General features: G+C 38.6%; 2 protein-coding genes across 3 annotated transcripts; one reads left to right on the plus strand and one right to left on the minus strand.

The window, feature by feature from the left end:
• Positions 1–813: 813 nt before the first annotated feature.
• On the minus strand, positions 814–29,193 carry BAK1 (BCL2 antagonist/killer 1). Of its 2 annotated transcripts, none has more exons than XM_014056565.2 (6): positions 29,049–29,193; positions 16,756–16,869; positions 5,383–5,518; positions 5,159–5,302; positions 2,393–2,573; positions 814–1,154 (listed from the first exon to the last, which is right to left on the minus strand). In XM_014056565.2, the coding sequence occupies exons 2-6, from the start codon at positions 16,835–16,837 to the stop codon at positions 1,050–1,052; spliced, it is 648 nt and encodes a 215-aa protein (XP_013912040.1). In that variant the 5' UTR covers positions 16,838–16,869; positions 29,049–29,193; the 3' UTR covers positions 814–1,049. The 2 variants fall into 2 exon arrangements, with proteins under 2 accessions (XP_013912040.1, XP_013912039.1); XM_014056564.2 differs by lacking the exon at positions 29,049–29,193 and adding an exon at positions 28,613–28,983.
• Positions 29,194–37,285: 8,092 nt separating this feature from the next.
• LOC148044638 (uncharacterized) lies at positions 37,286–53,643 on the plus strand. Its single transcript, XM_087720807.1, has 6 exons — positions 37,286–37,816; positions 39,652–39,764; positions 40,577–40,674; positions 45,167–45,294; positions 50,836–50,932; positions 52,965–53,643. The coding sequence occupies exons 1-6, from the start codon at positions 37,356–37,358 to the stop codon at positions 52,974–52,976; spliced, it is 909 nt and encodes a 302-aa protein (XP_087576933.1). The 5' UTR covers positions 37,286–37,355; the 3' UTR covers positions 52,977–53,643.
• The last annotated feature ends 2,171 nt before the right edge of the window (positions 53,644–55,814 follow it).

Consider the following 55,814-nt stretch of genomic DNA (forward strand, 5'->3'; position numbering starts at 1 on the left):
CTCTCACTGAAATAAATACAAAATTGCAGCCTGATTGTAGGCATATTTACTTAGAAGCAAGCCTCACTAATTTAAAAGGAAATGGCCTTAAATTTGCTCAACTTGGTGGATTTTGCCAATTTTTCATTAGGGAAAGCATATTCCAACTCCTGTGACAGCAGGAAGCCACATTTTGTACATCCTTTGGGTAAGACAGATTTAACGATTGTCAAAAAATAAAAAAGAAAAAGAAAAATGGAACCTGAAGAAATGTTCCCATTTCTTTGTCACCCAATCCCAAACACACATCCACCTTTGAGGTGAACCACAATCAAAAGAGAAATAGAGCACCATCCTTTGAAAAGAAGCAAGCCTCATTTCTTAATCTTTACAAGCAGCTGACTCTCTTCACCTCAGAAGAGTCATTACAATATTGTTTCAAAGCAAGAGGAGCTACTCTGCCCATAGTACAACCAACTTAAGACAGCAATTATCAAGTGCATGGAAAAAGTGCCTATAAAATAATGTAGCTACTATCACTTTTCTCTCTCTTCTCCTCTGGAAAATCTAGATATATTCATATCTAGCCTATCTAACCTTGCATATGATTCTCAGTTAAATTCAGAGAGCTCTATAATTACTCAATTATTTCAGCCCTTGTCCAGCTCGTAGAAGCAGAACTGCTCAAAATTGGTTTGCAGAGATCAAGGATCATTCCTCTTGTGGTTTTACTCTTTCTATGGTGATGAGGTTTAGCTGATTGAGAATTCAATTAATCCTGAGAATGTTCTTCTTAAAAAGATCTTGCAGAGGAAAGTGCATCTAATTTGGAGTTTCCCATGAAGAACTGCTGGTCAATTGCTGCTTGATGGAATGAATCCTGCCTCAGGCTTGGTTCCACTCTTCTTTTAACTAAACTACAGGTTCTTTTGCTTTGGAATCACCACGCAGAGGATAAATAAACAGATGTCCTGGTGGAATAGAAGCTGGTAACATGCATCATGTCCTCTCTTGTTGTTTCATGGATCTTTCTTTCTTATGCAATAGACCAGCAGCATTTTCCTTTCCTGTCAGCCATTGAAGAAGCGCCGTAGAACAAATTGGCCCAGCAAAATCACGGTTGCTACCATCAACATGTATTTCCAATAAACATTACTCAAGTCCAGTGCTGCCACCTAGAGAGAGAACAGTACTGTTATAGATCCAATTCTGTATTAGCCTAGCCTAGCTTCTAGCGTTGGTTTTAAACTCCCTGCGCTGCTATCAGCCTGCTCACTGGGAATTACAGCCCCCAAAAGAGGAAGCATTAAGTTGGGGCAGGCTGTTTTAAGAGCTTTTCTCGGCCTATTCCAGGGTAGCTCCAGAAAGGGACACTAATAACTAAAGAAGTGAAAAGTATACACTTGATTTTTAGAAGGAAGACGACCCTCCCCTGTGCCTTTCTTCACAATTATTCATCAATGTCCATGTATTATTTTACTGTTTGCTTAGCTGTTTTGCAGCATGGTTCAGAGGCAGAATGGGTGCTTTAGAATCGGAAAATATTAGCTTCAGTATCCCCAGATAGATTTAGGAAACCATTTGGAGCATTTGTAAACTGAGTGGCATATAAATTATAGCAAAGCAATTGACCCATCAATTGCCAATCAATCACTCTTGGATAGCCTCCATTAAACAATGCAAAGCTAGAAAGGCCAATTATTTGACCCAGCTGAAAAGATAGCTTCATAGATTCCAAAGGCCTCTGACTCAAATCCCTGCCAAGAGCAGCTATGCAATTGAAGGAACCAAATAGGATGCTAGGCTTCCACAATGCGTCTAGAAGCCCTAAATACCGTAATTTTCAGAATATAAGACCCTCCCAAAAAAGAGACTGAAAATTTGGATGCGTCTTATACTCTGAATGTAACTTTTTCGAAGCTTTTTTTCAGCCCTAACGAGTGAAGCGATCTTCCATGTTTTGCCTGCTTTTCTCATTGCTGCTCCCTCCTACAATCAGCTGTGCTTTAGAAGCTGTTTTTCAGCCCTAATGAATGAAGTGATCTTTCGGGCTTCCCCTGCTTTTCTCATTGCTTCTCTCTCTGATGATCAGCTGTGCTTTAGAAACTGTTTAAATCCCCAACCAGGGGATAAAAAGAGCATGCACGTTCAAAATCAGCAAACCTATGTGCTGAAGCTGACCAGACTAAGGATGCTAGCCAGATGTATATCAGGTAGGCAGAATTCCCCCCCCCCTATATTCCTCCCCCAAAACTAAGCTGCATCTTATATTCCGGTGTGTCTTATACTCTGAGAAATACGGTAGTTCTTGCCGATCAGAATAGATTTTAGTTGCCTAAATGGAAAAGTAGACTTTATACAAACTAGAAGCTTATGTAATTTATATTATTTCCTGTTTCTTTGGTTCACTTACCCATCCTCCTTGCTGAGCAATCCATTGTGCAATGCGATTGTGTAGCACAAATTCAGCCATGTAATGTGCAATTCTTCTCAGGAAGCCAGTGATGCCATGTTGGTATACATGGATTGCCATCCTGTAGCCGAAGCCCAGCAAGGCTATCACACGCCCCCAATTGATGCCACTTTCAAACAAACTGGGGAAGAGAAGGGTCAGTTGCAGTTAGAGATTTTCTAGAGCAGGTTCTTTGCTGCTTAAGGAAAGGCATTACACAGATGTCTTGATCACAGCAACTAACATCTCGTTCATGCTAATGGGTCTAAAGGGAAGAAGAACTGCAGCTGGATCCTGGGAAAATACTTCTGCAGTTTCAGGAACTACTGACAGGTGTTATATGTGAACCAGTGCGCTTTCTAAAGCACTGTTTCTTAACCTTAGCAACTTTATGATGAGTGTACTTCAACTCCCAGGATTCCCCAGCCAGCCAAGTCCACTCATCGTAAAGTTGAGAAACACTCTGTAAAGTACCTTCCTTCCTCTGAATCTGATGGGCTTCCCAGTCCAATAATAATCATTATCATGATGATTAGATTTTGATTCCAGCTTTTTTACATATAAAACTCAAGGCAATGAACATTCATACTCCTATCCCCGTTTCCTATGACTTGCTCTTACAGTAAATCTAGGAGAAAGGCTGAGATGCCACATGTTTCAATCTCTAGGCTTTTTGAAATGGTTTTGAAAACTGGAAGTTAAACACAAAGATGGGTTCTATTTCAGACTGGACAACTTGCCACCCACAATCCCCTCGTTTGTCAATCCTGAAAAACTAGAAAATCCCAACACCAAAATTTGGCAACAAATCACTGAATGTAAGCAGTGCAAGTTCATACCAGTTTCTAAGGGGGAAAAGAAATGACAAATTAATTTTTTGGAAAAGCTCATCCCAGTGGTGGGATTCAATTTATTTTACTACTGGTTCTGTGGGTGTGGCTTGGTGGGCGTGGCAGGGGAAGATTACTACAAAATCCCCCTCCCCCCTCGGATCAGCTGGGACTTGGGAGGCAGAGAATAAATGGGGGCAGGGCCAGTCAGAGGTTGTATTTACTGGTTCTCCGAACTACTCAAAATTTCTGCTAATGGTTCTCCAGAACTGGTCAGAACCTGTTGAATACCACCTCTGCTCAGCACCCCGCAAAAAATGTTGGAAAAATATGAAATATGTGTGATTACATCTTTCCTTTGCCTTTCTGTTCATGGGCTGCTTTGCCTTTCTGTTCATGGGCTGCTTCTCCCCCACCCCTTTTGATGTTTTGCCTGTTCACAGAAAAAAACAAAGTCCAGTTGCCTTTTGAAAAAGCATCTTTGGGACAACCATGACCCAGATGACTGAGAATCTCCATAAATACTTAAATCAGTAGGATCAGCTCTGACCTGGCTACCCCTCTCTGGAGGGAAAGCAGCTGCCCTTTCTTTCTGCTACAACATCCATAAAGGCTTATTCTGCCACCATGAGGTTGGGAAGTATCCTTTTTTAAAAATCTGTGCTTGCATGTAGCTATAGATCTTTCATTTTTAACTGGGTGTATGGTTGCTTAGAAATAATATTTAGCTATCTGATGGGATGATTCTGATATCCAATTTTAAAAATACGCTTTATTAACATTAGAATTTCAATGCGGCTGAAAACACAGCAGGAATCGCATGGAGTATGTCCCCATACATAGCAACTGAAAAAGAGGAAAGAGTAGGTGCTGTTTTACCTCAAGGCAGCAAAATCGTGCAACTTGGCATCCCAAGGAGGGGACAGCAAGAAAAGAGGACAGGAGAGAGAGAGAGAGAGTTAAATATTCTTTACATGGAACAGGAAAACAATGTTTGTGAATGTAAAGATGCAAGTATAAACATTGTCACTGTTTTCTCTCTGTTGGTGACTTTACACTTTGTCATTTCCTTTCTTTAATAAAAATCAAAGGGAAAGGAAAGAAAGAAGCAGAAGGGGAAACTGTGGCTAAATTTTTCCTAAGCGGAGCACCATACACCACCTTGGAGTTCCATATGGTCTCTTGTTTAGGTATCACTGCCATTGTAATCTCCAGGTCCATAGCAGTTTTCACTGCCTTCATGTTATTTCTGATGGCTTAAGACAGGGGTTGGGAACTTTAAACACCCAAAGAGCCATTTGGACCATTTTCCCATAGAAAGGAAACACTGGGAACCATAAAGCCCTTCCCATGCATGACTATTTCCTGAGCGCCCACAAAACTAGCATATGTTTTTGAATTAAAGGTTCTATTTTCTTCTGAAACGTTTCTTTTCTTGGATTTATCCATGATTGGCCTACTGGAGGGTCAATAAATTGCGTGCTGGCGGGTGTCGCACATATTGATACATATTTTGAGCGACAGGGAACTGCAGCAGAGGGATGAAAGAGCCACATGCGGCTACAGAGCCACGGATTGTTGAACACTGGCCTAAGAACCTGAAGAGGAATTCTTCTGAATCAGATCAAAGCCCATTTTTTTAGTCTAGCATCCTCTTTCCCATACTAAGATAACACATCTGGCAAGCTTATAGGCAGGTCAATAGTCTACTCTTGCTGCTGTACCCCAGCAACCAGCCCTGACTGGTGCCCACTGCTGTGTGTGATTGAAGACCCTCTTTTTCCAATCTGGCAGGGATCCTTGTCACGTACGAGCAGTATAGAGGTTAACATCAACCACAACTTAAAAAAACAACTATAAGCATCAAACTCTAGTAGATGGCCCTGGTCTCACTTACCTGGAGGCTATTCTGGTGAAGTACTCATATGCATTGTCCTTGGAAAGCTGTAAAGGCTTCAACATCTCAGAAAACTCCTTGTCATACCGTGCATTGATGTCATCAGCAATGATAGCTAAGCGTCGACCCACCTGACTGTTGATGCTGCACAGTGAACAAATGAACTGGTTAAATTGGAACATGGAGGGAGACTAAGTAAGCATTTAAGAGCCTGTGGTACTTACCTGTTTGGCTCCTGCTGAATTGCGGCAATTTCTGGATCAACTGGCACATCCCCCTCAGTTTGCTCCTGCTCCTGTTGGTATCGATGGAAAGCATAACTCTGGAACACCTCCTCAGTCTGCTGAGCTACCAAGTCCTCTGCAGAAGAGATAATAGGATCCTTCAGCTATCTGCAGCTTCATTTTGAGCAGAGGTAGGTCACAATTATTGAAGCCCAAGGCCCTCTCCTCACGAGCGAATGTCACGAGCAAAAACATCAACTTTCAGCATGAAATGTTTTGCCCCCTTTCCTAAAACCCTGAGTATGTGTATAGTAAGCCTTTAAAGCAGGGGTGTCAAACCTGATTTCATTGAGGGCCGCATCAGGGTTGTTTGACCTGGGGGGGGGGAGAGGAGGGCATGGCTGGGAAGCGTGACCAGTTTGACATGTGGCCCTTTGCTGTTTCCAGGATGGGCCTGCGGGCCAGATCTAAACACCCCTGCTTTAAAGGAATTAACACATCTATTATTCTTCCAACCTCTCTACATCAACTTTTTCCCAAGTAGTCCATGCCACAGAGATATGGTTTTCCCTTCTTTACTTGCTTATATTATTATCACAAAACCCTCTAAAGCAGGAGACACATTTTTTTCTGCTTTATAAAGCCAGAAAACTTTCCTCATTGGATTTAATATGTTTTTCCAGTTAAAAGTTGCTCAAACTTGCTTATGGACAGAACATCACCTAATAATAATGTGCCAACATCATCACTGACCTTGATAGTCAAGTCAGAATTTGAATCTCATTTTCCTGGTTCAAGTATTTTCCAATTAATTCTCTCTAAATGTGTTCAGCAACATTGTCTATTATACCACAGATGCTGATGGAAAAAGGCAGCTTCTGCTTAAGGATATTGACAGAGTTTGACCTACAATTCATCTTCAAGAAATTCAAATTCTAGGTCTTAACTAATCTGCAGCTTGTTTCTTTATCCCAAAAGGCACCTGAATTTTCTTTCTTTTTTTTTGGCTTGAAAATGTTTTGCTTCTCATCCAAGAAGCTTCTTCAGTTCATGAAAGTCCAGCTGCTTTTTGAAAAGCACCTTTGGGATAACCACGACATGGATGATTGACATTCTCCACAGACTTGTTTCATTATGTTGCTAATCTACCAAAAGGGTGTCAAACTCAATGGAGGCGTGGGGGAGTGGAGCTTTTCCATTGCCTTTCTTATCCAGTTTTGTTTTTTAATCTCAGCAAAAAGTTACAACAGGTGAGGCATGGCATTCTGAATGGCTGCCTTTACATACAAAGGAAGAACTACTTTTCCTAAACAGCAATATAATCTATATTATAAAGAGCAAAGAAACTTCTTAAAAAGAACTATGACTTATGAATTTACAGAACTTAATATCTGACACCTAGGAAGAGCAGGAAAGAGCAATGGTGAAGCAGTAAACTGAATGGCTTACAATCTTCCTCATGGTAATTTGGTCACCGATATATTAAACAACAGAAGAAAACCCCAAATCATATTAAGCATGATAGTATCTTAATTTTCCACATTATACTAAGGGCTACTTCACCACATCATCCCAAAGGCCATTTAAAAAGCCAGGTCTTCAGAGCTTTCCTGAATGAAACAGTGGTAGGAATATGGCTGTTCTCATCTCTGGAAGCACCTTTTTTCAGACAAAGGGGGAGAACTGCAGAGAACTCACACCTAAGAGTCCATGATGGTTAAATGCCCAGTCTCAATTCTGCAGCAAGCCTTCTTCTTTTTTAGTTCATCAGATGGTCAAATTTCACTCAAGGAAGGCAGCCTTGAAGGAGCTGGAAGTAGGGATTAGACTCAAATTTTCACCACCCCCCTTCTTCTCCATCAATATACACTTATGGGCTGAGTTGTATATATAGGTGAAGTACAGATCAGAGGTGGTATTCTGCCAGTTCGCGTGAACTAGTAGTGGCGGCAGTGGGAGGCTCCGCCCACCTGTCCAGACATCATCACGGACACTATGCATGCATACAAGGTTCTGCGCATGTGCAGAAGCGCTGTACACGAGCGCTCCCGGTTCTGAACTGGGAGCGAAGGTAAGATTTCATGCCTGATACAGATGTCTGTAGTCTAGAATACTCATCACACATTGTCATAGTCCATGCAGGCTGGAATATAACTATCCACAACTAAGAAGTCACTAAACAGAGCAGCAACATGGAAGAAGACAATGCAATCTGCAGAAAAACAACTGGAAATAGGATTATCCTCCCCCCTTTGCTTATCCCTCTACACTTCTCTCTCCCATAAATCTTTTTTTTTTTACCCATTAAAATACCCAAACAGATTTTGCTGAGAAATTTTACTCTGGCCTTGAGAAGGAATGGGGAAGAGGTGAAATGACTCAGCCCTGACAAACTGTAAGAGAAAACATGAGAAAGAGAATCAGGATAGCTTTGTGTTGTCCTTTAAAAAGATAATACAGATTCTGTTAATATATTCTGAAATAATAAAATAGCGTTCCTAGAATCCCTTTGGTGCCTATTTCTTGATCTGATTTACCTTGGACGGTTGACAGATATTAATGTTTCATATGCTGGATGAGAAGAAATGCAGAAGGGAAGGCAGCAAAGAAAGAGATCAACCCTTTGTCATTGGTTACTTCTTCTAAACGGTGCCTGCCCCTCACCCTCCCTATTTTTAGCTGCTTTGATAAAAGACCTAGGCCTATTGCCAGTTTGTGGCCTCTCTACTCAAAAGACAAAGCCACAGCAGAGAGGGGTCCATGTACTTTCCCCTCTGTTCTCCTATATTTCAACAGAGAATATGATTGTGTGTTCTTAATGGACATTATTTTAAATATTTTTGCTCCATTATCTTTCTTTTCAGCTAGCAAGGGAAGCCAAGAAATGCAAACATTTGTTCATCTCATTTCCCAACAAAAAAGCAAGACATTTCTATTGCACTAAACTATTTTAAGGTAATTTCCAAAGCAACAAAGATTCTTTCCAACTGCAGGATCATTATCATAGGCTAAAGTGGGAGCCAGCACAATGCTGGTGAAATGCTGGATTGTGGAAATTCAAGGTAAAATTAAATCTAGCCCTAAAGCTCATTGATGATTTTAGGACAATTCAGCTTCCAGGATTATTATGAAGGCATTGGGGAATGGCTATGTGTCCTGAAAATTCCAAGGACAGGCAGCATAAAACAAAAATGCAGTAATGTAAATGTACTGACACTAATGCTCTGTGTGTGTGTGTGTGTGTTGCGAACTAACCTAAAAATATGAGTTCCAAGTGTAGTTATAAAAGAAGAGACAGATATTGTGATCTCTGGAACTTAAAATATATTACCCACTTAGCTTTCGTTAGCCTCTGCTTAACATTAGCAGAGTGTAAAAACTACCATTGAAGAGATGTTTGCCTTATTCAGGAAGGAACAGGAGCTAAGCCTCCATCATTTAACATGCCTGAAGTAAAAATGACAGAGCTAATTACAGATGGGAAGCAGGTGGAGACACACACACACAAAGTGTGCATATATACACACATACACACACGCTTGGGGTAAGCTTCAGTTCAATTCCTTGTAACTTTAGGTACATGTCCATACTATTTTTCTTAATCACAGTAAGAGCACAGGGGTGGTTTGATACTGCCTTCTTCCGTGATCCCGCCCCCCAATTTTTTTTAATGTTATACAGCCTTGGGACAGGATCACCTGCAGAATTTGATGAATTTGTCAAAACGACAAAACAAATGTGGTGAGGGTATCACATAAAGTTGCTTTTTGCATGTACAATATTACAATGAATAAGGGATGGATCTTGTATCACAATTGCAGTGTCTTTTGTGATCTGTACTCCTGTCTAGGATTTCCTTGTGATCATCCTTCCAAGAGCTAAGTAAGTCTGACTGTTTATTTCTTGAGTCCAAACAAAGTCTTGTGGCAAAGAGATTGGAGTGATCTTGAAAATGCCCTCTTCTACAGAACATTATGAATCATTATGAGGTTCTATGTACTTTTATTTGGATTATGTTATAGATATCATAACATATCTATATCAAATGTTTTATATCTAACAAAATTTAAAATCACCAAAGTTTCATGTAGGTCCTACATGCTCCTGCCACTTGCTATATACTTCACCATGTACTTACTATATACTTACTATATGCTATATACTTCACCATGTTATTCCCAAAATCATTTAAGATCAGAAGCAAGTTGATGCCGTAATTTTGTACACACTGCATGTGCCACTAATACTACTGTAGCCAGGGTGGGTTATCATCTACAATGTTTGAGCTGCACATTTGACATTCAGCTTCCAGGTGGATTTAGGATTAGTATCTTTATACTAAATGCAATTAAGACATCTAGTCAAATGTTTATGTCATGTACTGTATGGCCACTGCAGGTTAAAATAAAATATTCATTTTCAGAGGGTTGCAAAGTACAATAGCTATAACCTACAACCTTAAATGAGATTTTGTGGTTAGTGCAGTGCCGTGTTCTTTACTTTCCGGTTAGGCATGAGTTTTTTTAACCAACCAATCTGCAATATTATGAAATATTCTGTGCCCCCTCACCAAATCTTCTCCAATTAGATTCTTCTCTCCTTTCCCCTCCAACAGGACTGCGCTATTACCAACAGCCATTAGGAAATAAATCCCCAATCCTCTTTTTGTCTTTACAAAAAGATTATTTCCTTTTGCTATCTAAGATTTTTGATATTTTTAAAATAAATCTCCTTAGTAGGATTTGATTGTGAAAGACAAAATAAAATTAGTATAGTGAATAAGAAATTATACCCAAGAAAGCTGTAATGCGGTTAACAGTTTTTGTACTACTGTATTTTTCGGAGTATAAGACGCACCTTTTGTCCTCAAAAAAGAGGCTGAAAATCTGGGTGTGTCTTATACATCAAATACAGCATTTTTTTGCTTCCCGAAGCCCCTCCCCTTCACCAAAATGGCCATGCATAACCTTATGGAGGCTTTCATAAGAGCTCCTGGGGGGGCTGGAGAGGGCAGAAATGAGCAAAAAAACTGGACCGTTTTTGCCCCCCAGCAGCACTCTATAAGCTTCCATAAGGAATGCACTTTTTTTGACAAAAAGCGGGCCATTTTTTGCTTGTTTTTTCCCTCCGTCGCCCCCCAGGAGCACTCTGCAAGCCTCCCCAAAGCTATTCATTCGTGAAAAATGGGCCGTTTTGGGGAGGTTTGCAGCGTGCAAAACCTTTTCCTTTTCCTTTTGGAAAGCTCTTTAACTGATTGATGAGAATTACATTGATCAAGTGCTGTGCCAGCAGAAACAAAGTCTTAGGTGCTGCAGATTGTCAGCAATTTCCTTCTCCAGCACATGGATAAATACACTTGGAAACATCTACCTACCTATCTATTATCTCTTTCTCCCTCCCTCCCTACTGTATTCCCCCCCCGTCCCTCTGTTTCCTACCTATCTTCCTCCCTATCTATTGTATTTCTCTTTCTGTGTCTTTCTATTTCTCTCTCTACCTATCTACTTACACACACTTTCTCTCTACCTACCTACCTACCTACTCTCTCTCTCCCTACCTACCTACTTTATTTCTCTCTCTTTCTCTCCCTCTCTATCCCTCTATCTACCTACCTACTTTTTTTTAATTTGCTTCTTTAAAACCTTGGTGCGTCTTATACTCTGGTACATTTTATATTCCGAAAAATACTGTATGTCACTGAACCCTTTGACCCCCTGCTGGCTTTCCATGCTATTGACCTTTCCAAGCTATTTTCAGCCCTCTTCCAACTAATCACATATTTATACAGTATCTATATTATAGCATAAAGATTGGAAGTATATAGGAATGTTTTTCATCTTTTACTTAAAGAAGCCACTTAAATTATTTTCAAGAGCTGCCCTTTCATTTGAAGGCTAATTAAAATGAGGTACAATGATATGCAGTGGTGGGATTCAAATAATTTAACACCCGGTTCTCTGCCCTAATGATTTCTTCCAACAACCAGTTCACCAAACTGCTGAGAAAGTTAACAATCAGTTCTCTTGAAGTGCTGCGAACTGGCTGAATCCCATCACTTGATGATATATGGCTGAAAAATCATAAGAAATCAGTGTCTTGCACCAAATCAGCACAGGTTGGGAAAGGAAAACAGCCCCACAAAGAAAAAGCAAGTAATTGACTCATAGTCTCATTGAAGCATTGCAAAATCACCCACGAGTTACAAGTGAACAATTAAAAGAAATCTTTTCTCTCTGCAACCTAGTTTACTATGAACAGTCTCTATTTCTACCATTTCTTAGCAAAGTACTGTAAATGAATCCTGAAAAATAAGCAAATAGGAAAATAAGCAAAAGAGCATTTTTGAAAATTATACCAGCTTTCTTTTTTAGTCTACTTAAAAAAAAACTTTCAGGACATTTAAAATGTAAAGTGAACTGTCTCTAAAAAACAGCTATAAAATTGCATTTGTGTCAAGTATTATTAGACATGTTAACAGAACATTTGTTACCAAAATATCAGGCCGCCTATTATTGTCCACATTATTTTCTACTACCTTAAGACCCTTCACCCCCAACCCAAGAGAAACCTGACAGCATAGATTTTGTTCTTTTACTTAATCTGCCTGGAAATCTAAACATTTCATCCTCCTCCTCTTCTTTCATGACATCATTCTACCAGCATCATGTCACCAGCAGTCCTAAAAAACACAAAAGTAAAAAACACAAAAAATATGCTCCCCGCCTCCTACTCATCTTTAAAGGATACTATTGCAGGACAGAGAAACATGTAACTTTCAGAAAAAGAGAAAAAACACAGCTCCATGCAATTTTGAACCACACTATGTTTATGGCATTATATAATCATCTTTTTCGACATGCTTTTAAATAGACTTTCAAGTTTGGATGTTAATAGCCATTCTTCTTGCCTCATAGGACCATTTAAAATTGTTCTATTGTAATTCACTAACAAATTCAAATAAAGCTGGTTGTTTTCTCCTTGCTAGTCCTCCTAGCATTAATCTCCTTGAACTATAAATTGTTGTCTCATAGGCAAACAGTGATAATAAGTGGAGTGATAAATAAGTATCTCATGTTCAGGAGGTCAAAATTAGCTCATACAGCAGGATTTAATGGAAGAGATGGTTATTGTAGCACAAACAGGAAAGAAATGTGCTTGCTGGAATATAATAAAATGATTCCTAATTTGTACAAAAAACCCAGAATTAATTCTCTAGTTTTGTAAAACATCGCACAATGTTAGGGATGTAATCCTAGTCTTGGGATATATATATAGAAATAATGTATCTGTCACTTTAAATGCTCAAGTGAGATATGATTGGATGCTGTTGCTTTAATCAGCCATAAGAGGGATTAGGAACTACTACTGTTTGTTCCTGGTTGTTCCTGTATGTTCTCCTTGCTTGTTATTGGAGTTGAATACTGTATATTGGATGGTGGCTACTCTGTATGTTAGTTACCTGTCTATGTGGTGAATTGTGAGTTGAGCATCTGTAAACCAACATGTTGTATCATAGACTGTGTATATAATTCAAGACTACTTATCACTTGTTTTGAAGAATGTTTATCCTACTTTATTTTTGTTAACGCAAGTAAAGTTATCCTTGTTTTAACTTCGGCGGCTGTGATTGAGTGTGACTATTCAGCGGCACATTCCTTGCTACCTTCTGCTACTCAACTCTAGTCTCCCAAAAGATATACTTAACAGACATTGCTAAGAAAATTTGTGTATATTTACATTTTATAATTAGTCATTTGTCGCCCCCCCCCCCCCCCCGGTAAAACTTAAAAGGATAAAAATAATAATTGAAGTAGAGCAAATTTTGTAACATTATCTAAAAATCCTGGTCATGCAGTATATTTTGCTCCATATCATATAATTAAGTCTGCTTTGGAACAAGCCTATGTAAGTTAAATATGCTCGATATTCATTCATTTCAATTTCTGCCCAACTCAACCAAGTGACTCTGGCTGGAGTCCAGAATATTTAAGGATGCAAAATCACAATGGTTTACACAAAGATTAAAGTATAAACAAATATATTGGTATTAAGTGCAGTGGAATGTGTAAATAATAGGGGCAACCAAAGTTAAATATTCAAAATTTTCAAAGTAAAAAAGAGCCTATTCGTATACACATTCTTAATTTTGATCTCAAAGCTCCAATATCTCAATAATGATTTTAATTTTGCATCAATTCTGTGTATTTACTTTTAAAAAATTCAGTAAATAAGACATTGTGATCCCAAAGTCATTGAAAACACCACTGTCATTCGTTGATTAGGAATTATTCATAATTATACATTGGGCAGGTGTGTTCTTTTGTACAGTGAGTTCTGCAGGGATATTTGCGGCCAGATAATTACCTCTTTTTCATCTATATTTCAGAAGCACCCTGATAATTTTTATTTGCAATGTTTGTTGGATATCTTGGATAAATCTCTCTAAAAACTGGAGCTTGTTTTTCCTTGAAGATGTTTTGCTTTTGAAAGAACTTTTGAAAAAACACCTTTGGGACAACCGTGACCTAGATGACTGAGAATCTCCATAGACATTTGGGAGCGAAGCTAACACATAATGGAGAAAAATTATGGAAATCTAAGGAAAAACAACAAAAGTCCAGTTGCCTTTTGAAAAAACACCTTTGGGACTTCACTCACAAATCATTACTGGTAGTCATTAATGTTATGAGTTAACTTTGCTTGTTTTGCCAAACATTTTTTTAATGGTCAATGACTAAAATAAAATTTTTGGTCTGTCATTTATTGTGCAGATTCAGAGGATGCAAATGAAGCTGTGGCAATAAAAACACACTTTATGCCAGTGTTTCTCAACCTTGGTGACTTTAAGTCCTGTGGACTTCAACTCCCAGAGTTCCCCAGCCAGCTGGGAGTTGAAGTCCACAGGACTTAAAGTCGCCAAGATTGAGAAACTCTGCTCTATGCATTAATGCAAAATGATACTGCAGAAACTCATATCTCAAGGCTGTGCAATGGCATAAGAGCCAAGTACCCTAGTAACCAACATTTTATCTCAGATAATCTATATAGCAGGTATCCATTTAAGATTATTATTCCCATATGGTTGATGCAGTTTCTTAGAATTTCCGAGTTTTAAGAGTTTTGCACTGAGAACATAGCAACTTTTTTTTCCTATTAAATCTGCACATGGAAAAGCTGAACAAAATAGTCTATAAACTGCCACAAAATTTAAGGAGCTGCCAATAGGTGGGATGAATGCAAATGCCAGTCCTAAGTGATTTGGTGTATTAATGAATATATAATAGCAGACTAAATTTTCTTCTAAAACAGAAATCTGTAAAATTGTAATCCAATCTTGGACTTGATTCTGAACAATATACTGTCCCATGTATTATTTGTATGTTAGTGACAAAGCCAGTGGTGGTATTCAGCCGGTTCGGATTAGTTCGGGCAAACTGGTAGTGGCAACCTGCCAGTGCTACACCGTCTTATTTAGCCACGTTTTCTAAGCTGCGCACATGCGTGCAAGATGCATGTATGAGCAAAGTGCATGCGTGGAAGGCCATGCACATGTGTCGAAGGTGCGGGAGTGAGCGAAGCGAGCTCACATTTTCAGTGTACGGTGAACCAGTAGTAAAATTATGTGAAACCCACCTCTGGACAAAGCTATGTTTAAATTTCATATTTGCATAGCCTTAGGTAACTACATTCCTGGGATAGGAAATAAAAACCTGCAACAAGTTTATCTCTAATGAGATGTTAACACACTCCAAACAAAATATTTGACAATTATTTTGGGAAACAGCTTGAATCGTCTGCAGAGTCTAATCCAGCAGAACCCCTGGCCCCAATCTAAAAGTTTTCATACCTTGGTAATTTACAAATAAGAACAAAAGTCCCCTATGCTCAGAAAATAAATTTACCTGTTGTCACATATTTTAAGATGGAGCTTACATATTGATCAATTTTTTCTAATGACTATTGTACATATGGGTGGATGACGCTGAAATATAACTGCCAAGCTGAAGGAATTATTCAAAATTGTAGCTTAGCTTCCAACGATCTACTATACAATGAACACACTCCAATAATAATTTTGAAACCCTTTCCTTGGAAGCAGGCTTGTCAAATAAGTAAATTACACCAGATACTTATTCATTTCTCCTTCATATCAGAATATAAAAAAATGATTTTTTTTTCTGTGAAAGAAAAAGGTGCGAATAAATTCTTGGGCACAGTCATAAAATACTGCACATAGATTATGCCTACCATGACATCAACAACTCCACATTATCAAGAGCTGATGCAGATGTCATTTTATGTTTCCCATATATCAAAAGCTGGTAACTGAATGAAACCTCAGTGGAATTTTCCCCCTTATAGCTGCTTATCATGTCCAGCAAAAATTGTTCTAAAGTGACAACCACCAATAAAACACGAAGAATTATTTCAACCTGATGATTACTTATATAGTACTCCCCTTTATCTCCTTGATACAAAAGCAATACTGATTATATATATATATAGTTAGTCACTTTGCAATGGCTTGATTATATACTTTGGTGCCCTCCAAATAATAGGGATGTTTATTATTGGTCACCCGGCAAGCAGAAGACATGAATGAGACTTTTCTGACCCAAAGCTTTCAAAGAGACATGTAACAGTGATAATGAAGGATGGAAGGGATAGCAATTATCCTGATATGTGCTGTCAATCCAACTCTACCAGCAGCCAGAGATGCAACAAATTCTTGGCCTCCATTGCTGGCAACTTTACTTGTTGGAGTAGGCAAAAAGAAGCAAAAAGAGAGAGGAAAGTGCTTTCTCCATTTAAGCAAAAGGTTTGGATGTAGGCTTTTTTTTTTTTTGAATTTGAGAATTAAATAACAGGAAAAGCAGTCACAGCACACTTATTAATTCAAAGAAAGAAAGACAGAAAGTCCTAAACATGCCTTTTCAAAATCTGAATTCAAAAGTCCTAAACAAGCTTGCTCCAAATTAGAACCTCCCAAATCCAGGGGCATTATCAATATTAGGTACTAATTAGGTTTTATGTTTGGGATGGGGCATATTGGGAAGCAGGAGGTGAGGATTGTAACGCTTAGTATATTATTTAGTAGAATTTACTGCAATAAGTGAAGGGTTTCTTGCATTCTTATTATGTTAATTCACCTTCTGTTTAAATCCTGGTGCTTTTGAGCTGGCATCGGGAGATATGTTTGATGTACCCTATGCCATGATCTGATCTGATCTCTCTACATAAATTCCTACAAAAAGCATTAAAATGTGATAGAGCTATATTCTTAGCAGAAGCCATTGCTACTGTCATGCTTAAGAAGATTGCCAACTGGTTATTCATCATCAGAGTCAATGGAAAAGCTGCAGCCATGTTTACCTGATGTCGTTTCTTGAGATGATCTGCGCCTTTCTCCTGTTCTTCTCCTGTCTGCTGAGTTGCTGCCATTCCATGAGGCCATGTTGGTATGTGCTTTGGTAGAACCGAATTAATCTGAAAAAGACAGACAAAATAGTCCTTATAAATGTTCCAGGATCACAAGCCCAACTTTCGCTTTCATCATTCAAACGTCTGCCTCACTTTCTCAGAAAAGCAATCCTTCCCCCCAAACATTGATCCTTAACTTCCTTAACTTAATTTTTGACACACTCATTTCAATTGTTCTCATAGATATACAGCAAAACAGCTCCTGAAAAGCAGACTGGAAATAAGAGCTGCTTAAAAAAACTTACAATGGTTTAAATTGATTTATTCATTTAGAAAATGTATATTTCCTCTTACTCGCACATGGCGATTCAAGGCAGCTTACAAGGATATAAAAACACAATATAAAAGAAATAAAAATAATAAAAGGAAAAATAATAAAATAATAATTGCTGAGACAGTGTTGGACATCTACAGACAGATAACATATACCTATATATGCAATACCCATGCCTTCAATTCTGAGATTGGCAAATTGATATCATAAATAAATATGTCAATATCTGATGAAGTTGCACAGCAATAAGAGAAACATTTATAAATAAAATTTAAGTATAAAGTAATGATTTAGTCACATACTTGTACATTAGGATTTGTATAAAACATAAGACTTATTATTAAAATGTAATACTTCCAAGTCCTAACCAAGAACCTAAGAATTATTATAGTGTCTTTAAAAAGAGGTAATTCCATGCAGGGTGTTGTTTTTGTAAAATTAGAGTGTTCAGGTCTGATAAACTCAATAATTCTAGATATCGAGGAAGTCTTTTATCTCTTTGATGGTTCCAATTATGCTTGGTGTAAAACAAAAGATTTCTTTTCCTATAAGTGCTTATTATTAAATTAAACATAGTACAATTCTTAGTTTTCTTGGCCTCTAAAGAATAGATGAGCCATGGTCCCAATTCTGATACTTGCTTTCTCCCAACTCCAGCTTAAATGTGTTGTTGTTAGTTGTGAAGTCGTGTCCAACCCATTGCAACCCGATGGACAACGTTCTTCCAGGCCTTCCTGTCCTCTACCATCCTCTGGAGTCCATTTAAGCTCACCCCTACTGCTTTGGTGACTCCATCCTGCCACCTCATTCTCTGTCGTCCCCTTCTTTTTTTGCCCTCAATCTTTCCCAGCATTAGACTCTTCTCCAGTGAGTGCTTCCTTCTCATTAGGTGGCCAAAGTATTTGACCAGCTTAAATTAGAGATGTTTATATCTGAGATGGCATGAAACCATTCATTTTTAGCCTTTCTTTCAGCAATTCCGGACTGCTTTTTAAAAGTAATCGCCATTTTGACAGAATGAGAAGTTTGGGAGTGATTTGCTTATGTGCTCAAACCCATGTAGATCTACTCAAGGTAATATGCAGCTGAAGTAAAGGTTGATATGACTAAGCAGAGACTCTGGTGCTGGCTGACAGGCTGGTAAACAGCTACTATTGAAAGAGGAGGGAAAGAAAATGATGATATTCTGGAAGAGTATGATATATTTACTCATTCGGTGGGTATACAAGGTAATGGTTGGCTTGGTGCCCTGCTTATTTATTTCTGATTAATGCAGCCCAACAGTTCTAATCCCCTTCACAATCCCATAAATCTGCCCTGAAAAAAATCCACTTTACAATCTAATGAACTCAAGGCCCAATTTCTGACTCTTTCAGTTAAATACAGATGTTGTTAATTATTTTGGAGAGCCCCTTCTCTTGCTTATGTAAGGAATTATGAGGTTTAGATTTATCAGCTTCCGTGTCTTCCTGGGTCAACTTCTGTTTTCACTATTGTTTGTCATATGCAATGGTTCCAAGAAATCACCTTAGGCATAATTTTGATAAAGAAAGGGTTTCATGACAGAAGGAAGTTGTTGCTCTTTGCATGAAGCTACTGTAGGAGTTGGAAAGTCAGAAGAGGCAAAGGTCTGTTTTATAGTTAGCACTAAGGACCTATATGACTTGGACAAACTGATAAGCAGTTGCTTATTTCTGGCTTTGCTTACTGATGCATCTATTTACTTGGGACTCGTTTTGGTTCCTCTTTCATTTCTTCTGCAAAAGAAAACTACTAGCATCGTGATGAATTAACTCTTTTCTAGTTGGAAGGAAAGAGAAGAGGTTGACCAGGAGTAAGGTGAACAAAGGCAACCCGTGTATCCTTGGGAGATGTGAAAGAACAAGTTAGGGATAAATTGTCATGGAGAGCATCTACACATGTATCTATGTGATGCCTGGGACTCAAAATGACAATACATCAGTCAATCAGTTGTCAGAGGGCCTGAATTTGCTTGTACCTTCATAGGTTTATTTTACATTTCTAACACGCATGATGAAAATATTTTTAAACTTTTTCTATTTTAAACAGACTGTACCAAAAGAAAGCTAGAAAAAATACAACTCCAGACAAACTAAGAAACAGAAAAGAAAAAAAAACATTCCTTATAAGTATTTATAATAATAAATATACTGCTATCATATATATTACAAAATAGATCTATCATAATAACAAATATTGCAGCATCTTCTGATTAGTAAAATATACTGCCTTTTTCAAACTAGATAGATCATGTATTTGATAAACACTGCTTAGCATTTTAAGTATCACATTTCCAATTTCTCATCATGAGTCTTCTAGCTCCCCCATTTGATATACCCACAATTCCTGATGTACAGATTCCAACATTTTGGTAAATAGTTCAACCTCATATTAACATCCTTAACGTTTAGAGAGTTTCCTATAAATTTGCTTATACATATTAACACACTATTCCAAAAAAGATCAGTTTATCCCATGACCATATCATATGGGTCGGTGAATCCTCACACATTTTATCCTGCACTTCTAAAATAGAAAATCTGATGTCCATCTTTTAAAATATATCCTTTGGAGAGTCCAATACACCCTAAATACATTTTAATGATCTATAACAATCCATGTTAACAATCAATTTATTGATGAAAGAATTTGATACTTGGAGGCATGGAAGATTTTAATATGTCCTGTGTGGATTGCTTAATACAATGTTAAGTCCCCAGGGATCCTTTACAGTAAAAGACAGGTTGACGTTAAGGTTCTTTGTGCTGCATAATCACCTAAATAGTCTTGTGCTTGCTATAATGTCATCTGGTTGTTGAGATGGTGGGTCTAGCTTTTAGATGATATCCAGGGAGTCTTGCCTTTTCCATAGGCATGTGAATATGATAAAATATCAATGCCTCTGTAAGAGTAGGGAAAAATCTAATGATTCATTTCCTTCTAATATGCCTTATTGTTAAAGGAGGTGGTAGTCTTCAAATTCTGAGATAATGTGACCCTCTAATATGATAAATCATATATGGTTGTATGGGAACTCCCCTCCCCATGAATAAAAGGCATTAATTCATTGGGCTAGGGTTTGGCAAGAAATATACTACATACAGTTTTCTAAGGAGATTCTCAGTCATCCAGGTCACTGTTCCCTCTAAGGTGCGCGGCCGCGCACATGGCAAGAAACCCCCGCGCAGAGGTTTCTAACTGCCGCGCAGAGGTTTCTTTCAAAGCAAACGTGGGGAAGTCCTTTGCAGGCGGCTAGAACTGGCCGCCCGCAAAGGACCTTCCCAAACTTGTTTCAGCGGCAGCTCTCAGCCTACGGCGGCAGCGTCACACAGGCTGTGGAAGGAGGGGGAGGAGGAGGGAACCAAAGAGAGGCTTTTGCCGAGTCTGTGCCCCACAGCCAGGACCGTCCTTGCGCCTCAAGCCGCGTTTCTTCCTGCAAAGCCCTTCTGGCGTCAAGCGGAACTCTCGGGTTGCCCGAAGGGCTTTGCAGGAAGAAACGCGGCTTGAGGCGCAAGGACGGTCCTGGCTGTGGGGCGCAGACCCGGTAAAAGCCTCTCTTTGGTTCCCTTCTCCTCCTCCTCCTTCCACAGCCTGCGTGACGCTTCCGCCATAGGCTGAGAGCTGCCGCTGCCGCTGCTGCACAACTGAGGGAGGGAGAGCGAAAGCAGAGGTAGCCTCAAATTTAATTTAAATTCTTTAAAATAATTTTTGAATTTCTCCTCACCAAACCTTTAAGACTGAAAGTTTTTCCTAACATGAACTTGAGCTAATATACTTAATATGAGAAAGGTGCAGCAATTAACACTGCTTTTTAAAAAGAACAATATTTCTCAATTGTTTATCTGTATGAAGTCTGCCTATCTTAAGTTCCTACTATACAAAAGGTATTACCTTCTAAGGCAACCTGTATACAATACATTAGTGGCCAATGTTACATTGTTCCTAATGACAAAATTAGAGCTGTGTTAAGCCTATGAAAAAAATCCCAAATGAATAAAATCATTATTAAGACCCAATGAAAAAATTACAAAAATTATGCATAAACTTTCATGTTCCCCAAATTTCCAATCCAAAACTTAACCCAGATTCTTCAGACATAGATTTGTAATTCAGAGTCAGACTCGATTATTAGAATGAATGCATTAATCAGGGGTGAATAATGTTGGTGAAATCTCATCTAACCTTCCATAATAATAACATACATACACAAATAGCTGACAGCCACATCTCTGAAACACTATTAAATCTGAACTAAATGTTTATCTAGAACTCAAATAAATAGCTGCTTTTTGGTTTTATTTTTTTTAATATTTATCAGTCTCTCTTTTATTCCATACTTCTGGTTGAAAGACTATTCTATGTCATGCTAAACAAATGCATGTTCTAGTGGCGGTGGGGGCTCGTTGGCATCTTCAGCAGCAGCCCTGCCTCCTGTGAAAAAAACCGAAGATGGAGCAGATCCACGCAGATGACGTTGCTGCAACATGACTGGAGGAGGAATTCTGGGAGTTGAAGTCAGCAAGGCTTAAAGCTGTCAGGTTTGAAGACCCCTGGGGTTTTTTTTCCTAAAGGGTTAGGGGTGCAAAGGTCTTGTAACTTGACAGCTTTAAGACTTGCGTGCTTCAATGCCAGAGTTTCTGAGCCAACATTTTGGTTGCTAAGCAGGACCGTTGTTAAGTGATACTGATATTATATAGTACTTTTAATTAAGCGGGTACCTTGAATAAACATAACTTTGAGTTTCAAATAACACTGATTTCGTTGTTGTCTTAGGTGACATCTGTGAAAAAAATTCAGGTGCTCAGGCATGAAAATGTGCCGCTCAAACACTATACTTTTCCGCTCACACTGAAAAAGAATTAGAGGGAACATTGATCCAGGTCAGGGTTGTCCCAAAGGTGCTTTGTTCAAACTTTCCTTGTTTTTCCTCAAGGAAAATAGTAATAGAATTGTACAATTTTATAAAGGAAAACAATGATTCTCACTAACACGTATGTTTCTGCAGACATTCCAAAAACAACAGATATATTACAACACTAACACATTCACAAAGATGCTGGGGCCATGTACTTAGTTTTAAGACATCTAGTGGATTGCCAATATATGGCAATAGTTTGCCACATGATCAACCGATATCAAGTATTATTACAGAATGCAGAAATGTGAGACTGGTCCATCTCAATGGGGTCAATCCATTTCTATCCACAAATATATTAGGTTTCAATAAAATCAAATTACAAAAACCTTACCAACTTTTTTTTTGAACAGAACAGATTTTAATGCCTGAATGTAAACATTTTCTAAATCAAATAAACACGACAGTATACAAATATTCCTTTCAGATTGTCATGCTGTTATTTAAGGATCTTGACACACAGAAGACTTGCACCTCTACTAAGAAATGTAAGCAGGTGGACAACTGATTAGTATCACTCATGATCCAAGCCTGAATCCCATGCCTGAAGCATATTGTAATCCCTTCTTTAAGTTGCTTGGGACTCTGGTCAACAACTACAGTTTGAGAAACTCTGTGTAAAGAATTAACTAATATCTGCAATGGGATCTTAAATTCTAAGTAAATAAGGGATTAGTCTTAAGCCAGAACATTTTCTTCCCCTTACTTGAATAAATTTCTGAGTCCTTGAAATGTCACAATCCGTATTTTTGTTCAGAATAATTCACAGATGGATAAATGGGAAAAGACATATATCATCTTCTATGAGGGCACTCAGTAATAAATTACTGGCAGTAATGAAATAATCTGCTGAGTCTATTTTATACTTACATGACAAAATTCTTTGCCACACATAGAAAAGAATAGGAAACATCATGAGAATTAGCCCACTTACATTATGTCTAGCGCAGTGTGTGTGTGTATAAAACATTTTTTCAAATGTTATTCCTATTTCATTATTTATTTGGTAGAAAGATGTCATTGCATGTTGGCAGCTAATTTTGTACAATGATACAATTGTACAAAATCACCATGGAGACTCCAATGAGTCCTTCATACATCACTGAAATGAAAAACTAAAGCCATTAATAATGGCAACTGATAAATTACCACTGCATCAAGTTATGTCAGTGAGACCAATGTTGCCAAGGAATTTCACAGAATTCTAGATCTGTAAGTTTCCTGAAAGGTTTTATTTAAAATAATATTGGGTTGCACTGGGAAGGTAATTTGTGTAGCATGATTTACTACATTATGCCAGGGCCGAGTATGCCCATTTTTCCTCTACTGCTTGTTTACTTGATAATTCATTTACAGATACATAATTCACTTGGCTGTTCCTTTTTCTCTTTATTTGCACAGAGTTGCTATTGGGGGAAAAACTGTCAATCCTGGATAATATAGCTTGTTCTCTGAAGGCAATGGCAAGTGAATGTACTATAAAATGTATTATTTTCTTCACAGCCCCTGCCCATTCAAAAATTCTGGTTGATGGAAGCCCTGATGAGCCCTCTTTGTCTTATGAAGAGGTTATTTCCCACACTCTGGTTGTTATTTCCCCTCAACCACTATTGTTTCCCCCACCCCCAAGACTGAATTAATGTTAGAACTTGAGTATGCTGGAAAGGCACAAACCAAAGATATAATTTGTGCCTAGTCTACCACCCATATGGCAAACTAAATGAACACAATATTTGAAATTATTGCTAATGAACTGCTTTAAAAAATCTTAAGATTTTAAAGGAAAAAATAATAATATAATCAGTATATGCTTTGATACTGCTTGGGCATAGATATAATAACCCTCATGTGTTTATACAGAAAGTGAATATTTCAATACTTTAGATGACATAAGAACATCATCTAGTCCAGCATTCTAACTAACATAGTGGCCACTTAGTTTCCAATTGGGAAACTTGCAAGTCTGGACTAGAATGTGGTATCTTCTTTTATTGGTTCCCAGCCAACAGCATTTAAGGCATGGTGCTGATGACTGGGGGAGGGGGGGGCAATAGATTTTCAAAGGAGTACCATATTTTTCAGAGTATAAGGTAGTTTTTGGGGAGGAAAATAAGAAAAAAAAACCTTCTGCCTCTGCCTACCCGCATCGATCGGTATTCATCAGGTTAGCGTCCTTCGCAAACAGCCTGGTCAGCTTCAGCACATTAACCTGATTTAGCACGAGCAGCTGATTGGTGGGTTGATCGGCCTCCCAGAATACCTCCAATCAGCTGTTCCCAGAGGTGAACTTTAGTAACAGGTTCGCTGATTGTGAGTGCACGCAGACATGCACTCACTACGGTACTTGTTGGGGCAGATACACAGCTTTAAAAATGCAACTGATCGTTGCAGGGCGCTCCAGTGAGTACAGCAGGCAAAGCGTGGCTTTCTGGGTTGCCATTTTGGCCTCTGCGCCTTACTTTTTCACTCTCCGAAAGCTCCGCTTGAGAGGCTGAGTTTGCAGCCTCCAAAAGATCCAAAAGTTCCATTTGAGAGGACATGTGGAGGCCGAAGAGTGGGGGCCAGTGGGTGGGTGGGGCTACATTCAGTGTATAAGACTCTTTTAGGGGGGCAAAATTGTGCATTGTACTCCAAAAAATATGGTACTTTGAAAATCAAAAACCTACTCTATAGACGAGCTACTGTAACAGAGAAGGCATACTTATAACAGAATGGGACAACTCCCCACAACCAACTCACCAAGCTGCAGAACAACTCACCGTGGGACAATTAGATAATTCAAATTAATAATTTTTAATATATATTTACATTTTTGTCATTCGCATTTCATTCTGCATCCTTTATTTAATTATTCTATTCCACCCTTTCTTTGATATTAGTATAGCACTTGTTCTGCTGGGACTTGGTCGCGGCAAGTTGGTGAGGCGAGCTGCCCATGGTGAGTTGGCTGTAGTGAATGGTCATAGATCCTGTTTACAAGATGTCACCTGAGAACATTGATTAATGGATGGGACATGAAATATGTATGCTCTATCAGACTTTGAGAAATAGACAGAAATGAGGGGATAGAAGTGATCCCTCAGACCAACTCTCTACCTTCATTTAATGACAAGCAACCATCAAAATTCCTACCCACTAACAGCCAAATCCTCTATGAACCTGTCCAGTCCTCTTTTAAAACCATCCAAATTGGCTATTGTTACCACTAGAGTCTTTGTCAACTTTTCTTCCCAGATAGGCTCACATACCCAGTCTATTGTTGCTCATTTTTGGACATAGAATTTACTCTTGGTAGAGAGGCAAATAAGATTCTTCTCCAATTTCTAATTAAAGTTATAATTTGCAAGAGGAAGACAAAAGCTGCTTTAAGTTTAATATCCTTTTGTGTTTTCAATCTGATCCCTTTTCTCTGTCAATGAAGGGAAGAGCTGGATGAAGAACCACAAAAATGATTTGGAAAAAGTGCTTAAGGGATCATGGGAACATCACCTCTCTCTCCTATTCAAAAGCCAGAATACATTTCTTCAAGATTTCCCCCCATTCAAATAAATGCAACTTGGAAAGGAGTATCATCTTCAGGATTGTGTGGAAGCTTGAAAAATGTTGGTCAGCTTTAATGAAGCACCTATAATACTCAGAACTGTTTCCAATAAAAAGACATCCCAAGCATATTATGGTACCTTATTCTTTTCTTCCTTCAATTCCCTGATATAGCTCCCATATTCCATTGTAATACAACAAAAGACAAGCTGTTTTCAATCATCACTTTTTGTTTCACTGCTTTCTCTTGCAGTCATTTTCCTCCCATTCCCCTTTAATTTTCCTGGTACAGTTTTACACAGGACAGCAATCCGTCCTGCTGCTAGAGAACTAGGTTCAACAATAACCATAACTGCCAAGCACAAAGGAAATGATGCATCACCAAGTCTATGAACACAATTAGCAAATTAATACAGGAAATCCTTGACTTACAACCACAATTGAGCCCAAAATTTCTGTTGTTAAGTGAGACATTTGTTAAGTGAATTTCCTCCCATTTTATAACTTTGCTTGCTCAACAGGCCATTTCCGGCCTCCAAAGGGCCACTGGGGATGCAGGGAAAGCCATTTTCACCCTCCCCAAGCTCCTAGAAAGCCTCTGGAGCCTGGGGACGGAGAAAAACAGGTCCACCATGCCATTGCACGCCAAAGGTAGGGGGAGAGCGGGGGGTTGCGCACATGCGCAGGGGGGGGTGTTGCATGCATGCACAGGGAGGAAGGGCACATTATGGATTATAATGTGCCCTTCCTTATGGATGTGGGCATGCAGGGACACACCCCCGGTCTTGCCACTTTTGGCACGTGATGGCAAAAGGGTTAGCCATCACCGCTCTATTATGTTCCTCATATGCAGTTGCCAACCTTGTGAATCATCTTTGCTTATTTTTACAGCTCTTAGTAGTTATGGGCAGTGATAATCTCAGTGCAAATAATACAAGATTCCCCTTGCTTTCTTAGAGTAAACAATCCATTGGGCCTGCCCCACAAAAAAGAATTTAAGAGGCTTCCGTGTTAACTTCTTGTGCTGCATTTCTCTCACCTTTTATCACAGTAAATCATTTATCACTCATCACACTTGGTTAGCCTGTAAGGCTACAGAGAACATAAGCTTGACCTAACATGGAGCCAGGTTCTTAAGAAGCCCTATTTGAACTTTATTGTCTCAAACATAATGGCTATTTTGTTAAACAAATTATTCCAGTTGTTACTGGCCCAAATGCCACCATGTGCTTGGAAAATGTGTCTCTAAACAACTTAATACATTTGTTTAACCATGACTAATTAAATAAGCAACAGCTGACTGAGTTTATATATCCCATTCTTTTTACCACATGGTTTAATTTTGGCTTAGCGTGTTTTGTGAACTCATCCAGATTCTCTCAAATCGTGAAATATACAGGAGCTAAAAAGTGTATTAAACAGAAAAGTCATTTTGATAATTCATTCAACTGGCATCTAAATTGGGGGGAGGGGATTCTATTTGTTTCTTTATTCTCTTTCACAGTAAATAGCAAAACTAGGCTAGGATTGGTTCTTACTTTGATATAAGGCCATCAAGGAATACCAAGGCACAAGAGTGGTCTTGAAAGGCCCCCTCCCCCCCAAAACCTCAGAAGGTACTAAGGGCAAACCACTTCCCTTAATAAATCTACACTGATAACAAAGCACCAAGAATAAATCTCAACTGAAGATTTATTCTTGAAGATCTGGAAAAAAAACAATGTTAATTTACACCGCTATGGAATATTTATACCACATCATTCTTGTCATTTTGCAGCTATTTGTTGCTTTTGTATATTGTTGCTTATTTAGAGAGAAAACAAATATGAAAAAAACAAGTGCTTTTTTTTCTCCTTTATTTTGCCTTCCTGTTCCTCATCTATCCCCAAATTAAATTGGCAATTGAAAAGGAAGAGTTGTGACTAATAGATTGAACCTAATGATGTTTTTCTGATAATTATGAAAGTGAAAGTCAAATATCTCTGGGCTATCCAAATTAGAGTAGAAGCCACCTAAAGCCAGTCCTATACTATATACTTTTTTTGTCCTGAATAACTCATTGTATTCATATTTGCATAGGAGAAACAATTAAAATGATTGTTAGGTAAAGGTGGTTCCGAAAAGCCTCATTTTCTTATATTATATTTATATGCCTTATATTTATAGTATTAACACAGTCAGATTTAATAATAGTTTAATCTTTAAAGGAACAATTATATAACCATATTTCTGAAATAATCCACCTTATAATGCCATTCTTAAACTGATGCAAATATTGCTGTAAAATATCTTGGTAACTTCCAGATATATGAACTTGAATTCCCTGAATAGTGGAATGGGTCTAGTGCTGACAATTCTGAGAGTTGGAAGTTGCCAAAGTTGGAAAACAATATTCTAAAGCTATATCATAAATTAGATTTTGACCAAGCACAATTAAACTATCTACTAACCAACTCCATGCAAACTCATGAATTGGCAAAACACAATGCATCTTAAGTTAAAACCAAACTGGTTAGGTTCATGCAACCCAATAAGGTCCCCTCTCATAGGCTCCCTGTTGTGACAAACCGTTGTTGTTGTTGTTGAAATTCAGGTGAAACAAATGTTAATTCTGGCAACAGAACACTTCATACTTGTGCTAACCCGTCTTGCTGTGGCCGGTTAAAACGGAAGTTTTGAGTTAGGGATACCATTCTCAACGTTATCAGAGCAAGCCTTACACTTTCCGGGGCTCGTTTTAAACTGGTTTTTTGTTACTCCCGAGAAAAGTCAGCAAGTATTCCGTGCAGCCCTACATTATAAGGCACAAGAAGAGAGGAGCAAGTCAAAACAACCACCTATGAACATTTATAACGCACCTCGGAAAAATTACCACTGTTAATAGTACCATCGTTAAGAAAGGGATGAACGTAGGTCCGTTAAGGAAAACACGGACACCCCTTGTAAATTTCATGCCCCAAGTTAAAAGCTTATTAATCCGGAGTAACTCCCCAACTTACAATATCTATCTTTCCACGGCGAGAGCAAGGTTTTATCCCCAGCGATGCACCACGAAGCTCGGAGGAAAGAGGTGGATTGCCGCGTTCTGTTTTTCAGCGATCTCTCGCCTGGAGGCTCGTCCTTCTCCCCGGGTCCTCCTTCCTTGACCCTCCTGCTCCTCGGAAGCACCACTTAGGCCTGCGGCGCACTTTTGCTCAGCCGAGCAGGCGGCGCTTCAGGGCGCAAGCGTGGCCAGCAGCAGAGCCTCGCATCCCCCGCTCCACCCACCACCCACAAGAAGCGACCCCCCCAAAGAAATAGATGCGATATTTCTTCCCGCTTTCCTTGGGCCGGGAAGAGGCAGAAGATCGCAGTTTCTGCACGGCTCGGGCATCCCACGACGTCAGGACCCGCCTTCGCGCGGATTCCCCGCCTTTCCCGGCCGCGGTAACTCACCGCGCTCCTAGGGATCGGTGGCGGCGGCCGCGCCCTTTCCACCCAGCCGTCTTTTTCAGAAGAAAGTTGGCCCAGCTCTTGCACCGCTGTCGTTCTCCGCCGCCCGCGGTCTTGTGCTGCCGGCAAGAGAAAGCCAGACAGCCTTTGCTCCGAAAGAAAGGATGAAGTCCAATAATAATAATCATCATAGATGCAAACCAGGTGAAAGCAACGGAACTTTATGCAGCGCCCTCTAGAGGAGGGGTCTCCAACCTTGGCAATTTTAAGACTTGTGGACTTCAATTCCCAGAGTGCCTCAGCCGACTTTGCTGGCTGAGGAACTCTGGGAGTTGAAGTCCACAAGTCTTAAAGTTGCCAAGGTTGGAGACCCCTCCTCTAGAGGTCATGTGCTCCGTAGCTCCGTATGCTGTGCAGAAAAATCTGGGGTAGAGGAGTGGGAGGGAAATCGCTTCCTTTTGCCCTGCTGGAATGGGGATCGAAAACCTGCGTTCGTATACGCAGGTCAGACTACTGGCAAGATACGATTATGGGAAGCGGAGAAAAAGGGTTTAAACATTCCGAAAGGAAAACTTGCTAAGTCTATACTAAGTCTATACTTAAACTTGATTGCAGAAAATAGGACTTCAGTAATAGAGTGGTCAATGCCTGCTGGAATGCACTACCTGGTACTGTGGTTTCTTTAGACTGTCTACTGTCGACCTCACCCCATTCCTAAGAGGTCTTTAAGGGGCGTGCATAAGTGCACCAGCGTGCCAACTGTCCCTGTCCTAATATTCCCTGGTATTTGTGATTATTTCATGCATTCATAATCATGTTTATACTTATATCTGTTATCTAATTCAGTGTTTTTCAACCTTTTTTGTGCAAAGGCATACTTTTTTCATGAAAAAAATCACGAGGCACACCACCATTAGAAAATGTTAAAAAAATTTAACTCTGTGCCTATATTGACTATATATAAAGTAATTCTCCCACGGCACACCTTACACTATGTCACGGCACACTAGTGTGCCACGGCACAGTGGTTGAAAAACACTGATCTAATTCATGCTTGATGAAATAAATAAATAAATAAATAAATAAATAAATAAATAAATAAATAAATAAATAATAATACGACAATGCCATTCATCCGGTGTGTCCATTGGGCGGGGGGGGGGGGAGGCTCAGTGGTGACTCCTGGACTAGTCCCTGTACTTTGGAAGTGGTTTGCCATTGCCTCCCCTCTAAGGCTGAGAAGTTGACTGGCCCAAGGTCACAGGTTGGCTTCATGTCTAAAGTGAGACTAGAACTAATTTCCAGGCATTGGGATAGGACATCAAGAACATCACTTATTTCATCGGGTTAAAGATGTATCATGGTATATGGTATGGCATCAAGTTATATCATGGTGGCGGATGATCTTACCTAATAGTTCATGTAGATGTTAAATAGAGAGGGTACTAGAGCTTCCTGGTGAGGAATGGGTAGAGATAGATGATGATCATGGCTAAGAACAAAGAACTGGCAAGTAGATTGGTCACCCAGAACCTTTCTGAACAAGGAGAGGATGGGAGATTGCCCTCTTGCGCTCTGTATCGCTGCTTCTTGCGAGGAGGTTGCAAGACAGGACAGCAGTTTCCCATGGGTTTGAATGTCAGGTGGCAAAAGCTCATGCTTTCAACTTTTGAGGGCACCAAGTTTATTAACTCACTTTCTAATCACTTTTGAAAATTACTTATTCAGCTGCATTAAGAATATTAAGAGATCCTCAAAACAAGTTTGAAAAGGACTATCTTCATTTTGAATAAAAGTAAAATGAACTATAAGCTTAAGAACATAAAGACTTAGAAATAAATGGAAAAGAAAAAAAATCTGATTTAAGAAGGTTATAAATGAACTAAAAGATCAGACACACTTGAAATAAGGGTAAGATTGTCTCAAAGGTGCTTTTTCAAAAGGCAACTGGACTGTTTTTTTTTTCCTTGAAAAAGATGAAGCTTCTCAACTAAGAAGCTTCATCAGTTGATTTATGACCATTCATTTAGCAACCATACAAAGGTACAATGGTGCTGAAAAAACTCCGGACTTTGCATGTACAAGTTACGACTATCACACCATGCCCATGATCACAATTTGGACACCTGACAACTGACTTGCATTTATGACCAGTTGCAGTGTCACACAATTATGATTTGCAACCTTTTTTTTGCTATTTTTCAGAAAAACGGGTTCACACAACTGTGATGTTCACTCAGTGACTGCATATTAGCTTAATGACCATAGTATTTTGCTTAACAAGTTGAAGTCCTCACATCTTAAACCTGCTAAGGTTGAGAAGCACTGTCACCATGCCACATGCACAATTCTGAAAACTTGAAGGGGAAGTAAAACTGTTCCACATGAATCAATATTGGAGAAGAATAGCAACAGACTGTACCAATTAACTTCTCCATGCCCATCTTTAATGCTAATAATAAAAATCTTGCAGGTGAACTGATAATGTTTAGTATAGTGGTTAAGGTGCTGGCCTAGAAACCAGGAAACTGAATTCTAGTCCTGTCTTGGGCATGAAAGCCGGCTGGTGATTTTGGGTCAGTCACTCAGTTGAACTCACTTCACAGGGTGGTGGGTGGAGTAAAGAGTATTATGTATATTCACTACTCTGAGTTATATATAAAGTAATAAAGGTGGGATAGAAATGTAATACATTAAATAAAATGGTATAAAATGGGATATACAGGTAGTCCTCAACTTATGACCACAATTGAGCCCAAAATTTCTGTTGTTAAGTGAGTTTTGCCCCATTTTACAGATTTTCTTGCCAGTGTTGTTAAATAAATCACTGCAGTTATTAGTAAGTTGGTTGTTGAGTGAATCCAGCTACCCCATTGACTTGGCTTATCAGAAGGTCGCAAAACGGGATCACGTGACCCCAGGAGACTACAACTGTCGTAAATATGAGTCCATTGATAAACATCTGAATTTTGATCACATGACTATGGGGCTGCTACAATGGTTGCAAATGTAAGAAATGGTCATAAGTCACTTTTTTCTGTGCTGTTGTAACTTTTGACGGTCACTATATGAACTGTTGTAAGTCAAGGATTACCTCCAATACAAATGGCAGAGAAACTTTATCTGTAAGCAGTTGAAACATTTTAAAATCATGCATAATTGAATGCATTTGGTAGCTGACATGCACGCTTTTTTGACTGTATTTGACAGTTTAGAACAATTAATCAGTGGAACAGCTTGCCTCCAGAAGTTGTGAATGCCCCAACACTGGAAGTCTCTAAGAAGATGTTGGATAGCCATTTGTCTGAAATGGTATAAGGTTTCCTGCCTAGGCAGGGGGTTGGGCTAGAAGACCTGCAAGGTCCCTTCCCACTCTGCTATTGTATTGTGTTGTATTATTGTTTGCATTTGACAGTTCTGCAACACCTCTCCTCCAGGAAAAAAGAAAAAGGAGAATAGCAAAGCACTGTAAATGGTAGATCTTAATCATGTGACAATTTCTATAAGAGCCCAAAACATCTTCAACATACAATAATTACAAAATGGACATCCTATATCGGAATGGGCCTCCTTGAAAGACAATGGGACTACAGTTTGATGGAACCATATTTTTTTTTATTTCAGTTGATGTACCCAAATAATAATAGGAAAGTTGTTGAAGATAATTATCACTAATGATATCGGAATCTGGCTGGGTATAAGCTTCTTTAGTATTTCTATGGAGCTTTTTTTGTTCTGAAAAATGAATGAGTGTGATGCAGTTATGTTGACATATTCTTTATTTTCTATCTGATGAAAGTTGTGCCAATTCAAAGGTAGAAAGAAGCTTCAAATGATGCAGGGGCCTGGACAGAGCATCCCTCAGGCGTTCTCTAGATCAAACACATCTTTATTACATGCCATCTGACAGCAGAAATGTTTCTGCTGGCTGCCATATAATTCTTGTGACACTATGCAGACTGCATACATATACCTTTTGTGGAACACAGAAGTCCATGACAATAGATTCTTGGGGCACGCTGGAGCTAAAACATTTAACATGGCTTAAAGTTTAATTAAAATTTCATGGGTTCCTCTGCATCAGATGCATGAGAATTTTGTAACCAAATAAAAATAACAAAGACTTGTTCGATTTGAGTTGCATTTCTGGTGATGTCATGGACTCATTCATGCATTTTTTGTGGTGAGAGGATGGAAGTCATTGCTTTCTTTGACCGGGTGGGGGGTGGGGGGCATTGGCTTCCCAGTCTTGCCTGTAGCCATGGAATTCTCTGGTCATCTTCTATCTGTGTACTTATTAGGTCCATCAGTGCTTAGCTTCTGAGTCCGAACAAAGGTTCTTTCCATTGCCATTGTGTTAGTAGCAATAAGGACTGTGATAGAACCTGAGAATTCCAGAGTTCTGGACTTGCAGTTTTAATTGCTAGTGTAAATGAGTAATAATATTATAGGTAGTCCATGACTTACGACCACAATTGAGCCCAAAATTTCTGTTGGTAGGACAGTTGAGTTTTGCCCCAATTTATGACAGTTGTTAAGTGAATCACTGCAGTTTTAAGTTAGCAAGATGTTTGTTAGGTGAATTTGCCTTCCCCTTGACTTTGCTTCTCTGAAATAGCAAAAGTGGATCACCTGACCCTGGGACACTGCAACTGTCATAAATACGAGCCAGTTGCCAAGAGTCTGAATTTTGGACACACAGCCATGGGGATCCTGCACATATGTGTGGACAATGGTCATAAGTCACTTTTTTCAGTGCCATTGAACAACCATGAAATGAATGATTGTAAGTTGAGGACTACAAATGGCAGCCTCTTTGGGTTCAAAAACTAAGGAGTGATGAACCTAATACATAACTACCCCTATCCTACTTCTGTAAGAATTGCTATATGATTTATCATAAAGAGTCTGTGGTTGATGATACAATGACCTGTTAAAGCCTAAGGGCAAAGCATCTGAATGCTTAATTTTGCTGTTGATTGTATTTGCAATGTAGGCGCTAAAACAAAGGAGCGTTTAAGCTAGAAGTCTGATTTCGTTTTAAGTACGCTGAGATAATATGTTCTATTAATTAAAGGTAAAGGTTCCCCTCTTACATATGTGCTAGGCATTCTCGACTCCAGAGGGCGGTGCTCATCTCTGTTTCAAAGCCAAAGAGCAAGGGCTGTCTGAAGACATCTCCGTGGTCATGTGGTCAGCATGACTAAACGCTGAAGGTGCACAGAACACCTTCCCACCAAAGGTGGTTCCTACTTTTCTACTTGCATTTTTACATGCTTTTGAATTGCTAGTTTGGTAGAAGCTGGGACAAGTAACGGGAACTCACTCCATTACACGGTGGTAGGGATTCGAACCACTGAACCTTTCTGATAGACAAGCTCGGCATCTTAGCCACTGAGCCACTGCGCCCCTGTTCTATTTATTAAGAGCTCTCAAATATTAGCCTGAAAATGTGAAGTTTTGTTAGCCCAAGGATCTATTTTGTTCACAACAATATTAATTTTGTTGCAATTACAAAAAAAAACAACCCAGCTAATGAAAATGCTACTGAGTGGACTGGATAGGATTTGTTAAAAAAACAATTGCCGTAAATCGAAACTGACTAATTTGGAGAGAGAATAGAAGGTCAAGAGTATTTGTAGAACTGAATTATGTTTGAAATTTTTAAAAGAACTTAATCTAGATCAGTGTTTTTCAAACTTGGCGACTCGAAGATATCCGAACTTCAACTCCCAGAATTCCCTAGCCAGCATTCACTGGCTGGGGAATTCTGGGAGTTGAAGTCCAGATACATTCATGGAGGGAGACCAGAGGTGGGTTTCTGCTGGTTTGCCCCTGATTGGGCGAAACGGTAGTGGTGGCGGCGGGAGGCTCCGCCCACCCACCTGGATGCTTCTGTGCATGCACAGAAGCATCACGAGCGCATGAGCACACAAACAAACCATAGTAGTAAAATAAATTGAAACCCACCACTGAGGGAGATATGAACTTGTAGGGCTACATGCCTAGAAAATGTGAGGTTGCACTTCCAGAATTCAGCACTCTTTTAACATTTTATTGAGATAGTGGGTTTAATATGCCTGCCTTCGGGTTCTATAATGACACAAAGACTGCTAGTATAAATTTGCTCTGTCCTGATAGATGGTCGTTTCTCTACTTTGGGAATAAAGAAAGTAAAATCTGCTGTTCTAATAATTTCCTGAAATGAGGGCACTCATAATGCAGCTATTGGTGTCTGCTTTGCCTCTCCCAACAATTGTGCACTCCCACCAGCCTGCTATGCAAGAAAAACCAGTCAGTTGCTATCCTTCACAAAATAGTAAGGCAGGGCCATGTCAACAATTCCATACTGCTTTGTCTCCTTCTGGTTTTTTTTTGGCCATTGCTTGTATAGGCTGCAATCTGATGTTACAGTCTGATAGTATTGTGAGCTGCCTTCAGAGAACATTCCTTGAAAAGGGCCACACGCGCATAAAAGTACGCATCTGCACATGTGTACACACACAAAGACACACAAAGTTTCTTCTTGTAGAAGTACACTGCTTATCTCAGAAGATATTGACGTTTTGCTAGTTGAGCACATGCCTTACATCTGAAGATTCCTGGTTCAGTCTGTAGCAGAGGTGTTATTCAGCAGGTTCGCACCAGTTCTGGAGAACTGGTAGCGGAAATTTTGAGTAGTTCGGGGAATTGGTAAATACCACCTCTGATTGGCCCCACCCACATCTATTCTGTGCCTGTTGAGTCCCAGTTGATCGGGAGGGAATGGGGATTTTGCAGTAACCTTCCCCTGCCACCTCCACCAAGCCACACCCACCAAGCCATGCCACACCCACCAAGCCACACCCACAGAACCGGTAGTAAAAAAATTGAATCCCACCATTGGTTTGTAGTACTTCTATTTAAAGGAGTGAAAAAATGTGAGACATGACATGTCTCTTTAAGATTCTGGAGAGGTTGCTGGTGTTTTAGGCTTCATTATTAGCATTTTAAAAGGTGATATTGGTACTTTTAACATGGTGGTCTAGTCTTTTTTTTTAATCTTCAAGAAAGCAGTTTTTATTTCTTAGCCAAGACAATGTCTTTTGCTATGCAAGAACTTGTCTTTTCAGCATTAAACAATAGAGTGAACTCTGGAAGTCCTTGAATACACTTGCACGTTTAAGGAAGATAAAAACTCAGCTAGGAAAGTGTAATGTAACCCATAATTTTGCCACTTCCCACATTTTCCCACATTTCCCACATCTCACATGTAATCAATGTCTTTCTTTGTTTGATTCACTTGTTTTCTAATGTATCACATAAATTGAATATATGAATGCTTTATTTCTGTGCCCCGTAAAAAGAATTGACTCCCCCCTTAATAAATGCTCTTTGCTTTGCCTGAATTAATGTACTTGGGGATTCATAATTTTTGGTGGGCAAAGAAGCCCCTTTGCGAAGGTAAAAGTATCTTTTTCAAATCCAGGGATCAAAATTCTTATCAGCATAATGCCAAGCTTATGGTGCCTGAGCTTCGCAGCAACATTGATAGACATTAAAAGGCAATTCTAGGATATTTGGATGAATGATACACCCCACTGTTGGGCTGCATTAGAGGTATCCTGTTATCGCTTACGTAAGATCATTATTCAAATGTTACTAATTATCAAGAGATCAATAATTTAGGCCCAAGACACAGCTGTTTCAGAGCTGGTATTCAGCAGGTTCTGACCAGTTCTGGAGAACCAGTAGCAGAAATTTTGAATAGTTCAGATAACTGGTAAATGCCACCTCTGACTGGCCCCACCCCCATCTATTCTCTATCTCCCAGGTACCAGTTGATCAGGAAGGAATTGGGATTTTGCAGTAACCTTCCCCTGGAATGGGGAGAGAATGGAGATTTTATAGTATCCTTCCCCTACCATGCCCACCAAGCCACACCCACCAAGCGACGCCACACCCACCAAGCCATGTCCACAAAACCGGTAGTAAAAAATTTTCAAATCCCACCACTGAGCTGTTTATGTGGAAACCTTCCTCATTACAGAATTTCTGAGAATTAGATTATGACTTCTATCTCTCAACAGGGAAATTGAGGTTATGAGAGACAGTCCAATACACCTGGAAGCCACTAGACTACAGAAGTGTAATTGGAGGGATAGACATCTAATCCAAGAGGCTGAAATCCAGGAAGTCCCTATTCTTAGACCCACCCCCTCAGAGAACTTCAGAATTCCCAGAGGATTCTGAGCAGTTGGGTTTTCCGTTTGAAGCCCTGCTTTCAAGCCCTTGAGTGGAGCAGCCATCTTGCCCCATAAGTGGCTCACAATGGAAACTCTTACAGCCTCCTCTGTTTCTAACAGGGCCTGGGTGCTTCAGTTCTTCCGAAACCTATTTGGAGGCAGCAGGCATGTGACCCAAGAAGGGGAAAAACCTTCGGCAGGCGTGAAAGAGAAAGATGACATCAAAAGTGAGCTCTTGGACTGTGCCCTGTCTGACACTGAAGTAGTCATCCCAAGCCAGGAGCCTTCCATTCCCAAGATGACTTCGAGCGAAACCTGCCCGGTGGTAATGAGTAGCCACACGGAGGAGCTCTCCCTGATGAAGGAAGCAACTCTTGGAGACACTGCCCTTAAAGATGAGAACAAAGTCTCTGCTTTATTTAATTCAACCAAGATGGACCTAGGAGACACAAACCTGTTTGCTGAATCTATCCTTAGTAACAATGAAAGAGTTTCTGCTGCAGGAGAGGAGGACCATAATTCTAGTGATAGAGGAACACTAGGAAAGTAAGTATTGTACTACCAATGTTGTGGCTACACAGGATAATGTGAATCAATATTTCTGATTGGCCTCACATTAAGTAGACTACTAGTTTTCATGGTGTACAACCTGAGACTGGCTCTTTCCCTTATTATCAGGGTCAAGTAAACGTGATTCTCTTTTTGGATTGACTGGCATAGTTCACTTAAGCCCTGTCGCATTCATGGCAGAATGTGAACAGAGAATTAGATAATAATCCAACAGGGATTTCTATTAATTAACTTCTAGGTATAGAGGACAAGTTGTTCCTATTTTTATTTGACTATGATTGGCTAAGACAATAGGTTTCCTTGTTAACTTTCCTTTAGATAGAATATAATACACTGAATTGATGGCATGAAGGCCTTCAGCTAACTAAAGCCCATGGTATGAGGCTCTGTACTACCCATAAAGACATGCAGGGAAGGAAGAGCAGAGCTGGCAGCCTGCCAATGTTTCACAGTATATACACTTGTTATCATTTTGACTTGCTGCCAGGAGTGAAGGATGCAAAGCCAGAGAAAAATCCAGCAGAACTAGACTTAGCACAGGGGGACACATGTAGGCTCTAAAACAGGATATACATCTAATGAATTCATGATAATAGTAACTTTGTTCATGGGAGAGCTGCTCTTACTGAGAAATATGCAGAAGTGAATGTTGGCATTTGTCGCAGTTCCTCTGGCAACATTGCACAAATGTGCTTGTCTCTGAGCTGCTGCTCTTAGATGAGCTTTTTCAGAGAAAGGCCCAGTCTGTTTCATCTTATGGTGCCTCAATTCATGGAAGACTGATGAAACCCAAGAGCAAAAACACAGAATATTCCTTTCACAGAAGAAAGGCCCTTAGAACACATTCTAAACAAAGTATATTACATTTCTCTAAAGGGGAGGGGATAATAAAATATAGTGTGACAATGTTAATTTGGCTTCCACAAACTAAATCATTTGTGGGGCTTTTGTGTGAGAATTAGTAGTAATTAGGAATTAGTAAAATTAGTTATCCTGTGATGGTAGCTTTGAGTATTATGGTTTACATAAGCAATGACACCAGGACTAATGCTTTATGTAAGCTTTTCTGAGTGAAGACTTTTCCACACTCTATAATTATAATCATGAGGACTGAGTCACTGGGCTGATTAGCAAAAAGATTAATTGCTTAATTTATACAAACAAGGCATATAGCTTCCGGATATGTGTGATCCTAGCAAATCCAATTCACTCTCCTTCCTCATTCCAAGTAACACTGTTGTCAATAGTGCTGGTTTTATTCACTCCAGCAATGTCTGTGCCTACGTTTATGCGGTACCACTGATATATCAAATAAATAAAGGATTTGGGCATAGGTATTAAGGTGTGACCCAGTGGCTCAGTGGCTAAGACGCTGAGCTTGTCGATCAGAAAGGTCGGCAGTTTGAATCCCTAGTGCCATGTGACGGAGTGAGCTCCCGTTACTTCTCCCAGCTTCTGCCAACCTAGCAGTTTGAAAGCATGTAAAAATGCAAGTAGAAAAATAGGGACCATTTGGTGGGAAGGTAACAGCGTTCCGGGCCCCTTCAGCATTTAGTCATACTGGCCACATGACCATGGAGACGTCTTTGGACAGCGCTGGCTCTTCAGCTTTGAAATGGAGATGAGCACCGCCCCCTAGAGTCGGGAACAACTAACACATACGTGCAAGGGGAACCTTTGCTTTTACCTTTACCTTTATTAAGGTGGGAAGAGAAATGGGGATTTCCCCTTCCCCATGATAGGTAAAGAATCAAGTGCAAGGGAGCTTGTTCTTCAAAGGAATACTCACAAAAACCATGTTTTGGATTTAGGCATGAAATCACCCCAGTTACATATGCAGAGGATGGAGTCTCAATGGTTGCTGGATCCATGGCAGACATTAAGGATTGTAATGTTGAAGATGAAACGGAGCATCTGCTGAAAGGTGAAAAACGGAAGAGGGTTCTTCTAATCTACTTTTCAAATAGCTATTGTTAATCCTATCCCTTGCATCTCCTTTGATATATGAATACTGAGAGTTTAAAGTAGTATTTAAAGAAACCAGGAGACATGTTACATTATATTGTGCTAGAAGAGCCATTAAAATGGGTTAAAAAAAAAGAATTATTGGGAGCACTACATGCTCCATCTGACTATATTGGCTGGTTCTCCTAGGACCTAGGAAGAAGAGAATCCTATTCTTGTATAATTTGAAGAAGGCTACAGTATACTTTTCTAGAAGTAGAAGGAATCTTGTAGCACTCTTTCTCATCAACACATTTAATTAAAAAGCATACTGTATGCTCACAAAAGTTTATGCCTTTCAATAAAATGTGTTAGTTGGAAAAGGTGCTATCAACTTTCAATTTTTGACTGCTATGTACAGCTGCTCTACAATATCTATTTGATTTCCTGACTAATACTCCCACTCAGGGCCCTTTCTTTCCACTTCTTAATTGAATAGAACTGGAGCAAAAGGAAAGGGTGAGGGAGCTGCAGGTAGGTTTGGTCAATTGTTGGAGAATACAAAGATACTCCCAGTTCATGTGCAAATATCCTACTGCTCTGGGCAAGTGAGCAATTTGTTACTTTAAATTGCTTCTGATCTTTGCCTGCTTTTTGTGGTTTTTTTTGCACCACACAAGTAAATAGAGTCAAATACAAGATACTTTTATTGTCTGGGGTAAGTGAAGGGGCAGAACCCGGGAAAACACCGGCTGTTGAAAGCTGTTGTGATGTGGCTTTTCTTTTCTGTAGAAGATGTACAAAAAGAACCTCCAAAATCGGAGCTCTCTCCCTGGAACAGACTCATCAATATGTACAAGCAGCGCCGGAGGCTTCCTGCTTCTAAAATGGTAATTATGAGATAGTAAGAAGCTTTTAGAAAGGCCTTTTCTTTCTCCCCCACTTTCTTCGCTTGTCTTTCTGCTGCTGCTCCAAGAGACATTTTTTTTAATATGAGCAATATAACTCCATTCAGAAAGGCGAGAAAGTCATAGCGAAAGCAAAACCCTGGAGCAGTGGTGAAAATCATTTTTTTTAATTTCTGGTTCTGTGGGCATGGCTTGGTGGGCATGGCAGGGGAAGGATACCACAAAATCTCCATTCCCTCTTCATTCCTGGGGGGAGGATATTGCAAAATCTCCATTCCTACTCCACTCTGGAGCCAGCCAGAGGTGGTATTTGCCGGTTCTCCAAACTACTCAAAATTTCCGCTACCGGTTCTCCAGAACCTGTCTGAATCTGCTGAATTTCACTCCTGCACTGGACGCTTACACACATTCCACAATTCCAAGAAAATTTGAGAACATAAGAGATGTATTCCATTAGATCAAAGAGGTAGAATTATAGTAGCAATTCTACTACTTCCATTAATACTCCTAATGTTAGTAGTTCTCCAATTTCTACTCTAATGTGGAGTAAAAGGAAAGATTTTCAGGAAGAGCACAGCGGGGAGTATGAGTCTGTGTGTCTGTGCTCCTGAGTGTATAAATGTATGCATATATTTTGGCATATGCATATGAATATGCTGGAATTTGACAGGGAACATCCAGGTTCAAGTCTCCAGTCAACCAGAGAGCTCACAGCATGATTTGAACTCAAGTGCGCTCTCCCTCCCTCCCTCCCCCCCTCTCTCATTATATAGGTTAGTGGTGGTGGTGGGGGAAATGAGAGAGCCCCCCCCCCCGCTGCCTTGAGCTCTAAGAGAAAAGGTAGGCTATAAAATGCAGAAATAATCTAAACATTTTGGAATAGGTACATTAGTCTTCTCCAGAATGTCTTTTGTTTAAGAAGGTCCATTTGGGGTGATCTGAGATTATACAGTATAAAAATCCATCCCAAAGAAGCAGTAGTCATGTAGTTGTAATACTTTTATGCTTAGTAACACAGTAAAGCAGATTTCTTTGAGGTATTTATACTCTTAAAATATAGAAAGGCTAAGTAAATGATGACACTCTATATTTGCACTCTATATTCCCAGCTCCATAGTTAACTGCCATGCTTCAGCTTTCATTCATTCTACAAATTGCTCAAAAAAAAGGATCACCTTTGAGGTGTATGAGATATTTTAAAATGACATAATGAAATCGGCCAGAAATCTAATCTTCAGGGATTTCTTTTCTGATGGAAACCTTTGTAATTGTGGTTTTTGACAACTCAATACTTTGGAGAGAGCAAATTTTGTTTTAACATGCTTTTATAATACATTCACAGTTGAAGCATGCTTTCAAACGTTGCCCAAATTGTCCCACAAAGCTGAATGAGATGAAATGGCCTCTGCCATAGTTAGGAATACCTGTTTCTATCAGCAAAAAATGTAGATCTGTATTAGAAAGGCAGACTTACTGGTGTTTAAAAATCTGTCAAGCTGCATGGTATTTCCAAGGTGGGAGAAGTATTCTCCTGAACAGCTATTTCTAAATAAATGCTGCTGTTAAAGTCATTGTTTAAATTTTAGTTTAGTCTTCAGGGTTGTTGTTGTTGTTTCATTGATTCTTCACTTTCTTTACTTTTTAGAAGTTTCCCATTAAGTCTTTTTGTGGCTGATTAGATATCATCTGATTTACAAGCCTGCTGTGTGCCTGCTTCTGATATCAGAACAGCCCAATTGTCTGTTCCATGAAAACTTAACAGGTTTGCCTTGGGGCAAACTTTGGAAAAATAAACTGACATCAGGTTTTACCTTATTACAGCAATCCACTACATTAGATGTTAAAGAATGTTCTTCTTAACTGGCAGACATATTTACTTACTTAATTACAATAAAAGCAATGGTAAAATTGAATAAAAAGACAGTGACTTGGGAGAATCATTATAATTTGGCTGTCATACATGGTCTTATTTTTCCCATGTTTTCCTGGACACTATCAGTGTGCAACACAGTGGAAAAAACAAAATGGCCACAATGAAAAAACATAATGGCTGCCATGTTTTGTAGTGTAACCATTTTGTAATGTTTTGGGCTGGTACAATTTTGGAACACAATGAGAAAAACAGAATGTTGGACATTAAGAGGCTGCCCATACTATTTTTCTCACAGCTTTTGCACTGCTTTGCTTTACTGCTAAGGTACAATTGGCTGAGACATGGAACAAAGCCTTCGCTATAGTGATGGTCATTCAGGAAGCTGGATTGGTCTGATGCAAAAGAGGCAATGGGAGATTCTTTCTCCCCTGCCTTTCTTCTGAATTTCTTGACCATTTCCCTCTGTAGGGCTCTATGTTATCCCAGCCAGATTTAATCTCTGATAACTATGATGCAAAAGCAGTTTGCCAATGACTTCTTCTGGGGTGCATTTTTAACTCCCTAGTCTAGTCAAACCTACAGCTCTGGGGTTTCTTGAGAGTCTTCCACCAAATACAAAACTTGAGCTTTGGTGCTTTATACAAGGTCACTTAGGTGCCACCATTTGTGACCTGCTGCCCATAGTTTTATTAAAGGTATCTATCAGCTCCAGTTAATTTCTGTATATAGAATGTAGGCAGGGGAGAAGTTATTTGTATTAACCAATGAAGTATCTTGGACACACTATAGTATAAACGTTGAGATTTTGTTCATGATTAACTCCATTTGTCACATAGTGTGTAACTACAAAGAATATATGAGCAGCATAATATGAAAAGTGATTATTCATAGAAAGACCTGAAGTATCCCTTGAAGCTCCCAGAGCTCTGTACTGTAGCTACCCCTGGTTGTATAATATCTCCTTTCATATGTAAAGCTGGTATTGTTTAAAATGTGGGATTGCAAAGCTGCAAATGGAAGGGGCTTTTAAGAACATGACATGAATCTTCCACTGTGGGCCTTTTGTGTACCCAAATAAAGCACACTTTTAAATTTACTTTGTAAGAGTATTAATAGTAGTTATTATTTTGACTAAATATTTGACTTATCCCACTTCTGCTTTTTTCTAATGAAAGTATTGTTGTATTATGAATGATGGAAGTCTCTTCATCTTTCTGGGTAGATCTATCCTTTTGTCTTCTTAGGTGTAATAATTTTGCTGTAGATTTGAATGTTCTGCTGGATTTATAGCCTCTGTTGTTGATATTTGATATAAATTTACATAAAAACACACCTGAAAGCTCTATTTTTGCTCTGTGAGAGAAAAGCAGTAAATGTTGAGTAGTAGTAGAAAAGCAGTAAAGGTTGTTGAAGAAGGTCTAAAAGATTGTAAGTTACTTAACCGGGACCCCACTACAACACCTACTTGTACCACCAAATAGCTCCAGCAGAACTATTCTATTGGTAAATTAGTAGACATTGTCAAAATCGCCAAGATTGTACTTTTAAAATATTTTATACTACTCTTCACTGCATCTTATAATGGTTATATACTTCATATCTTCATTAATAGTGGAACTTGGTACAGGTAGTCCTCGACTTATGATCACAATTTAGCCCAAGATTTCTGTTGCTAAGCAAGATGATTGAGTTTGGCTTCATTTTATGACCTTTCTTGCTACAGTTGTAAGTGAATCACTACAGTTGTTAAGTTAGTAATACTGTTGTTAAGTGAATCTGGCTTCCACATTGATTTTGCTTGTCAGAAGGTCGCAAAAGGTGATCACATGATCCCGGGGCATAGCAACTGTCATAAATATGAACCAGTTGTCAAGCACATGAATTTTGATCACATGACTACGGGGATGCTCCAATGATCATAAGTATGAAAAATGGTCATAGGCCACTCTTTTCAGTGTTGTTGTAACTTTGAATGGCCTCTAAACAAATGGTTATAAGTTGAGAACTACATGTACCAGCTTGGAACTGGCACAAAGATATCCTTCAGTATGCTTTCAGTATGAAGAAAAGGCATTTAAAATGCCTTGTTTCATTGAGAACAATTATGAAAAATTATCACATCAGTTAAGCATGTTTAGTTTTATTTGTTTATCTATTTATTGGCTTTATTTCTTCAATTTATATGACCACCCACCAGGCAAATAACTCTTATTTGCAGATTCCCTGTGGCTACCCATCCAGGTAAGTCTGCAAGAGGCTGTAAGGGACATGATTTTCACATATTATGTGTGTACATTCAAGATGTATGCTCCCCAATGTAATCTTAGGTCTTTTTGGTAATATCATTTCTGGTAATAAAAATGTAATGCAGTCATATGATCCTGTATAAAACCAAACACTGAAATTTGTTTTTTGAAATGACAAGAGGATTCTTGGGTGTTTATGAATATTAATTGACTATAATTAAACATTTTTATTAATAGAAAAATAGAAAATAACTTCCACCATGTAAAGTCAAAAACATTACTTTGTTGATTCACTTAACACAATGTGCAATTTCAAATAATTCCTTACTTGTGTTCTGTCTGTACTGTTTTGTAGTCCAATATTCAGGTTATTCCAACGCAACCAGTAACTGAAGACGAAGCCGCATTGGATCTTATGATATATGGAATTGAAAACCCCAATGCTGCAACATCAAGTTCCCCTAAGGCTTTTTGCATCTTAGAGTAAGTATATTTTATGGGGTATCTCTCATTTAGAGACTTGAGGGGGATAGGTCCTGAAAGTCAAACCATCTGCAGTGTTACATCCCGTAACCTAAATTACAGAATGTAATAATAGAGATATGTAAACAAAAGTTGCAAATCATGCTCATTATAGATAGTGAGAGTCTAATGATTCTGAAAAGAACTATGTTAAGAAAGTTGACCCTGGCAAACAATTTAGAGATTCCAGTTAGCATGGTATAAAAATCTGACAGATCTGTGGGGGTAGATTTAGGAAAAAGAAAATCACCTTTTCTTTCTCACTGTTTTCCTGTTGTACTATATGCAATATGTAAAGAGTTTAGACTAATAACTGACTAACAGATACAAATCTTTGTTTTTAATTACCGTATTATGCAAAGAAAAGATATATTTAACACCACGAACCCACATTCTTCTTTCCACCCTTAAGCCTTACCTCTATTAGAACTGTTTGGGGTAAAAAAAAAAAACAATTACCTTTCCTCATTCATGGTACAGAGTGGTTAGAATGTAGTATTGCAGGCTAACTCTGCTGACTGCCAGGAGTTTGATCCTGACTGGCTCAAGGTTGACTCAGCCTTACATTCTTCTGAGGATGATAACATGAGGATCCAGATTGTTGGGGATTATATGCTGATATTGTATCCTGCCCAAAGAGTGCTGTAAAGGACTATGGAGCAGTGTATACTGTAAGTCTAAGTGCTATTGCTATCATTTCTCTGTCTGCTTCATTGGGCACCCAACATCTTGTAGGCTACTGATTAACCTTAGCAATTTATTTTCTTTTTAATTTACAGAGTAATATACTTCAAAGTGTATGTTCATTCCAGAGTAAGTGGTATCTCAGTTTACTACTAATTTAATAGGAAAAGGAGCTGAGGACAGAGTGGATGCTTCTAAACAAATTCAGGGCAGCTACTTCAATATCTGTTGGATAAAAGTCATTGAATAAAGTCAATATCGTCTATAAGGCAAAAGCAAAAGCAATGTTAATTCTATGAATAAGCTGCATTTTAATTACATAAATATTATGTGCAATAGAAATTGGAAGAGGCAAATTTGTTTCGCAGCTTGCTATGATTCTGATAAGTATGGCCTGTCGGAAGCCATGATTGTATATGTAAGAAAATTCATTGTGAGTGAGAGAAGGGGGGGCCAAGGGAGAGATGGGGGAGAAAGAGAGTGCAAGAGAGAGTGCGAGAATGGGAGAGAGAGGGGGGGGAGGGAGGGAGAGGGAGGGAGGGAGGGAGTAAAACAGTGACAACCTGATAGACTTATTCCCCCAAAAGAGCTTTTAAAATTTTCACTAAATGGATTGAAGATAAAAAGCATATTTGAATTTGGAGCACAGGTAGCATCTGGGGATAATCCTAGGCATGACCACTTGGTGTCACTGTCCAATTTAAAATAATTTTACTGAAGTTTATTCTTGATGATACCAACCACAAATTTTAATAAATGGAGCACAATAATCATAACACACTGTAATAATTTTTAAAGGGCAGGGGAAAGATGGAAAGACAATCAGGTTTTTTATAAGTTTGAGGTGGAAACAAATGGTCTGGAATATTATGTTTCAAACAAAACAACTTTGAAAATCCTCGCTTGAAAATTTTCTTCCTCCTCATGTTGGAAACCTCCCAGAAATTATAATTATATTATAATAATAAAATAAATATTCCTGTGAATTAAGTATAGAGGTATCTTCTCTATGTTATATGATAATTATTTAGCCAAATACAATGGATATAGTCAAGAACATATTTATCTTTAATATGCGGTATTTCTTAAAGGAAACTAACCTTGACTGTTCTTTGGAAGGACAGATATTAAAGTTGAAGCTCAAATACAGTACTTGGGTCATTAGAAAAGTCTCTGATGTTGGGAAAGGTTGAAGGCAAAAGGATAAGGCAGGGGATGAGATGGTTAGATAGTGTCATCGACACTCCAGGGATAGAACGGAATGGATCTTAATCCTTAGAGCCCAGTCTGGAGAAGTCTGGGGGAGATCTTTCTGAAGCAGGGAGAGGAAATCGACTCTGTAGGTTTGGGGAGCCTCCGAGGCGCCTGAAGAGCCCCGCAACTTGAATGGCTGGCGGTGGGAGACCAGCTGAGAGAGGAGCGCCTAGCATCGGTGGAGGGGGTCAAACCTAGTGTGCATACATCCTTTTTCTCCCTATTTGCTTACATTCACCTGCAGCTGCATAGTTTCTTCTTTGTGTGATAGATTAGAAATACAGCCACAGGAACACACAAACAAATAATGTGAGATGTGATGAGCTATCTTAAGTTCTCATTATTCTTCTGTTTCAGTGATTTTTATGTGGGCATTGAGGACCTACTAATAAGATACAATAAGATACAATATGGGGAAATCTGTGTAGAACTCTCATTGACCTTTAGGAAGCAGTTCAATAGATTCTTCCAAAAGCTGTCTGATGTTTTTTCAGCTGGTTTAAAATTGCATACGTTTATGTTAAGCCTATAGGACAGAAGTCTTGACAGCCGAAAATGATGTTTGTTCAAAACAGAGTTGAACAGAGTTGCCTTATGGTGAGATCGGTGGCAAAGAAATAATAATAATAATGATATAATAATAATAATAATAATAATAACAACAACAACAATGTCGTCGTCATCATCATCGTCATCATCATCATCATCACTGAAAAAAGAAACAGAAGACTTTATTTTGGCAGCTCAAGAACAAGCCTTAGCCACAAATTGCATGAAGGCAAAAATTCAGCATGTTACCACCAACAGCAAATGCCACCTCTGTAATGAGAAAGATGAGACAGTCGACCACTTGATCAGTGGGTGCAGCAAAATTTCACAAACTAACTACCAATAATGCCATGACCGAGTTGCTAAAATCATTCACTGGAAACTGTGCCAGAAGTTTGGATTTGAGTACAGCAAAAACCATTGGAAACATCAGGTTGAGAAGGTTCTAGAGAATGAAAAAGTCAAGATCTTGTGGGATTTCAGAATTCAGACTGACAGGCACTTGGCCCACAACACACCTGATATAACAATAGTTGAAAAGAAAAAAAGTTTGGTTCATTGACATCGCAATACCTGGTAATGCGCGAATTGAAGATCAGCAGCAAAAAAAAAATCACCAAGTTCCGGGACTTGCAAATTGAAGCTGAGCGACTGTGGAAAAAGAAATTGAGTGTTGTCCTGATTGTAATTGGAGCCCTTGGAGCAATACCTAAAGGGCTACCTCGCTATTTGGGAATTCTAAATTTATTGGTCTTGAACATTCTGACTCTACAAAAAAACACCCTACTTGGAACAGCTTATATCCTCCGACATTACCTTAACAGTTCCTAGGTCCTTGGTTAGGACTCGAGCTGTTGAGCTACCAACCAGCCCCAAAGGCTGTGAATCTCACCAAAGATTAACATAATAATAATAATAATAATAATAATAATAATAATAATAATAATAATAATTTACTATATATGGATGATTTGAAACTCTATGGAAAGTCAGAAATAGAAATCCAATCATTGACAAATACAGTCCGAGTATTCAGCACCGATATTTCAATGCAGTTTGGCATGGAAAAATGCGCCACTGTATCCATAAAAAGGGGCAAAATCACTGCATCTGAGGGAATTGAAATGCCCAATGGCCAATTAATTAAATGCAAAGAAAATGAAGCCTACAAATACTTAGGCATTCTGCAGTTGGATAACATCAAGCATGGAGAAGTAAAAACTATTGTCAGGCGAGAGTACACCAACAGAGTTAGGAAAATTTTGAAATCTAAATTGAATGGTGGAAATACAATCAAGGCCATAAATACCTGGGCAATACCAGTTATAAGATACACAGCTGGCATAGTTAACTGGACACAAGCTGATTTGGACCTTTTGGACCGAAAAACCAGGAAACTAATGACAATGCACTACAGTTTACATCCACGTGGTGATACTGATAGACTATATCTGCCCCGAAAATCAGGTGGCAGAGGATTATTACAAGTGAAGCAAACAGTTGAAGAGGAAAAACATGCACTGGCTGATTATTTAAAAGAAAGTCAAGAACATCTATTAATCGAAGTAAAGAACAAAAATCTACTGAAGGCCCAACAGACAAAACAAGAATACAGAAAAGATGTGATAAAATCAAGAATGGAGAGTTGGCAGAACAAAGCACTGCATGGTCAATTTCTGGAAAAAATAAAAGATAAAGTGGACAGTGAACAAACTTGGTTATGGTTAAAAACAGGTACATTAAAGAAAGAAACAGAGTCACTAATCCTGGCTGCGCAAGAACAAGCTATCCGCACAAATGCCATTAAGGCCAAAATCGAAAAATCCTCTGATGATGCCAAATGCAGACTTTGCAAAGAAGCTGATGAAACTGTTGATCACATACTCAGCTGCTGTAAAAAAATCGCGCAGACTGATTATAAATTGCGGCACAATTCAGTAGCACAAATGATCCATTGGAATTTGTGCAAAAATTATAATATTAAAACAGCAACAAACTGGTGGGAACATCAGCCTGAAAAAGTCACCGAAAATCAGATGGTCAAGATCTTGTGGGATTTCCGTATACAAACCGACAAAATACTGGCGCATAATACACCAGACATCACACTGGTTGAGAAAAATAAGGTCACAATCATAGACATCGCAATACCAGGTGATAGCAGGGTCGCCGAGAAGGAACATGAAAAAATCGCAAGGTACCAGGACTTAAAAATCGAAATTCAACGACTATGGCACAAACCAGCAGTGGTAATTCCAGTGGTAATTGGCACACTGGGTGCTATTCCAAAAGCACTGGAATTACATTTAAAACAGTTAAAAATTGACAAAATCACCATCAGTCAAATGCAAAAAGCCGCACTGCTTGGATCTGCACGCATATTACGAAAATACGTTACGACGTCCTAGGCCCCTGGGTGGGGCCCGACTAGTAACCAATGCCAAATCCGGCGAAACAACTGGCCGCTGTGATACAATTGTATAATAATAATAATAATAATAATAATAATAATAATAATAATAATAATAATAATAATGCATGAAACATGTGATACCGATTGTCATCAGGGCACTTAGTACCATGTCCAAGAATTTTATAAGATACATCAACAAATTGCAGCTTCCTGCAATTACACCAGTGGAACTGCAAAAAACTGTGCTACTTGGAACATTGTATATTTTAAGAAGATACTTGGTTGATACCTAGAACGCTGGCAGCAACCCGTATCAACCATTAGCACCAGTCAGTGGTATTTGTGATGCATTTTTGAATGTTCAATTGACTGAGTTTCATGTTTAATGAATAAAGTATAATAATAATAATTTTGTAGAAGCTGTTTGTTGCAGCATTTAGATTTAGAGGCAAGATTGAAAGTACTGTTGAACTCATATTAATCCCAATAAAGACCCAATTTTAAAAAAGCAAGCATTTGCTAAATTAGGGCAATTCTAAATTTGCTTCTAATATGTCTAATGTTGCTTCTTTTTGTCTTCCCTTGATTCATTTCCAATCAAGACTGCCTGAAAATGAAATTAGGGAAATGGCTGATGACTGTGAGATAGCATGTCAAGATACAGGATCAAATGGTAGTGGTAGCCCGAAGGATTTTCAGGTGCGGTGTACATGCAAGTACAGTAGATTTTTGTTCGGGAAACTATTGGCTGCAATATTCCATACAATGGTGTGGTCATCTTTTCTCCAGAAAATATCTGAGCTTTTGAATCAAGATATAGTAACTGTCAAGACCTCATCAGTTGCACACAACATCCTGCCTAATGTGAGATGTTGAAAACTAATTTAAGTAGAAACACATCATATGTCTGCGTTGCAGACACATACTGATTCAGCAATTCTTAAATTAGAATTCTGTGGTATTATCTAAGTGAATTTCCTTCCTCTTTTCTCTATATTTTGAACCATCATTTGAAACTGATGAGAAAACAGAATAGACATTTCATCTTAATGAAAATTCACCTTTAAAGACACTAGCCCTATTCATACATCATGCTAAGCCAAAAACAAACTAGCCATGTTAAGTTTAGAACAATACAAAAAAAAATCCACTGTGGTTTAGCATAATGCAAAGAGAAATCCATTGACTTGGGTCAACAAAAGCATGTTCTAAAATATCCTGGCTTGGTGTCATGTGAGAAGACAAGTTTATTTCCAATCCAGACTCCATATCTTGGTTAAAAAATTTTTTTTCACCTTTGTATCTGATGAGCTCAGAATGAGATTAGGTCTTTTGGACTATTACTTATGCAATATATGATTGTTACGTTCCTAATCAATTCTCCAGTGTTTCTTGAGAGCACCAGGCTGTCATCTGGTTTAGACCAAGCAAAAATTTGAAATATCTGCTGTGAACAAAGGGTGGTAGAAAACACAGACAGCAACTGCTTCTTCCATATGCACAAAAAATGTTTGGAATGTAATAACATACAATAGGGCCTGCTACTCAGCATGTGTATGTATTTATAATTTACTGCCCTACACAAACACATCCTTGTTATTATTCCTTTTCTTTTTTACTTTATTTTATTCCATTTTCTGTTTTTCTCTTTTCAAAGTATAATTGTTCAAGAATGCATTTTATGTTCTGCTCAAGAACAATCTAACCATGAAGCTCTAGGAGGTTCTTTGTCTGAAATTAAAGGATTAGAAGGGCTGGAAGAAAAAGCTTAATTATTGCCATCTCATTGAATTCTTTCATTTGCTACCTTTAGAGTCTATTGGTGTTGTGGAGGAGGATAAATTTAAACAAACAAACAAACAAACATTATTCAGATTGGAAACAAACTCTATTTCTTTATCATCATAAAAGGCAGCTGCCTTTTGAAATCCTTCAAAATACAATGGCTGCTGGCAGTTAGCTAGAGCCAATGAAAGCAATGAGGCCTGTTCATGAGGAATTCTTTCCTTGTGCCATTCAGGTGGCAGTATAGCAAGCAACATTTTGTATAGCTGTCAGAAACATAGATTCTGCATCTCCTTAAAGTACAACAGCTTGATTATGAGACAAGCTAATCTTTACCAGACTAGTATTCTCTCTAGATTTGGGTCTGTAGTTTTTAAAATTCCTAGCTACAATGATTAGTGGCTGGAATTGTAGAGAGGTCCACTAATTTGGAAAAAAATCAAGAAAATCTTAGGTAAATGACCAGTAGCTAATGGTAGGAAACTATTTACTTGCTTTTAAACTGTAGAATTCATTTTTCTAGCTTTGGAGGATGGGGTCTGATAGCCCTCATTTAAATTATGATGCCCAAAGCAATGTGTATTGGGCATACTGTGGAATATCAAAATTTTGGCTTTTAGTCACCCAGCACTGTCTTTTCGCATGATACCAAACCAAGATATTTTAGAACATGCTTTGTTGAACAGCATGTTTGATTGTTCCTAGAGCTTTCTGCCAGAAGTGCAAAGGCTCACTCATGTAAGAGAAGGACCATTTAAGAAGCCCCATCTCAAAAAAGTAGTTGGGCTTATCCTTGGCAAGGCCCTACAGTACCTCTTGGGCTCAACTGTTTCTCAAGAGTGGCTAGTGAGAAGGAGAACATTGTAACAAATATAAGAATTTGACCACAAAAAGTTGACTACTTCTGAACTATAATATTATTTCTGTCTTCTCTTATTATTTTTAGAGCATGTTGTGAAATAACACTGCTGGATTCAACTTGAGTCTGACAGCTTTCCCCTTCTCAACTTCACACAGGGCAGATCTACTGGAAAAAAGTATTTTCTATCCAGAAGGACATTTCAAATTTTTGTGTATTTTTCTTTTTTCTTCATGGAACAAATAGCTGCTCATTATCTACGTTCTCTTATTTTCTGTGGAATAAGTCTGTTAATATTAGCAGATGTGTTTTAGCATATGTTTCAGACAGATAAATAGTTCTATCTCCCCCTCAAACTCTATTGCTTCTCTTTCTTTCCCCTTCTAGAATACAGTTTTACAATGAATTTATATTTCTGTGTTGAGCATTTATCCTGGCACTGTGACACTTAGCTCATTCACAAGACACATGATGCATTTCCCCAATTGTCTATTTTCCTGTCAATAGTCTGAGTTCGGATTGGTGGGTTTTTTGCCTGTGTTTATAGCAGTTATTTGGGATAATCACAATTTCTAAACACTATTAAGTAAAATATTTTATGATTCATCCTACAAAGAGTGGTTTTAAGGTCCAGCTGCATGGGATCGGTAGAGAAGCAAAATTACCTGGCTTGTGTATCTAGGAATGAAGGATAATGATATACCTTATTGGAACAACATCGTAAGGAGTATGGTGCTGATAATCAGGGGAAAAAAATAAAAAGAGACACTACTAAGCAATACTTCACCTGATGTATCATGACTTGAAAAGTTTCATTTGATATGTTATTTGGGGGGGAGAAAGAACAAATGGGCAGGAAATTACTATTTTTTTTAAAGCTACAGTACTTCACAAGTACAGAAATGAAATCTGACTGTGCATAGCAGCCGTTTTTAAAAAAAATGTTAAACATAGCTTTTATATAGAGTTCTCTGTTCAGAAATAGGTTGAAACAAACCTGGCAGAACCTTGCAGGGTTCTACATTAACAGAACACAAATCTCATATTTTATGCACTTGCATTGCTAGAAATTGGCAAGTGCCTTAAAGTCACACATTAAATACAATGGATTCTGCACTGCATTCAGTAGAAATGCCTCCTCAACAGCCATTGTACTTTGAAAAAATATCTTCACTGAAATAACACATACAGGAAATGGGTTTCAGTGAACATTTTATCATAGCTGAGATGACATTTGTCACAAAGATTCATCACAAGGGCCAAATAGTTATAACTCTTTCTCTGAAAAACGTGGCTGAAGAAGATGTACTATGGCTTCCTATTTTTTAAAGCATTGTCTCCTTGGATCAGAGAAAATACCTACCATGTCCTTAAAGATATTATTCCTATTCCTTTTTCTTCTCCCCCCCTTCCCTCTCCTTCTTTCTTTCTTTCTTTCTTTCTTTCTTTCTTTCTTTCTTTCTTTCTTTCTTTCTTTCTTTCTTTCTTTTCAGTATGAAGTGCTCCAAGGTGTTTTTCAGTATCAGTAATAGTTATTAGAAAACAAAATTGAAATAATATATCGGAATAATATTGGAAGATAGAAAATTTAAATATTCCACAAACATATATTAGAAAGAAAGAAATTTATTATTTCTATCAGTATTAATAAATTAGATCAGGCATTTGGGACTATTGACAGCAGACAGTCTTTTTCAATATTATATATTACAAATAGCTGCTGTCAAAGTTTATATGCAATTTTTTTTTATTCTTAAAATTTCAGATTCTTTGATATATTCTTTTCAATCACATAGCAGACTTAGGTCACAAAATGAATCTCTTAGCTTTTCTCTACCTGGATCTCTAGTTTTTAAATCAGAGTTTAGCTAGGCCAAAACTGTTCTACCAGCCTAAACCCCGTGTGAATATTGAAAGTTCACAAAAGGAAACACCCTGTCATCCTGTGTTAAGATCAAATTTTCAGCTCATATGCTCCCTCCTAGGGAATTCTGGATACAAGTTAATTATTATTGTGCAAATTCTATTGATTATGTTTTAGGAGGATAAGTAGCTCTATTCATAATTTTAAATGTCTGAAAGGAATAGTATGGCAAGTCTTAAAATTTCAGTCATCTTTCTTGTACTAATTGTCCCATAAGAAGATATAGCCCATTTCCTTTTTAGATATTACTTGTCTGATAGGTTTATGCAAAAGTCTGTAGCTGCTGTCTTAGAAGAACCTCCTAGAAAACAAGGCTTCAGAATCCAAATCAGATCCGTGCAACAATTTATGGAGTGGTCTGAGATGTTCAGGTGGACAAATAATACTCTTGGACCTGACAATGGCATTTTGAACAGACTTAAGGTATCTAAACAACTGTCATTTAGAACATGGAACACAATTCTTCAGTGTTCAGAAAAAACAATGGGTTTAAATTCCAGCAAGTTGATTTCAGCTGAACACCAGGAAGAATTTCCTAACCATATAAATTGTACAACAATGGAACAGAGTGCCTTTGGGGATGGTGGATTCCTTTGCTGAAAGGTTTAAACAGAAACTGAATAGTCCTATGTTATAGATAGTGTAGTACTGGATTCTTACACTTGTTAGGGGATTTGACTAAATGCTATCCAAGGTCCCTTCTAACGCATGCATTTCCTGATTCTATGATTGTAACTATAATATGATAGAGGTTAGGAAGTATTGGATTTGAACGTGTAAACATTTTCTGAAGTGATTCTTGACTTGATGGAGTATGCCAAGGTAAAAGCAACTTCTTCTTTCTGTTTTCTACTTTCTTCTTAAAAATGTTCACACATGACACATTATGAAGGGAATTGTAACCAGACAATTACAGATTCAGATTCAGGAATGATCTGTCCAAGAAATCACCAGGAGTCAAGCTCACCCAAAGACTGCTTTTTTACATGAGGAAATGGAAATTAATACTCCCA

The sequence above is a fragment of the Thamnophis sirtalis genome, unplaced genomic scaffold (assembly GCF_051295495.1).
Source record: "Thamnophis sirtalis isolate CommonGarterSnake01/CBP01778 unplaced genomic scaffold, rThaSir2_p1.2 scaffold_7, whole genome shotgun sequence".
Classification (NCBI taxonomy): Eukaryota; Metazoa; Chordata; class Lepidosauria; order Squamata; family Natricidae; genus Thamnophis; species Thamnophis sirtalis.

Bases quoted from the DNA above. Each gene is read 5' to 3' on its own strand.
- BAK1 (XM_014056565.2), bottom strand. From the start codon at position 16,837: ATGGCCTCATGGAATGGCAGCAACTCAGCAGACAGGAGAAGAACAGGA. The intron at 5,303-5,382 runs GTAAGTACCACA...TTCACTGTGCAG, and splicing joins ATTCAGCAGGAGCCAAACAG to CATCAACAGTCAGGTGGGTC. The intron at 2,574-5,158 runs GTAAGTGAGACC...TCTCTTCCCCAG, and splicing joins TTCACCAGAATAGCCTCCAG to TTTGTTTGAAAGTGGCATCA.
- LOC148044638 (XM_087720807.1), top strand. From the start codon at position 37,356: ATGGAAACTCTTACAGCCTCCTCTGTTTCTAACAGGGCCTGGGTGCTT. The intron at 39,765-40,576 runs GTGAAAAACGGA...TCTTTTCTGTAG, and splicing joins AACGGAGCATCTGCTGAAAG to AAGATGTACAAAAAGAACCT. The intron at 45,295-50,835 runs GTAAGTATATTT...TTTCCAATCAAG, and splicing joins AAGGCTTTTTGCATCTTAGA to ACTGCCTGAAAATGAAATTA.